This window comes from Thermobia domestica, chromosome 8 (assembly GCF_964235325.1).
Source record: "Thermobia domestica chromosome 8, izTheDome1.hap1.1, whole genome shotgun sequence".
NCBI classification, from domain to species: Eukaryota; Metazoa; Arthropoda; class Insecta; order Zygentoma; family Lepismatidae; genus Thermobia; species Thermobia domestica.
In genome coordinates, this window is record NC_137461.1 from 246,924,415 (window position 1) to 246,996,503 (window position 72,089).

A 72,089-nucleotide genomic window follows, 5' to 3' on the forward strand; every position below is an offset into this window, starting at 1 on the left:
TTTTCTCTCCTCCTATCCTATCTTCCTTTCCCTTTCTTCATTTTCTTCTTCTCCTATTGTGAGTAAATCTGAAAAGGGGGTCGTGACTGGGAATTCTATGTATAATAAACACGGTCATGCATTTATTTATTTTATTTTTCTTCGGAAGTCCGATATAAAAGTCTTCTCATTTTGATTGAACCTTGTATGTTCGAAATAATGAAATTGATAATATATTCCTATATAATTAGACATAAGCCGATAGCTTCATGAATAACACCCCATCAGGGGTGAACGGTTCCAACTCACGACTTATTCCATGCATCTCATTTGTTACAGAGCGAGTGGAGTATTCTTAATTTCTTTTTTTTCTTTTTCTTTTTCATTTCCTTCTTCTTCTCCCTTTTCAGTTTTAGATTGGCGAACCGTAACATGATTTGTTGCCCTGACAACGGTGGTTTCAATGGCAACGGACTTCAGTTTTAGCTTGATAGAAGTGATTTAAATTTTCACTGTTTAGATATGTGTGTTAAATCACTTAGATACTCTATTGATACAGCTATGCTTTATAGTTATAGAAAGAACAAATATCGATATTTGCTACAAAAGCACAAATGAAGACTGAGACTTATAACGCGCCCGTAAAGAATCTGGTCAGTTAAAAAAATGAAACCAGCCTTCATCAATCGGGCGCTTTGGCTCCGGGACATCTGAAGCTTCTTGTAAGCGCGATCTCAGCTCAATCCCCCCAACAACCCTTACCTTTTATTAGTTCAATCAGTGTTTTTCTCTCCAAACCTTCAGTAGAAAATAGCGTACAAAATTCGGCTGCAATAATGTAACAGAAACATTCACACACAAAATCTGGAAATAATCACACCAAAATCCTTGTTTTATTGTTTTTATTAAATTCCAAAAAAGTGGATAACAATAAATATACTTCTAGAACGAATAACAAATATATAAGTGAAATGTCGTATTTGAATGCGACGTTAACCAACAATAATTCCAAGAAAAATTTAATATCTTTAATTCCATTTACGTATATATACCAAATCTTAACAATTACAAAAGCTATCTAGGGACAATATGATTCAAACAACTGTCAAACCTTACTGTTTCACAAATTATGGGGAGGGGGCAAACCTCCACCTAACCTTATGTTTTAAGTATTTATATTTCTTTAATTTCTTTCTCTTTTGAAAAAAATGTAAACCAATTAAGAATCAAAATATACTAGTGGTCACGCCACACACTTATAACAAATGGCACTGGGATTGATTGATTCCGTCAATTTAATAATGTTAATTTTAATTATCAATTACTCTCTTTCTAATACCAAACGTAGTATTCCAGGCAACAATAAATTCTTCTTCGACAGCTGAAAATTTCATTAACAAGGATCGAGCTGAGATTCTTAGTCAAAAACGGAAATGGAATTGGATAACGGTCCAGAAAACTTCGTATTTATAGAATAACGGAAAATCCTTATCAAAGGAAGAACACTATGAGACAACCAACAAAACTGTAGAAAACATATACCTAACATTTAACAAGGGTCACAAGGAAGTACAAAAATTGAAATAGTTGTTACCTCTCAATAGTAGTCTAATATCTTTCTTTACCAACTGTATTTCGCCATCCTTCTCCTCTGGATGGAAATCGACCTTCAATTTGGCTTACTCAACTCACTCCATACACCACAAATAACGAGAGGAAAGACGTAAGACACTATCCTCTCAAAAAGAATCTAATAACGTATCCAAGTAGACGAAACAAAGTGGAGGGATCGATTTTTCATCGATCTTTCTGCAAAACAACGATCTGGTAATTTTTGTAGTTAGCCAACAAATCATTCACTTTCAATTCTTTATTCTTAAATACCAGGATCGAATATTTGCACTGGGAAACAAAATCTATCCCTTGATTTTTAACTGCTCCACTTTCCTGCCCCACTTTGCGACATTTACGAGAGTTTTAGTTTATTCTTTTTTATACTTCTAGATATATTCGTTATTGATAATCGTTAAACTTTGTCTCCTTTAAACGAACCATGCAAAAATCACACGAAGTTACTAATACACCGATCGAACAAACTCGTGGTCGTGTAACAAATCCACGCTTCCTCATGTTCACACAAGCCTCAAACAGACATCTTCACACCGTGGCAGGGCCGAGCGTAACTCACCGGCCGGGAGTCCGCTTCGCTCGGAGGAAGGAAGAAATCAGTGTTGCCGTCTGGAAATACTATTACAATTTACCACTTTTTTCTTTTCTCTTCTTTTTAATCGCCACTATTTACTTCTTTTTTAAAAAATTAAAAGAATGTTACAACAATTTTCTTTCTCTCTATCGATGTTATACAATATAAGGTATTTTTAATTGCTTCTGCTTTTGTAATAAAAGACGTCCTGACGATTTTCTCTTAATTCAGATTCATTGTCGGCTTTTGTTACAATTTCCCCCCCTTGAGGGAAAAAGACATCTTTTGACAGCATCGTGAACTCAGGATACAAAACTTAGCTAGGAATATAAAAATTCTCATTATTATCTTGCAAATATTAGAAATTTCTATTAAAAGCTATACAAACACATTAAAATTTATTATACACTTTATAACTTCCAGTACCTTACTTCGACTAGTAAATTTACATTTATTTATAATTAATATGTCAAATTTTTCTTTTATATGTAAAATATTACAAAAAATATATTCTTTACATCTTTCAAAAATATTTATTTACAAAATATCGCAGCTTACGTATACTTTTATTAAAAGTTTATCTTTGGAAATATTTATTTGCAATATATAACAACTTACGTATACTTGTATTAAAAGTTTATCTTTGGCCGAAAATAAAATACTTTAAATACACACAAAGATACTAAAACACTATTTTGACACTTGATGCTGAGTATTGTTGTTTATTTAAACGTTACTATCATTCTGATTTCTCCGCTGAAAATATTTCTTCACTTCGGAAACATGAGCCCTTCTATATGACTCTTGGTCATCATTTTCATTCGAAAGTAAAAGTGTATTGGGTGTAAGAAATCTTCTAATCACAAAAGGTCCGATCCATTTGTCGCTAAGCGACTTAGATATCTTTTCTGTTATGGATTATTTTACATGACTTCTAACTAAAAGTCTGTCATTAATTTCAACAACAACTGGTCGTCTACGTTGATTCATCAGTTTTTACTCTTATTCCAAGCCTTTTCCATATTGGATAAGGCATTCTGCCATAACTCCTTGCCTGATTTAACCTCAAGATCTAGATCTGAAATGTGCCAATGGTTTTCTAATGCTATAAAATTCGGACGTTCATAATAAAGTTCCATTGGAACACCTTTCAGTCCTGAATGTTCACAGATGTTTAAAGAATATTGGAGTTCTGGAATGAGATTTGACCATTGTGTTTGTTTATCTGAGCAATAAGCTCTCATTGCCGATTTCAGAGTTTTAATGAATCTTTCCGCTGGATTCGATTCTGGTTGGTATGGGCTAATTCTTATATGTTTAATACCCAATCCGAAGAGAAACTTAGAATAATATTCCGATAAAAAAAACCAAGCATTATCAGTTGCTAGTCTCCGGATACTCTAGACGACTGAAAATATCCATAAACATCTTAGCTAATAAGGTAGAAGTAATCTTCTTCATTTTCTCTAGGACTACAAACCTACTTGCATAATCGACTCCTATTTAAATGAATTTGTAGCCCTGTGAAGATGGGAGGGGGCCAATAATATCGTAAGCCCAACAAGAATTTATTCTTTTTGCTATTTTAGATTCTAAAGGACCCATCTTCTTTTGATTCGATTCTTTAACACGCTGACAAATATCACACGATCTCGCATAATGCTATACATCCATCACGACATTATTCCACGTAAATCTTTTCATGATTTTCCTTAAAGTTCGAAAAACTCCTGAATGACAGCCTGTAAGTCGATCATCATGAAAATATTCAATAATAAAATGTTGTAGTCCTTTGGAATGACGATCTTGAATGGTTTTATGACAGAATTCGTTCTTTTCATCAAATTATTATTATTTAAGGAATAACCTGTAACTTGTTCACCGGCTTCTAGTCTTTCTATTATTCCTGATAATTCAGGATCTTCCTTTTGTAAAACATCTACTGGCTCCCTAACTAATGGCAAACGCCAAGTATTCCCTATTTTCTTATTATTCCTAAAAGAAGGCAAACCAATAGGACTCTCACAAATATTAAACTGAAAAGGATCATGCATCCGTGTTAACAAATCGGCTACAATGTTATCTTCTGAGCGGATGTGGTGAATAACAAAATTAAATTGACACAAGGTCTCTACCAAAGGGCCATATTTCAACAATCTCTTTGTGTTGTTTAGGATCCAACTCATGGCTTTATTGTCTGTATATATATCAAATTCTGAAACTAAATAATGTTTATATCTTGAAATGTTTTTTGCGAGACTGATAAACTCAATCTCGTAAATGCTTCTATGTTTGTCTACTTCCGAGAATCGTTTACTGTAAAACACTGCAGGGACTGCTATATCTTCATCATTTTTCTGAGCATGGACCCCTTCAATCGCACGTCTTCCTCCATTACCGTGGACTATGAATCTCTTATTTAAATCTGGTGTTGTAAGAACTGCATTGTTAATCAACAGATCTTACAACTTATCCAGAATCTTTTGTTCCTCACTTGTCCATGTAAATTTTCTATTAATAGACTTAAGCTCACTTAAGGGAACCATAATTTCCTTTATTGAGGAACAAAATTAGAGTAATATGAAAAAGTCCTAATATCTTCATTAAACCCCTTCTATTCCTGGGTAGAGGTATATTTCTTATCGCTGACACTCTAGATGGATCTATTTCCATAGTGCTAATGTCAATAATATACCCAAGGTATTTAATTTTGCTATAAAAGAACAAACTCTTCTCTGGAAAAATTGTTATATTATATTTTCGAAAACGATCAAGCACTTTTATCATCAATTTCTTATCTTCTTCTATAGTTTTTGTACTTAAAAGTACATCATTAAAATATATGCGTATACCCTCAATAACCAAATCTCCGAGAATCTTTTCCATGTCCCGGGCGAGTATATTACCTCCAGTCTTAATTCCGACCGGTATTCGAGTAAATTGATAACTACCCTTAGGTGTTACTATGGTAGTTATTTCTCTAGAGTCTTCATGGAGGTAGATTTGTAGATATGCTTACTTGAGATCCAATCTGGAAAACACTGTATTACCCGCAAAGGCAGTCAAACACTCCTCGAGATTAGGCGAAGGATATACGTCATTAACAATCAATGAATTAGCTTTACAGAAATTTCCGACTACACGATGAGTACCATCTTTATTTTTCACGAGGAAACACGCATTGGCATAATTAAAGTGATCGACTTCGACTAAAATCCTTTGATCAATCAATTCCTTAATCTGAGAATCAAAAACCTGTTTCTTTTGTCGAGGTATCGGAAATGGTGTTTCTTTAAAAGGCTTTTGTTCTTTCAAGTATAATCGACCAACAAAGTCTTTAATACACCCTACTCTTTTATTTATAACATCATTATAAGATGTTTTAACCTCAGGTACAAAATCCTCAATATCCGAACCCGAATATTTCCAAGTCTTAAATTTGTCTTCCTCTTGAGTAGGTTTCTTCACCTGTATGTTTATACACTCATTTTTACTAGGTTTATTCACTTGTGTATTTAGTTCAGATTGCTTCCTCCCCTTGTGAGTTAACTCCGGGTTTAAATACTTTTTATTTCGATGTAATAATTTATAAAAGTTATTAGCTTGTTCTAGATCAATGTCCAAAGCTTGCGAATCACTCTCAACATTATCAACCGGAGAAACATCCTTCTGTGTTAATGGATTCTCTTTTGATACCATCTGGTTACAGGTGACACCATAACTCTTCTTTTCAAATTTCCTTTTCTTCTTTTTCTTCCTCTTCTTTTTCTGTTCAACATAAGAAACTATCTCTTCTTTCTGAATATTCATATCCTCAACAGGTGACAACACATTTTGGAGTGCCTGGTCTCTTACTCGTTGATTGACGTTCAGAACACCACTGGTTTCAACTAGATCTTCCATCCTGCCTGGGACTACTGAAGCAAAACTATAACTCGAGGTGTTAATTGAAATATTACAAACGTCTGCTTCAATCCCATTATCGCATACAATTCGATCTCCTATAGGGTTCTCCTCCATATTACGAACCAGATCTCTCAGTTCTTTCAAATTGGAATCGCTTGGAGCACTAATATGCAACAATTTCCGTTCAACGTCATCTAAACTAATTTCACATTGCACCCCAATGTTCTGAAATCGATTCAATTTCTTTTCCGAGCGAAGATACAACGAAACCATATGTTCTTCATTACCATAGGATACACCTGGATATGAGTGCAAGAGATCACTCTCTTTCATAGTTACATGCCCATCATCCTTTCGACGATCTCTATTATCCATCATTACTGAAACTCGACCATCCGAACATTGGCCATCACGATCACCCAATTGTAATCTGGAAAAATTTCTCTGTTTCGATTTAAATTTCGTAGAACTTCCAAAATATGTTTTAGAACTATTCTTTCGAAAGTGGCCTACCACATCTCCTGATTTAAATCTAGATTGCGGATCCCGATGGTCAATCCGATTGCCAGGTCTAACATCCGATGAAGACTGTCTTTGATGGACTCTGAAGTTCATGGTATTACTATTCTGTCTTGACTGGTCACCCCTATCTCCGGATCTAAATCCTGCACAATCACACTCCACATGATTGATTCTTTTAAATTTTAATCGAAGATGTTTACTGCCATTCCTAAGCACTAAACAATTCATTGCATAGTCTATGGTCGATTGAGTTCCACGTAAGAATGGTGTTCCCAGTATAGTCACATGGAAAATCATTTACCACTTTAAATTTAATCTTTTCAAAATGTCCGGAAAAATTAAGAAATAAAATAATTTGAGCATTCGTCGAAAATTTTAAGCCAGATGCTGCATCTACAGTTCGTTCTGGTACTTTTCTAATATACTGAAGTGCACCACACTTTTTCACCAACCTATATGTTGTTAAATTGAAGGATGATCCACTATCCAAAGAACAATCAACTCTCTGTCCATTTATAATTCCGTCGATAAAAGAAGCTACTGTATCACTTCGTTGGGAAGGAATAATCTCTCGACTTGGAAAACCCGGTACATCAGACTCGATTATTTGTCTCTGAGGTTTTACAAAATTTTTATCTGACCCCTAAAACTCATTAACGGAGAATACATTATGTCCTGAAAACTTTCTATTATCAAATTTCCGAGAAAAACTAGGAATAATATTGTGTTGACTTTTACTAGATGTTATTCTTCTATTAAAGTCTAATTGACTACGTTGTCTTAATACGTATTTCTCAGAAATTTCAATCAGTTCTGATCGGCTTTTAGGAACATAATCATCTAACATTCGAAAACGTATCTCATTCAAAATCAACTCAACTAATTTGCCTTCAGATCCTACAAACCCTAAGAATTTAATTGAATATATAATTGACCGAACATAATGGTCTACTAATTCCAAAAGACCTTGCCTACAAAATATTTTCTCCGATATTAAAGTATGTTTAGAAACAGGAGTCATAAATAATGAGGTAAACCTCTTACAAATTTGATCCCAATTTAAATGATCTTGTAGGGCACACTGTATTTCTCTCAAACAGACTCCATCACATTTCGATATAAGGACACTCAGAATCATTTGTATTGAATAACTAGTGGAATTCAACAACTCTTCAATTCTATACAAAACCTCAAAGGTCTGTAAGCTATCTTCACCACTAAAATTTTTAATATCCCTTAACCTTTCCTCAAGATATTGACTAGTTTTATTAAACGTATATTTTAACATCAAGTTCCCTTCAATGCCTTGATATAAATCTTGCCTAGAAGCTCCAGCTTCATTTGATTGTAAAGTATTAGATTGTGGAAACTGAATATCATTACACTCAGGAAATCTGGATGTTAAAGGGTTAAAGAATGCAGTGTGAGAAGTAAAACATTTCGGCGTCGAATTCCTAATCTGAGTTACTGTTTGATAATAATTACGCATATTTAAATATCTATGATCCTCTGCGTGACTTCTCGTATTATTCTGATTAGGCATTTCAAATTCAACAAGCCTATAATAGGGATTGGCATTATTTACAGAGGAAGCATTGACATCTCGACTTGTCCTTGACAAATTAGAACACCCTGTATTATGATCACTAAGATTAAGGCTAACGTTTCAAAACCTTGAATAATTATTAATCCCCCTTATATTCGATGAAGGTGTAAGAGACATCGAAATTTCACCAAAATTACTATTACTATTATCGGGAAAGCCAGTAGGACCAACCGTTTCGTATTCCGAAAATTCCTAAGGAATATCAATGAAACAATCATTCAGCTGTGAAGAACACATAATTAATAATATAACTAATAATTTACACATAAATATTAACATAAACAAATAATATATTAACTACAAAATACCCAAAGTACGGTAACACTACAGAGATAGTACCACTACACCAACAACACAACTCAATATCAACTGAACAAATGCCACTATAACTGCGACCAAAAGTTCATTCATAAATATGAAATTCTCATAAATAATAAGGCACATTAAATCCAAATCCTTATTTATTCAAGTTTCTGATTACCAATTCCGTGAACAAACTGTTTATTAACAATTAATACTATTCACTTAGCATCAATTTCCACAGTAACCGAACTCTATAAAGGAGTAAACACTTATGCGGGTGAATGTACAAAATAATCTTATATATTGAAAAATAATGAACGCTATTTCTAAAGAAACTCGTTTTCTTATTTACTAAAATAAAAAGAAACTCACTGAATGAACTGGAGTTACGCTCGGCACAAACTTATAACGCGCCCGTAAAGAATCTGGTCAGTTAAAAAAAATGAAACCAGCCTTCATCAATCGGGCGCTTTGAGGGCGGGACATCTGAAGCTTCTTGTGTGCGCGCTCTCAGCTCAATCCCCCCAACAACCCTTACCTTTTATTGCTTCAATCAGTGTTTTTCCTTCCAAACCATCAGTAGAAAATAGCGTACAAAATTCGGCTGCAATAATATAACACAAACATACACACACAAAATCTGGAAATAATCACACCAAAATCCTTGTTTTATTGTTTTTATTAAATTCCAAAAAAGTGGATAACAAAAAATATACTTTTAGAACGAATAATAAATATATATGTGAAATGTCGTATTTGAATGCGACGTTAACCAACAATAATTCCAACGAATAATTGTATGAAATGAAATGTTTGAATGCGACGTTAACCAACAATAATTCCAAGAAGAAATTTAATATCTTTTATTTTATTTACGAATATATACCAAATCCTAACACTTATAAAAGCTATCTAGAGACAATATGGTTCAAACAAGTGTCAAACGTTACTGTTTCACAAATTATGGGGGGGCAAACCTCCACCTAATCTTATGTTTTAGTATTTATATTTCTTTAATTTCTTTCTCTTTTGAAAAACTTGTAAACCAATTAAGAAACAAAATATACTAATGGTCATGCCACACACTTATAACAAATGGCACTGGAATTGATTGATTCCGTCAATTTAATAATATTAATTTTAATTATCAATTACTCTCTTTCTAATACCAAACGTAGTATTTCCAGGCAACAATAAATTCTTCTTCGACAGCTGAAAATTTCATTAACAAGGATCGAGCTGAGATTTTTAGTCAAAAACGGAAATGGAATTGGATAACGGTCCAGAAAACTTCTTATTTATAGAATAACGGAAAATCCTTATCAAAGGAAGAACACTGAGAGAACCAACAAAATTGTAGAAAACATATCCCTAACATTTAACAAGGGTCACAAGGAAGTACAAAAATTGAAATAGTTGTTACCTCTTAATAGTAGTCTAATACCTTTCTTTACCAGCTGTATTTCGCCGTCCTTCTCCTCTGGATGGAAATCGACCTTCAATTTGGCTTACTCAACTCACTCCATACACCACAAATAACGAGAGGAAAGACGTAAGACACTATCCTCTCAAAAAGAATCTAATAACGTATCCAAGTAGACGAAACAAAGTGGAGGGATCGATTTTTCATCGCTCTTTCTGCAAAACAACGATCTGGTAATTTTTGTAGTTAGCCAACAAATCATTCACTTTCAATTCTTTATTCTTAAATACCAGGATCGAATATTTGCACTGGGAAACAAAATCTATCCCTTGATTTTTAACTGCTCTACTTTCCAGCCCCACTTTCCGACATTTACGAGAGATTCAGTTCACTCATTTTTTTATACTTCCAGATATATTCGTTATTGATAATCGTTAAACTTTGTCTCCTTTAAACGAACCATGCAAAAATCACACGAAGTTACTAATACACCGATCGAACAAACTCGTGGTCGTGTAACAAATCCACGCTTCCTCATGTTCACACAAGCCTCAAACAGACATCTTCACACCGTGGCAGGGCCGAGCGTAACTCACCGGCCGGGAGTCCGCTTCGCTCGGAGGAAGGATGAAATCAGTGTTGCCGTCTGGAAATACTATTACAATTTACCACCTTTTTTCTTTTCTCTTCTTTTTAATCGCCACTCTCTACTTCTTTTTCTAAAAAATTTCTTTCTCTCTATCGATTTTATACAATATAGGTTATTTTTAATTGCTTCTGCTTTTGTAATAAAAGACGTCCTGACGATTTTCTTCCAATTCAGATTCAGTGGCGGCTTTTGTTACAGACTTCGTTGGATGTTATCCCCACTTTTCTTATATTTAAGAAGTGTAAAAAGGAAATAAAACTAGAATATTTGTGGATTACTCCTACTTTGTCAAGTACATTGTAACGAAAGGAGAGCATGTTTGAGTTTGTTATGAGTAATTATAAGTTAGTTTGTTCTCGAAAAATAGATGCTCAAAGTCGTTGTTAAAAGATGACTGAAAACAAACTTCTATTATATCTTTTAGATGTATGCAATTTCCTTTGTACGGATATACTATTTGAAATTTCATGACTGGTTAAAATTCCTATAGTTTTAAAGGATGTCTCCGTTAAGTCGTGTTTGACAGGCAATCCATATCTATATTGTTACAGAGAAGAGTAATCGTGACTAAGTCATCAACTACTGTGCCATACTACTAGAGTTACATAGAAACGAAACATTTTGATATAATACTCCATTTGTCCAACACTACGAGGAAAAAAGTGTAGCACTTATTGCGAGGACATTTGAATTACTATTCTAAGTAAATCCTTATTTGTCAAGTTCAGAGAAGATTTCGATTAGCTAGAGGAGAAGAACAGAATCTCAACGGATACACCAAAATCGGGCCTTATCATGAATAACAACCAAAATTGAAATTAAAGTGCAATGAACTTGTAATTTACGATCATATTTTACAGTAGAATTCAATGAGTACATTAGGGACGATCAGTGAAAGTAACCAAGGGAAATAGAACGTATTAAAAATAAATACATCACAGTAATGGATATCGATTGTAACAAACATAATAAAAATTACTACTACTACTACTACTACTACTACTACTACTACTACTACTAATAATAATAATAATAATAATAATAATAATAATAATAATAATAATATAGAAGATTTTTTTGTTATTTATATATTTAAACACTGTACTAATAAAAATAATCAGTTATGAATACAAAACGCGTCTAATGATTTGTCAAATGAATGAACAACGTTGCTATTCCTCTGAGCCAAATAATAAAAAAAAAATACTCCAATTTCTTTCATTATGTGTCATCATTATCAACAATTTCATAAGTTCTTTCGAGGTCACATATTCAGAAAATTCGTTCTCTATTCTCTCGTCCAATGTACTGTCAGTGCATAACTTTTACTTCAAGGTTTAAAGTTGATTTCTTATAGGTAGTTGTTGTACTATATACAATCTCACTTTTTAGACCACCAAATACTACATATTAAAATTTGATTTATATATTAATGCATTTGATTTATGGTTCTATTTGGTGAAGCGTCTAGAAAGTGAGCCTATATGTAGTACTATGACTATCAAGTGATAACAAATTATACTTTTTAAAAATACTTATCCTTGAAAGGATAAAGATAAGTTATTCGAAATTGTATATATTAATAATCCCTGATGTTAGAAGGTGAAACTCGGCATACAAACGTCTATCTAAAAATAAGAAAAATGTGTTTCAGCGTTATAAAAAATTCATTCATAATAGGGGACGTTTCTGTTATTTTCTAAATTCTAATATTCACTCAGAAATTATTCAATACGAAAGTTTTCGCTTAAGCTGATAACGTTTCTTTTCTGTGTTCCTATAAACTGTAAGTTGAGAAGGAATATGTATTTCAGCTTTACCGAAACCTCCACTCCAGAAGCTAGTAAGGGAGACATACACTGAGAAACATCCGTTCTCCGGACAGCGGTGTATTGTACAAATATACGGAATCCTCTTGCTTACTACAGAAATCAGTATAGAGTACCGGTATACGTTATTCATAAGGGGTATACGCACTGCCCTTAGATATTACATCATGCCATTGCAGGGTGTCTGACATCTAACAGTTTTCCGTATATCACATGCATATACTTACGTTACATTCCTCAGCTATATGTTATATACGTCTATTTATATGTGAGATCCTGACCGCCTATATTGTTTCATACGGAAAGCACTTACAGATGGAACACTTATATAGAAAGTATTATAAAACATGCGTTTTCAGTTATAGGCTACGTCTGCTGTACGTTAAGTCCAAAAACTACAGGAATTACGCATGTAACTTACCTTTTCAAGTACGCCACCTACAATTTTTTACTCAGTGTAGTTTGTAATATTCAGGTTTACATTTTTATACAAAGAATAGCCAATCAAAGGATGAGTATTCGTTGAACTTGATGGAATAAAATTTGGTAGGCCCCCTCCACAGAAATCTTAATTAAACCTTAGGTGTTTTATCATGTTCCAGAATTTCACTGTGAAATTGGAAAATTCTATTCTATTACCCGTTTCTTTATTCAAAAATGCCAGAGTTTATTGCATTGGATTAGGATTAAGGCCCCGTTTCCGTGATCTACATATTAGCGTTGAATCTTAACAAGAGAATCTTCCAATCGTTATCGAAAGCAGGTCTTCCATGCCAAAGACGCGCACATAACCCATATTTTCACTAACGAAATTATGTTACATACATGTTACGGATATATAAATAGGAGAAATTTGGGGAAATGCTTCCGCATTTCTTCAATCTTTTTTTTTTTTTTTTTTTTGCTATACATAAAGAAAATGATCGACTGGATATGAAGAAAATAATCGAACTAAGGACACCATATTTGCAGCAAATAGGACTTAATCACAGAAATATATTTATATGTTTGTTTTCATTTACTTATTATGTAAATGATAGTACGATGTCTATTGAGAAAAAATGAAGAAAAATGTGCACACTATATAAAACAGATTAAGTGAGGACACTTTTTTTTATCAATCGTTGATTCAAGAATTTTAAAAGAATGTTAATCACGTTCCAGAAGATTTAAAATCTACAGTACAAACATTTACTTTCAATTATTTTAAAATGGATAATTTTTTCATTTCAGCAAAATGCACTAAGTTATGCAAATACGATGATCCAGATATCAACACATGTGTCAAGAAATCAGCTGAAGAATTCATTCGAAATTGCCCAGGTGGTTAGTATCCCAATCATGTACATTAGTATCAAGAGCTTAATTTCTATGATTGAATACAACTGAAAAATATCATAAATTGTGTTCTGTATCTTATCATTTGTAGCAAATCAGCTAGGAAAAAGTTCATATGTTGTTTGGTTTGATACAAACTATTCATCATTAGTGATTAACATAATCTATTGTATTGTCAGTATATCACAAGCTCCTTAGTTCTATAAATATCTCATTTCTTGAATTCAATTTTGAAGAGCACAAAAATTTAGTTAATAAAAGTGTAGCATGGCCGAACTTTTTTTTTTTTTTTTTGCTTTTCCCAAAAAGATTTAATACAAGAATTGAACACTTCATTATTTGATTGGCTTGCTGTTGTTTTTTCTTCGTCCTCTGAGACACAAAGCAAATACTCTTTCTATATAAAAAAAATAGAAGACCTGACTGACAAATGTCGAAGCAGAACTATTTAACCTGGAAACTTGAAATTTGGAGATTATGCAGGAAATTTGACCTATCGTACCAATAAAAGACAAGTTTACGGAATTCGACTTTTGGGGGGTGAGAAATAAAAGGTGTAATTTTATTCTATAAAACTTTCTGTATCTCGGAATCCGTTATGGTTAAGGATCACCAAATTTAATATTATGACTTTTCGTTTTAAATAGTTAAGCAAGATTTTCCTTTCTTTATATTTGACATACAAAGTGGAAAGAGAGATAAAAGGATAAGGACAACTAGATTTCACGCCGCATCTACTATTAATCACCCTGTCTAACAAACGTTAGTGGACAATTCACGAAGTGCGCTGCGAATAAACACACACCAGGGCTTTAAATATAGGGAAACATAGGATAGTCTCGAACATCGTGTAGCTTCTGACAGTACTAGTTCTGAAAAAAGCCTTATAAATTGGAGTTCCTATATCATCCAAAAAACAAACAGGGATTTGTTTTTTAGTGAACTTGCTAGACCTAGGAGCTTTTCTGTGAGGAAGTGTGGATATTTTGCTAACCTTTCTGTTTCTGTATATGCGTCGCTGAAGATTTACGTTTCAGAAATATTATTCTTATGTTAAGAAACAGAACATAAGAACTAATAACATAAAAACTAATATATGCTAGTGTACACGTTGGAGATTGAACAAATCTTATTTGAAATATCAATTATATTTGACGGCGTTTGTCATTTTACCATTATTTGTTCCTTGTTTAATATGTGCAAAGATGCCCACATCCTTATTTTTGCAAAGCTTCGCATTTCTCCATTTTTTAGCTTCTCCGTTTTCACTGCTGAACATTACAAATCATACACCCTATATACATGGAAGAGCACTGGGATATGTGGGAAGAAGAGCACAATCTACGCTCAGAGTAATGCAACTCCCTTCACCTTCCCTTCAATCTTTGATGTATCAACATTTGAATTCCCCCCCCCAAAAAAAGAAAATGAAATATTTGAGTTTTACGTCCCACGATTATGCCGGTTAGGCTAAAGGAGACGGTGATGATAAATGAATGAAATGGTGGAATGAAGAAAGTGGGAGGAAACCTGTGAACCCCAAGGAAACCCACGCACATGGTGTTTGTCCACCACACAGTTCACTTAGCGGAGTCTGGGATCGAACCCGGGACCCAAAGCACCAGAGGAGAATTCTCTACCACTGAGCCACCGCGGCCCCTTTGAATTCAAAACCTTCTATTTGGCATTTTATGGGAAAAAGATAAATGAGTTTTAGTCGTATTCCTAAACTACGGAATACTTATAAATTATGGAAACTTAATACTAAAACGAGAAATACTAAATATATTACATCGAATTGTAATAAAGAGATAATGTCGGAGTTGGAATACATTTTTGAGATGTAAAATCATATTAGAAAGCCATGTCTTGCTATACTTTAGCGTCTTTGCTACTTGGAGATTAATATTTAAACTGTGAATGGTAGTAAAGTACTACAACTTAATGTTGCACTTGAAGAATAAAATAGGAGGTGAAGCATATTCTTACGGTAGTAATCCCATATCAAGAAAATGCTTTTAGTATCTACTATTGTTTTTGATCTATGTTGATCAAAGTTAAAGCCATAAATGGTTGATTTCAACAACTTCCGGTTCACTAGAGAGTTAAAGGAGATGCAGAGAACTATACAGAAGATTCGAAAGAAAACCACCGTTCCTTGTTATCTCGTCCCGATTTTGCTCTATGAATGAACTGTTGAGACCGGAAGTGGTTGTACATTTTTGTATTTTTGGTAGTAGATGAAACAAGGTGAGTATGGGATAAATTCATGGGGCAATTAATCGAATCATTATCGCCATTTATGACTCATTTACCAGTACGAAAACCCTAAAGCAGCCCTGGCCACGGCGAGCAGATAGTGGAAACTCTCCTCGTGAGCGCTCACGAGCATTCTACGTGCAAATATCGTTGTTCGTGCTTCGTGAATCTTCGGGTTTCGTCCTTAGAGGAGCGGAAGTGTTGTCAACCTTGGCGGTAATCACTAGCTTACCAAATAAAAAAAAAGTATGTATGGTAACTGATTGCCATTTAGTGTATAGTGTTTTTTACAATGTGGTAACCGTTAACTATAGACAACACAAACTTGTAACAGCAATCAAATGATAAACTATGTACGTTCCTTTTCTTCATTTTTCTTTTCTTTTGTTAAAGAAGGATGTGGTGGAACCAAACCATCGCTTACATTTATAAAAATTTGCTAGTTTGCCCAATGGGAAACCAGTTTTCAATATATATATATTATCAAGTTCTTAATCCGAGTGTGGGTTTGTTATATTATGTTGTTTCGCTTTTTAGGAAAAGAGATAATCAGTTGATAGGAAAAAAAATACTGTAGCACTTGTTTGTAATTATCTAAGTATTATCTCCAGAAAATTAGCTTATGCATGTATGTGTGTACGAATAGGCTTAGCAAGGGGTTGGTTGTAGACATTAGAAGCCACTATTACACTATCAATAGGAAGAATAGTATTTCTTACTCCACTTTTAAAGTTACTTTGATCGCAAAGAATCAAACAAAATATTAAGAGAGCCAAAGAGATTTTCCATTTTTAAGAGTGACCATTAGTGACTACCATTAGTGTTTTTTTTAACAAGGAGTGTCTTTTTAATAGCGAAAAATATATTGTCTTTGGCTGGTTGCTTGCCGGTGGCTTGTTAAAAGTGAAAAAGAATGTTAAATCATATCAACGACTGAAGCTACACGCTTGTCTTTCTTCGATAGTTACTAAATGATTTTGAAAGTCACAATGTTGTAGGCCTACTGTAACAGCGTACACTCGGAAAGAAACGTTCCAACTGAATGATACGAACAATTATTCCCAATGTCTTGAACATGAAACGTGGGTTACACGGATAACGCTTAAAGTGGGCTGGACTGCACTGGAATTTCCTTCCGGCAAATTAGTGTTTGGTCGGAACTCAGTTCTTCTGTGTAATTCTCTCTTAACAACATTTGAACATTTCTTTTAGATAATAATAATAACTAACTAACTAACTAACTCTATGGCCTATGGAACCCGAAGGTTCAATGCCGCGTTTACAAAATATTTCCACAAACTTCTGTCCTTAGCCAACTGGATCCAGTTTGTACTCTATACTCTTATTTCTGCAAGAGCCATCTTAATATTGTCTTCCCATCTACGCCTAGGTCTTCCTAGTGGTCTTCTTCCAATTGGGTTTTCAGTTAAAATTATGAAAGCGTTTCTAGTTTCTTCCATTCTGGCTACATGGCCTGCCCACCTGAGCCTTCTACACTTCATGACCCTAACAATGTTAGGTGAGCGGTATAAACTATGCAATTCCTCGTTATGAATTTCCTCCAATCCCCATTTTCATCCCTCTTTGGTCCGAATAATACTAATACTACTACTAATAATAATGATAATAATAATACCATTATTATTATTATTATTATTATTATTATTATTATTATTATTATTATTATTATTATTATTATTATTATTATTATTATTATTATTATTATTTTCAACCTCCCGTCGTTCTGCTATCAATCTAGCAACAAAAGGCGTTTACAACTTAGCAAACGTGAAGCGAATGACAAGTTACAGACCGAGTGCTAATGTAATACAACGTCACGAATTGTGTAAGCAAGCTAAAGAGGTTTGATACAATTCGTTTCCGATTTTTGCAGTCGTTTTTACGTCTGTAAGCTGACATGTTTAATAATAGTTTCTTTCTTTCTTTCTTTCTTTCTTGTTCATTTGTTAGTTACTTCAACGCTAACTGTAACCTCTATCATGCGTCTTCCTCGACCAAAAAACGTACCAATTTTATTTCCTGCAGTGTTTTCGCGTCACTGCTTTTGAAATGGGGAGGGGGAGAGCACACTTGCACATTTCACGCTTGCGTCTGCTCAATGCTTCAACATCGTGCAAATTTCTGACCAGGCTTGGCCGTAGGTTTTTTGCCATCATGTGTGGTTGGCAACACTTATCGGATGCAGTGGAAGGGGCGAAGCTAGTGCTCACCTGTTCTTGTCTCGCTCGTGCTCGCTCACGCTTCGGCTCCGGGAGCCAATTCATGGACAGGCCTGCCCTAAAGAGTTAATTCTACAACTTCTGGTTTAGAGAGTTAGCAAAGTAGATGAAAGCTATTCTTATGAAACTCAACCGATTTTAAGAAAAATGCGTGTTGATTTACCTCATGGTTTTGTTCTTATACCTATCGACAGAAAGCAAGAATGGGGCAGACAAGTAACCTTCTCTAGATTCTACCGGTAATGTCCATTGAGATTTTAACTGTTATTAGACCTTTTAGAATTAATTACAAATGTTAATTAACGGACCTTCGCTAACGTTATTATTTCTGTAATATTCAACCGCTCAGCGCTATTTATGTTTTACGTATGTGTGACGAAGAGGAAAGCAGTATAAAGGTTTAGACTGTAAAGGGATCTGGTGCTTTATCATTATAATTTTAACATAATATAATCATCTTTGAATGAAATGACCATTTTCTGAGTTTAAGTTGATAAATTCGGTGATGTAAGTGAAAAAGTGCAGCTGTCGTTAAGACTCTGTTTTGCCTTTAATTGTAGTAGTACTGCTTGTATTAGGGAAGAATTTACTGGATTTATTCCACTTAGTACCTTAGACGCTATGGGTATAACAACCACAGTTTTGTCATTTCTAACATGTTATGAACAAATAGTTGATCAGACATATGACGACTATTTAGTTATTGATACGAAGGCATACTAAAAGTCGTAAACAACATTTCTCCACATCCGTGATCTTTATTTCTAAGGGAAACCAAATATATAGTCTCAATCTACAGGCCTTTCTCTCACTTTTCCACATAGTCTCCGTTTCCTTGCACACATTTTCCCCAATGTTCTGCAAGTTTGAAAATACCCTTGCGATAAAATTCCGTTCCACTATCCGTAGACACTGATGCACTGCTTGCCGAATATCTTCCAGCGTCTCGTAGCGATAGCCTCGCATCTGTTCCTTGACAAAACCGAAAAGATGGTAGTCGAAGGATATCGCGTGGGGGCTGTAGAGAGGACGTAGAAGTATTTCCCATCCAAATTTCCTGATCTTCTTCATACTGACACGTGCAGTATGCGAACGCACATTATCCTGTTGAAGGATGGTCTTCTTTCCAGGACATTTATCACGCAAGGCACGATGGTGCTTCAAAAGTGTTTGGATGTAGCAGCCAGAATTTATGCTTTATCCAGGCTCAAGAAAATCAACCAGAATGCAACCCCGTGCATCTAGACGTGAGAAACCCGGGTTCTATTCCCGACGGTAGCTCATTTGGTTCGAATTCCACGTTAATCAGTAAGCCCACGTCTCATATAACCTCGCTGCTCAAGAAAACGTTAAACTCAAAATCATTCACTCACTTACCCGTGCATCCCACAAGACGCTCCCAATAACTTTGTCTAACGATTGCAGTTTTCTATTTCTTCTTCGGTGGCGAATTCAAGTAGTTTCAGTCCATACTTTGTCGTTCAGTTAGAGGTTCATAATGATGGAACCAGCTTTCATCTCCAATCACAATACTCGTCGAAAAATCACTACATTTATGTCAAAATCTTTGAAGAAGGGTTTGGGCAATGGTTAGTCTCTGACGTTTGTGGTTCTCGCTTAATAAATGTGGGACCCAACAGGCACAAACCTTCCCATAACCTAAGTTGTGAATCATTTCTTGAACCACACTATGTCCAACACCAAGTTTCGGAGCGATTTCATTCACAGTGATACGCCTATCTCCCCTAATCAGCTCATCAACCGCCAGCGTTCCGTGGAGACAGTTCGAGGGCCCCACTGCGATGCTCATTTTTGATACTCGTATTTGTATTCTTAAAATGTTTCACCCACCTGATAACATTCCCACTTCTCCATAGACACGCTGCAGTCTGCAGTGAATTGATCCTGATTAACAAGGAATTCAATCACAGCACGCTTTCGAAACGAAACATCACTGCCTGCCATTTTGGAAATCCTGCCTGTGTTCACGTGGTAGCAGCAAACAGCTCCAGCGTCTGGAAAGAAGGAAAGATCTGTAGATTGAGATGATTTACTTGGTTTTGCTTGAACTAAAGATTGCGGTTGTGAAAACATAATGCTCACGACTTTCAATGTGCCCCTCGTAGTAAGAGTTATTTAGTGTAAAATCTTATTTTAGAGAACAGTGTTCAAAAGCTCTGTCCTTACATTACAGTAATCATAAATAATGATAAATTATCATAATAACGATCAATAAATAGGAACTGTGTTGGTATCGCGAAAAATATTTTCTTGTCTTTCGACAAACTTAATTTTGAATAACGTTGATATAAAACTAAACTAGGTGTACAGCAAAGTATAGGTCAGTTGGTTATTAACTGAAACTAGTGCTCTCAAACGGGTCGGGTTATCGGGTCGGGTCAGTCGGGTCATCTCGGGTCGGGTTGTCGGGTCAGGCTAATCGGATCGGGTTTTCGGGTCGGGTTATTCGGGTCGGGTCAATCGGGTCAACTCGGGTTGGGTTATCGGGTCGGGTCACTGGGGTCGGGTTGTCGGGTCGGGTCAGTTCACTTTGGTCAACTGAGTTTAGGTTGAGTTTAAACTCGGCTGGAGTCGAAAGCTGCTGTCTTTCACTAGTTGCCTAATTAGAAATAGCAATTTTCAATTGATTTTATAGAAACTATAAATCTATATTGAACACTTGCAGTTAGTGTTTTTATGATAAATGCTTATTTTTCTACTTGTGTGTACTTTAATTTTTAAATGTGGAAGATTGATTTTACCAATCGACTGTAATATTAATATCTACGCCAATATGGAGTCTGGATTTAGAACAAAACTAGAAGTTGTTTAAGCAACGCCAAAAGACATATTCGATATGGACGACCAAGCCCAAGCAGGGCCGCGGTGGCTCAGTGGTAGAGAATTCATCTCTGGTGCATGGTGTCCAGTAGCGTAGCTAGAGTTTTTTCAGGGGAGGCCAATGAAGGGCCCAAGAGGAGTTTGAGGGAGACATCTCCAATATATATATATATATATATATATATATATATATATATGTGTGTGTGTGTGTGTGTGTGTGTGTGTGTGTACTCAAGGTGAGTGTGTGTGTATTTCCATCTTTATTGTTCATGATTTTACTCTTTGGAAAACAGTGAAAATATAAGAATTTAGTACCTGAAACAACTAGGATTCATTAATGCAATTGATTTCTAATATAAGTAAATAGTTATGTAATTATAGTGTTTAAAATATGTGCAGCTGGTTGACTTAAGTGGAAGCAAATACACTTTTACAGGTAAAGAAAATAACTTATAGGTTCATGCCTCTACTTGAAGAGGATCTTTCTATTCGTGTGGGCAGCAGCAAACATATCCACAACTTGTTAAAAAACTAACGATTTAGAAATTTTCTTTTCAATATAAAGTAACACTAAGTTTTTCAACCTATCATGAGTCATTGACTTGCGTATACAAGTCTTTAATCTTTTCAAAGAAGAGAATGACCTTTCACATGTAGCACTAGAAACTGATATAATCACAGAGATGATACCTAGCTTGTAGGTTTCTAGAAATGCGTTTTTGTAGACACAAGGAAGATTAACGAAATTCGTTAAGGAATCAGCTTTGGTTTTCTTCTCGTCTTCATACAACTTAATTGTTAGAGCAACCCACATTATGCTTTATTTTTGTTTAATTATGCTTTTTTTAAAATTATGCTTTATTGTTAATTTCAATGATTATTTTACATTAATCGTGTATAATGTATATTTATTATACATTAAATATTCTAAATATCTTGATCTATTTATTGATATTTTTTTTTTGCAACTAGTTTCTCTCATATTTAATGAACTTTATACTTAATTCATTGTAAAGAGACGTGCTTTGCTCGAATAATTTTTTTCTATAATTTGTGTGCGCCTTACAGGTACATATATACAGAAAGGGAAAGTAAAAGATGCCACCAAAAAGTACAGAAAGTGCTTAAGTTCAAACAGTAAACCTAACAATACAGTGATGATGCCAGAGGGGGGGCAAGGGGGCGAGCGCCCCCCTAGTAGCTACTTCTGCCCCCCTGACTGCCACCTAGTCTGTCTCCCCAGACTCGTACAATCGTTAAACATTCTTCATGTAGTATTATATATCAGTATCATAACCAATCTCATTGACAAATTGTAGTCTACTTTCCATGAATTTACTATGTGGCAGATTAATCCTCAAGCTTTCTTCTTTGAGCGTCTGGGTATGCACGCATATTTCTGTTTTCTAATTTAGCCCCTTTTGAGGTAAATTTTAGTTATACTTCTTTCTTATGATTTTTAATAATTGTGCCTAGCGAACAATAGTAGATTTGGTCGACTTGTTTTCTTCTCATTCGATCAACTTCGATTGGAAACAAAAGAAAGGTAAAACCAGTTACGTAACTTGTTTGTATTTGTCCAGGTTTGAAGTTTTCAGTTTCATATTTTGTTTTATTTAAAACTTCTTTTTTCTGAAACATTACTCTTGGCTTCCAATATTTAGAGGATGTGCTTATAACAACTTAGTTTGCAACTACCAGGCTTAATTTTTTGAAGGAGATAAAAAGAGTTGTGTTTTCCCTTCCTGCAAATGATAATAATAAAATTATGGAATGAAATTGATTCCCAATAAAATGTATTGTCAGAGTGCTGATCTTTAGTTAGTAATTGGTTTATACTAGTGCTCCTTTACTTATTTTGTTTCAAAGTACTGACGTGACGTCTACCATATTGACTAGGAACTGCTGAAAAATTCGTAGCCCAACCCAGAAGGAGTGCACGTGGATTGGTGAAGTTTTACTTCTTCTTCTCTTCCCCCGAGAGTCAATATACTACTTGGTACAGTGCTCCAGCTTTTGCAGAAAAGTTAAAAAAATCTAGATTTCCTCGCACCACTGCTCGTAGCACTACCCCTATCAGATCTAAAATGGCGTCTTTCAAGTGTTATTTAAGTTTGGGAAATAAGTACACGTAATAGTTAGACGGAGCTAAATCTGCGGAATAAGAATGATGATCTAGACATTGAAATCCTAGATTATGCAGTGTCAGTTATGTTCGCAGGGGTTTGATGAACAGGTGTATTCTCGTGAAGGAACAGAATTCCTTTCTTTTCATTTTCCGCAGCGTTGAACTTTGAATTTTTCTTTCAGTTTTGTAAGTAATGTAGAGATTCTGGATTAAATATCTGACCATTGAGGAGGTAGTCTACCACTCCATACTTATACCAGAAGAATGTTCCAAACAGTTTCTCAACCTACTTCTGTGTCTTGAACTTCTTGGGGCGATGGAGAAATGAGTGCTACTACTCCATTGACTGTTGTTCCGATTCAGGATCATAGTGGTACAACCATATTTCATCTATGGTTACTATTCGTCAGCGAAATTGATCAGCATTACGGTCAAATTGGAAGAATACTTCTCTTAATGCCGTTACCCTTTTATTCTCCTGTCATAAAGTTTGGGAACCCAATATGCCGCGAACTTGCGCATACCCAAGCCATTCTGAATTATGCTACCGACGAGTTCCAAAGAAATGCCCAGAATCTCTGACACAAGTTTTGCTGAGAAGGTAAAAACTGAGAAAGCGGGGTGCAGACCTCAGACTATAATAAATATAAATAGCTTAAATGATTTTTGTCACACAAAAACTGGGTTGGCCTAGGCCCTTTGGCCCCGGGCTATATCTACCACTGGCTGAAATGCTGCAATTTTCAAGAATGTCACAAATTGCATCCATGATTCCAGGAAGAGTCATTGCTTTTAATCATCCTGGATGGAAAGCATAATTTGTTGAGAAATTGCTACGTTTATAATAAGCCACTTACTTCTTCACCACTATATACAACGGAGGAGAGTCCCGTGGTGTTTCACTGATTTCCTAATTAATTTACTTCGGTGACTTTCCTTGGTGGAACAAAAATGTTATAACAGTAAGGATCTGGATGTTCGTGATATTATCTGTTTGGGCACACATAATCACTTCAGAGGCCTGAGAAACAATAAGAATTTCATTATTAATATGAAAATTTGTATTTGTACATACCTAGATATGTTTTTCTAAACTACGGTTTCATTTTTCTACCTAGTACCTACACTCCTTCTGGATTCGACTACGACATTTTCAGCAGCTCATCGTAAATTCTCTCTCTCTCTCTCTGGCTCTTTCTCTCTCTCTCTCTCTCTCTCTCTCTCTCTCTCTATATATATATATATATATATATATATATATATATAGAGAGAGAGAGAGAGAGAGAGAGAGAGAGAGAGAGGGAGAGAGAGATACGTAGCATATAGGCGAATGTATTACTTGTAGCATACGCGAAAGTAATTCAATTTATGTTCAGGCTTCAAAAGTTTCATTGAAAAATATTTCATGTGCAGACGTTACTTATTTGTTAGTTACAAATTTTATTTGAAATAAGTTTAATTTATAATCATATAGATCTAACATAAAACAGCATCGAAATACACAATGTAATGTAAAATAAGTCAAACGTAATAAATATGTCATTTTTGGTATGGCAAATAGCTGCCCCCCGAAAATGTATCTGCCCCTCCTTTGCCCCCCTAAGAACTTAAAGCTGGCGTCGTCACTGTAACAATATAGTATGGAGTTCTTGAATACTATTCATTGTTGGCGAGAAAAAATCTTCTTTTACTTTTTTCTTTTCTCCACATCAAAGGATTACACCGAAAAGTTTACAGAAATGAAAATAAGCTTTTCATTGTTGCATTGTTATGTTCTCAATGATTTTGCATTGTAAATATTGGCTTTAAAAAATATTAACACAGTATGTTAAACTTTCAGTTAAAGAGAATTTTCCAAGAATTGTGCTATATATTTTAAATTATGCTTTATGCTTTATTTTCTAAAATTATGCTTTTAAAACTAGTTTCCCAATGTGAGTGCATTTTGGCGTTCACCCAGTCTAGTGACCATAGTGCTCTCAAACGGGTCGGGTCAACTCGGGTCGGGTTGTCGGGTCGGGTAAGTCGGGTCAGTTCGGGTCGGGTTAGGCTACTCAGGTCGGGTCAGTTGGGTAAGCTCGGGTCGGGTTGTCGGGTCGGGTCAATCGGGTCAGCTCGGGTCGGGTTGTCGGGTCGGGTCAATCGGGTCAGCTCGGGTCGGGTTGTCGGGTCGGGTTAACCGGGTCAGCTCGGGTCGGGTTATCGGGTCAGGTCAATCAGATCGTATCACGATTCGGGGCAGTCGGGTCGGGTCGGGTCAGTCAATTCGGGTCGGGTCAGACTTCAACCCGACCCGACCCGTTGAGAGCACTAACTGAAACCTTTGATTCAATTATTGAAGCTTTCTGATTAAGGGTAACAATGCACAACAACATACATATGTTCTATAACAATATAGTTTCCAAAGATTCAATACTTGAATTTCTTCCACCATTACAAGACAAGTTTTATCGAAATATTCTTCATATTGAAACCTGTTACTAACGTTCTTCAGTGTTTAGAGTAAAAGTTGTTTCTTTCTGTTCAAGAGGACCTCATGATTGGTGGCCATATTTAAAGATCACAAAAGGGAATCGATTGAGATGCTCACCAAATAAAAACTATTTTTAAACGTTTGAAATGAAGGAAATATCGAACCGAGTGTACAGTGAAGAATGTTCAAACAAATATAGAGATCTAACTATACAGTAGATATGAATTAACAATTAAGATGTCCAAGTATCAATACTCCATTGAGATTTTGTACATGAATAATTGCTAAACCGCTTTTTTACATGAAATATGAACACATTTTCTGTTATGAAACTTCATTCTGAAAACGCATTCTTTCAGTAATTACTTAACTTATTTGAACAAAGGTGTTGGAAATAACAAAGACAAAGTACGTTGATTTACTTGACAATTTTTTGCCCCAAGTTCAATGCCGCATTCAATTCTGCAATGATTATGTTATGATATGCACTATAAAATGATCGTACAGCACTCTTCGTCGTAAAATCTCGGCTTCAATCCACTATTAGGAATAAACGATATAATGCTCCATAGAGCTCACTCCGTAACAATTTGCGTCAATGACCATTACAGAATAACCCCTTTAGTATTCGCCATATTCCTAAATATTCCTAAGTTTCCGCCATTAACAAGAAAACATAGAATATTGATTTTTGTAAATAAGTGTATGAACAAATTCGCTTTGCAGTCTTGTCTCCTAGAACTAGCATTCAAAATAATGGAGGAACACAATTAAGTAAAAATTAGATTTGTGTTATTATTTACTTAGAAAGTTTGTCTCTAAATATAATAAAACAAATCCGGTGAAATAAATATTTTAGAGATCAAAACAAGTTATTAAAATCTTCCAAAATACATAACTCCCTTGTGCATCAACTCATCGCTGGAAGTGCATCTGTAAGTCTGTGTATGCTTCCTTTAGGACGTCAACGGGAATCACGACACAGTATTTTTGATGTTATCCATCATTACAATATGGTAGCCTTTAAGCTGCTTTTCATTCTTGAGAACGAAATGAAAGCTGAACTGCATAATAGAGACTGTATGGTAGCTGAGCGGTGTTACCACCTTCTGCTTAGTCAGGTACTCGGTCACGACGAAGGCTGTGTTGGGCGGCGCTTTGTCGTTATCCAGCCTTCAGTTTGCAAAGATCTCATGTCTGTCTAGTTCTACTCCTTTCAGCAGGTTTTCAAGGAATTCCATCTAAAACTTAATGCTGCGACACAAATCATTTGTTAATATCGACTTTCTTAGTCTAAAACGACGATGAGCATTGACTTGATCAGGGACTTGCTCACTCACTCTTTTCTTCGGGCGCGTATAACTTTTCGTTTCTTACATTGCACTTTGTCTTTTCGAGTTGGAGTCGTACTCGAAGACCCACATCTCATCGCCGGTAACCTTGTTATCAAAAAATGCAAGTCACTCACCTTGCAACGATTCACGTGATTTTGTCACATCAGCAACCTTCAGTTTTTCTTACAGCACCTTGGAAATCATCTTGGCACATACATTTCTCATTGCTAAATCTTCTGTAAGATTACGACGCACTGTTGTTCTCGGAGTGTAGAACTCTTCTGTTAGCAGTCTGACACTCAGGGGTCGATTTGGATTGAAATTACTCTGCATAGTTTAGTTGCACTCTGTCATTGACGGAAGTCAGGGTGTTCTGCGTCACCAACCTCCTCTCTGCTCTTCCAAAGCGTCTTTTTCCAGGTTAAAACAATTTAATGTGACTTCTTTCATTCCCATAAGGATCCTTAATCATGTTCATGGTCTCGGAATTAAAGTTTCAGAGCCAAACACATAATTTGATCCATCGTGAAGTTGTGACGTGAAGGAAACATAGGTTAAATCCAAGAAAAGTCTGCAGAATGTAACTGATGTAGCTCAAGTTGCTTCCCTAAGACTCTTACCACCTCCGCTACCACAAATCGACCAACTGTAGCTGTCCTTATTGGAAAAGAAACTTGTACTTATTTCTTCTGGAATTATCCTGTATTTATCTTTCAGCTTGGACAACAGCATTATGAATTTAAGATATTGCCTTATTTATTATCATAAAAACATTACTTCCTTTAAAAGAATTCTGATTGTTCTTGTTTGTACATATATTACATATATACAATTATAATCTAATTTGAAATGATCTAAATTAATAACTTAATAAATAAGGGTAATCGATATTGAAATGACCTTACTTTCTTCCCTCTGAGAAAAATTCTGGTCTGGCCAATGTCGACAGTAAAACAATTGGACAGACGGACGTTTACATTGTAGAAGATTTTCGGCACTTATGCATAGCATAGACACTTTAGAAGTCTAAAAGAAAAATTGGACTTTCTTAGAAATGTTTCCGAAACGGCCCCTTATTGGGAGCAGAACTATTAAAAAGACTGAAACATGTAGTTACTTCATTTATATTAATAGTTATATACCAAATGTAACACTATTAATTTAGGCTAATCTCACATTTGGCACTTTCTGAATAACGAAAGCGGAATTTAAGTATTAAAGAAATGTTTCTAATTAACCTCTTAGGAGTGTAACTTGAGAACACCAAAGTACATATCCTATTATTTTAAATCGAGAGTTTATATTCCGAATCCCTTTTCCCCAACTTAGAGATTTGTGACAATTCGTGCCAGAAAAGTGAATCTCCTAGCAGTCTTATCGCTTGACTCCAAATTTCAAGTTTCTGTGTACCATAGTATGGTATTGGCAATTGTGAATCAGCCATTTCCGTTTTTAATATATAATAGTATAAATAAGTTTACTACATTCTCAATATGTATCACATGTGTCATAGAGGATTATTGGAGTATGTACTTCACTTATGATCAAATTATATAAAACACAGTAATCATAGTAAGTCATTTCCACTTATTTGAAAACGGAGGAATTGAAGGTCAAATATTTTCCTTTTTAGTTAAAGAAGGGGAGTGATGTCCAAACCGTCTAACGTTGGACGAAGTTAACGCTTTTACATCCGATAATTACAGAGATAGCGGATGGATCAAATGATGGATAGAGCACGAAGCAGTTAAATAAAACAATACAAGTATTCCAATGCACAAATAACCATATACTGAGAAGTAGTGAATCTGAAAAATAACCAACTATGTCTTGAATGTTCATATGTGTCTGTTGCAATAGGTTCTTTCAATATCAGATTACTTCTCTGCTACTTTGTCTCTTTTTGTGGATTGATGAGAATGAGAGGACGAAATAGTGACGTCACAGAGCGTTGTATTTAGTAAAGACAGAATGTATAGTACTTCTAATATTTATATCTTGTTATATCCACAAAATATATTTTAATATGTATTTGAAAGTATTAGAAGGATGGATTGCATACTACATTAGCATTCTATTATATCTGAATTTTAGTTACTGTAAAATAATCCATTCGGTTTCAAAATAAAATCACCACTATGATTTGTCAAATTGTGTAGTTACCAATATAAATTTGTGTGACTGAAATAATGTATTCTGATTAATTTATGTTTATTTTCAACTTTTGTCATTGAACGTGGCTAACGACATGTAGTGGAATCTCGACCACTGTAGAATGTCAAATACTCTTTCAGGAAGAATCGAACGCACGCAATCATGCACCAAACGCACGCATACTAACCACTAGACCAGCATTTAGAAAATAAAGTGTTCTTATATGCTACGTTATGCACTATATTGTGGTAAAAGAGGACCTGTTGTATCCATAACTCAATCGCGCATTACTACAATTAGGCGTTATGTATGCAATTATAATTATTGATATTTCTTGTAACTACCGCCCTTTATTATTCAGGAATTCCCTCACTTGGAATTTTGTCGATTGATCCATTGGAAATCCCAGAAATAGCAGTTGGTGATAATAGTGGCCCTATACATGTTCTCTTTAAATTTCTAAATTCTAAAGTTATTGGCTTGGAAAAGACCAGAATAAGTGCTGCGAGGTAAGTTAACGTGTTTTTCTCTAATCGATATTATAGTATCTTCGACTTAAAAAAAAAGTTGGGTAATACAATTATACAGAGTGTTTCATATCACTTCCGATAATATGGTAGGTGTTTCCAGCCACCAAGATAAAACAAAAAATATAGACCAACATAGGTGCACAAATGCTTCCTTTCAGAGTTACAGGCTGCCGAAAATATTAGAAAATGAACTTTAAATACCCGTAGCTCAAAAACTATGGGATATAGTCAGAACTTCACTTAGTAACTAATATATGTCCTATCCAGATATCCATGTTTCAGAATGCGGTACTTTCGCAACATTTTTTATGGAGTTAGTTGGTGACTAGTTCAAATTATATGCCCGTAGCCAAACTCTCTCTCTAATAATTCTTGTGGAAGTACCTCATGATTCTGAAACAGCGATATTTGGCACATATTAGTTCCTAAGTGAAGACTTGACCCGACTACGGTACGTCCCATAGTTTAGGAGCTATGGACTTTTAAAGTTCATTTTGAAAAGTTTTCGGCAGCCTATATCTCCGAAAGGAAGCATTTGTCCATCCAGGTTGGTCTATGCTTTTTTCTTGTCTTCGTGTCAGGAATCACCTCGGACACTTTGTCGGTGTATACTCAAATAACATTGCTTTAAAGAAATGCAGTTTATGACAATAAGGTCCGGTGCTTTTGGAACAATATAGTAGTTAAAGCGACGCATTTTAGAATAATGTTTAAGTGGTCATTATTTTACAGAGTCGCTCAACCTTTTGTCACAGGATAAGTAATTGTTTTCAGGTAGAGTAACGAGATATTTCTTTGGATTCCTGTGTGAATTTTTAATTGAAAGTTTATTATTAACTTTAATGTTCACATTAGTTATACATCACTAGAATAACCCTCCTTTTTCTGATATTGAGTATAAGTTATCCTTTCATATCAATGTCTCTATCCACCTTCTCAGCCACGAACACAACTCCAGGAATTGCGCATACTTCGTGGGAGTCCGGGAAACGATTCCCAGTGGAAGTCTTCTTTCAAGTGAGGTGGGTATGCATAGATTATGATCGCCTGGTACGTAAACTCACTGTTGTTCGTGATTCCACAGCATGTAGTAACAATGGGAAGAACGAAGCTACGATATTTAATAGCACAAGAACGCCAACCAATCTTGCCCTATGGCCAATTGCAATGCAAGGTCATTCAAATAAGGCAATGGAAGGCAGGAAATAACACAGAGAGAGAAGCCTGAATGCATCGATTATGTATCTCAATTACAATATTGGAGAAGTCTTTTTAGCACGTGGTCGAATGAATATTCGTTAGGGGCTTTGTTGCATTACTCACAGCATTGAACTTTAACTCTACTGTTTGTGTCCTCTGGTCAATGTGCAGCTGGTCTAATCGGAGAAAGCTACGGAGATGTTCAGGGAGTCCGAGGGGAGTCCGAAAATAAGTTTCCCCAGGCGACTGGTGACAAAGGTTTGGATGCGGAACTAAATATGTCATGTGACACTAAAAATCAGACATACATTTTTTTCACATAAGTATTCATACATTGAGACATTCGTCATATCGGTCTATAAGCTTTGAAAACCCTTCAAGGAAAAAAATCGGGGCTCTGCATACGGAAGAAGCGTCGAGCAGCTTCTATGGCTTCAGCATAGCTTCCAAAATTCCTGACACCGACAGTCTTCTTCAAAGCCGGAAACAGATGGAATTCAATGGGTGCGAGGTCCAGACTGTATGGCGGATGGGCAAGGCGCTCTGCCCAAGAATTACATACGATTTTCCGTTCATGTTGATTTGTTTGTTTTAAAGTGAAGATCAACATCTCTGTCTTAAATATATCTGATATTTGGCTACTTCCATTTCAGAATACTACACAGAGAGGAACACAACTGATTTATTTAACGGTGAAAATATTGGTTTGACTCACAGAAAAGGACTAAAGTAGTAATAAAAGAAGGCTTCAAACAAAATGTAACAATCAAATATAAGAACAATGACATAATATCAACAAAAACATTATAAGAAAGCTAAAAATTACAAAACATACAAAACATGACTAAAAGTTTAACTTAATACTTTGAGGTATGGTAATAATTGTTCAAAAATAGTTTCACTGACTTGAGTTCATTTTTGTTATTCTCTTCTCATCTTGCCAGTGAGAGCGTGTCGGTTGGACGAAATAGCTACTGAGATTGGACCATAGGGTGAATGCCTCAGTGCAAAAACTACGAAACAGTATTTTTAGCTGATCCGTCGATGTCCGGTTCCTGAGAATTCTGACATATTTCGGTACCGATCAGACAACGACTACTAAATCGTGTTCTCTCATTATGTAATCCGACCAGAACATGCATATGCTTGTAATAACCTATCTGTGTTAGTACAGATAAAAATACGGCGCGGCGAAAATTGAAGTACGTGATCTAGCACAAGTCTAAGTGATGTTAGTTCAGCAATTAATAGTAAACATAAGCTGGGTTGACGACATTCCAAAGTGTCTATCTATATGGAAGGCTCAGCAAAATATATTATCACTTTTGGAAATGGATGTCTTATTAAAGTCGGGAATGAACAGTTGGATGCATTTCTCCCTCTGGAAGGTTGGATATTCCGTAGAACAACTGAAATGGACGCAGATGCATATAAAAAATGACGCATGATTGAATAACATTTGGAAGATCTTAATCCTACAGTGGAATAGTAATAGCGGATTATGAATTCATGTGAATAAATGTAAACAAAACTATATTCAATGTTACATCAATATCGATTAATGTTTAAGAAAGTTATCACCGAAAACGTTTTCATCTATTTTTTAAATGCAGAAGATTCCAAACTGGATTTGGACTTCCACTCTTAGATTCGACGCATTTAAAGACTAAACAACAGATTTAGGTATATTTTGTACATCTCCTAAGACAAGCACAAGGTAAGATATATCAAAATCAGATATATATTTTATGAACTTTATTGTTTAACACACACATAGACAAATATATATTGAGTGAAATAATAGCAGCTCTCTTCACCGTTGCTAACGGTAGCATAATTGATAGACGTGGAAATTGATTTAACTGGAATTTCTTGAAAAATCGATTCTGTAGTGAAAACGAAAGAGATTTTCTGATAAAAGTCGTTCTCATTCAGGAACTTAAACCAATATGGAAGTGAGATTCTAATTATAGAGGTAGAAAAAACAACATGTCGTAAGATTATTGGAAGAAATTTCCTCGCGTTACCATTTTAAAATTGATCAAAATTTCATGCTGTTTGTAACGATTTTGAATTAATAATATTCGAAAGTATGAAGTTAAAATTTGTTCTGATTGTCTTTCCAAATCACGCCATATTTCACTTTTAGGTTACATGAATTGAACTGATATGACGAAATGTACGTCGGGTACATTTCCCAAAGCATATTCTTTAACCTTCGGATATTCAAAGGTTGAACAAATGTACCCCATGCATATGTTTTACTGTATATTTTATGTCACTGACACCCGATGTTGACTAGCGTCCTTTACGTTGTGGGCTGGATTGTAAGGAAGCTTATTTCATCAATAACAATTATGTTGTAAGATAATCTGCTTACGTATTTAACTTAAATTACACTTGGGTGCATTTGTACCAAGGCACAACCCATCATAAAGTAACATATCAACATCATCGATGCCACAAATAAGGATGTTTCTAATTGCAAAACTTTGTATTGTGGTCCACCTGTGTCCGTGATGGGAATCCGGTATTAGAAAATATCATAGGTATCCGAGGGTTAAAATGCTTATAAGGCTTCGGGAATGACACCCAGAACATTTTCGACCTCGCTACAATTAACAGCATTGACTCTTTTACACTTTGCTCGAACAATATCTATTACTGAACTATTGAATACGTTATTATTGTTTTTTCAAGAAAGATTAATTATACATTTTGTGCTAGTTGTTTCAAAATGAGTGTAATGTTCATATTTTACCTCCAAAAATGTATGAGTGGGGCTGATGGTACTACTTTCAGACAGGTGTAAGTTCATTTTATTGGTTCTAAAATAGGTAGCAATAGATAATTTGTAGTTGATGTGAAACTTTTCCTTTAGTCTTTAATGTAATCGTTATGAATTTAATTGACTCAGTGAGTTCAAAAACCAGTCATCTCCACATTTTTACCAAATTGAGATTAGTGCACTTTCCAACTCAGCTGATGTGGACAAACATTTAAGCTGAAAATAAGGCATCTCCCCCTACTGGTTATAGAAAATATTGTACATTGAAATTTTCAAATAGTTTGAAAACATACCATATCCTGGAAGTGACTTATTCTTGAACTAAACTTTGAAATATGCCACCAGATGACAGCACATTCAACAGAATCGAAATCACATAGTGGTGAGATTTTTTAATGTTTTTGATAGGTCGGTTTGATATCATTCACCACTTTTTCCACTACGTGGGCATTCAATCAATCCTGGTGACGGTGATTTTGAGGTTCTGAATAGACAAATCCAAAGGAAAGTCCGTACATACATTCCTCAGCAAAAGTATGTTACACAAGTAGAATCATCAACCACATCACAGAAGCTCACTGTAAAGGAGGTAAGACAAATGTGATACTTGGTTTCAAAAAAGCTGGTGGCCGGAGTATTATAACAAAATATATTATCAACAAACTCCTATGAACAAACAAGAAACGAGAAACCGCAATTTCAAGTGCCTAATTACAGAAGTTTCAGTTACAAAAGTCCGACTCCTGCTGAAGTTTGGTGGTTCATGCACATTCAAATTTGCTCTGTTTAAAAAAGAAAAAAATGGCAATCAAAGTGGTTTCACTATCAGTAAAGGAAGCATATTCTTAAGAAGTATTCATAAACCAGACGAAAATTGCAGACATTAAGAAAATGCTCAAATTCACGTAAGGTTTTCCTTTCTTTGAAAAATTTTGTTTGTGATCCACCACAGATTGGCATGATCCAGAAGAAGATTTCTAACACTAGCAGTCTTAGTTTGCTACCTGTTATAACCATGATCCAAAAGAATGTCTGACCTTATAGACTTAGTTTAGATTTCCGTTAAATGTTAATACTATTACAGTGACAGACATGGCCATATTCATGTAATCTGGTTATTTCAAGCTGTAAATGAAGAATCACTAATACTTTTATTTGTTTAACATAATGTAAAGTATATTTTCCTGTTTTGCATGAAAACAAGTTATCTTCAATTTTAATTTTTTGTTTTTTTTAATGAAATAAAACGGGTTATTATCACATCAAAGCGAAAGGATATTGTATAAACAGTCATATTCTACTGTCAAAAAATGAAAAGAGCCCTATATATCAGATGCATATTGACATATTTGTTCTTTTTATTCTACTGTAAAATTAGTTTCGAAGGAGATGACTAGTTTCCGAATTCAACGATTCAGGTGTTTATGCTTTAAATTTAGATTTATTTAATTTGTGCAAATTGAATTATAATAACTAATAGCATGTCTATAATAACGAAAACATATCTTTTATATCTATCTCGTAAATATAAGCCTGATAAAAACTATACATCTGCTGCTCTTTTAGTCGGCCTTGCCAACCCATTTACTTGCCGTCTCTGGCCTGGAAGCACGTGGAATTAATGTTGTGTTTCAGTTTGGCACATACCCTTGAACTTCTCAATCAGTTACTTCTGTACGTGTTTAGAATTTTGTTTCGGGAGGGGTATGAACAGCACGTGAATAAGCACTTACATTTTTCGTTTGGGTAATGTATAATGACACTTTCAGGTATGAAGAATTAAAACATTCAGTGGGAATTGGGAGAGACCAGAAATAACTGAAAGGTAAGATAATACCTAAATTATCAAGAAGGAAATGCGCGAGAGGGATATGAAATCCGGTGGCTGTATGTTTTAGAAAAAATGAACCTATCGTTTAAAATTAAAATACAGATCCCGCGCCAGGGAAAAGAAATGTATGTCATTTAAAGGAAAAGACGAAATTAGAATAAAATAATCAAAAAATAAAACAGTTTGAAGAATAGAAGGATATGAATATTATTATACTAAATTTTATTAAATAGCATACAACACCACTTTGTTTTCACATAATTTTTCACAACTAATTTAATAACTATACATTAAAAAAAAAAGCTCCTTGTGAACAATATCCTGATTAGGGCCTATCTTGAGACACATACTTCCTTAGTTTTGGTATTACTGCCGACGGCCACCTTGAATCAACTAACAACGGTCGAAGCTATGATAGGATAAATTGAAGAAAGTAACAACTAAGAAAGAACAGTAGAATGAACGAAACAGAGAAAAAATAACGCAATTCTTACATGGAATGAAATTTGACAAATACAGTATTATTACTGAAGAAAGAGCATAAGAAAATGGAAAGTCAATGAAATTCTTAGAAATGGTATTACCTAACCAGGATACTAGTGCGTTTTTTTTCGCGAAGGGCGCTGGTGTTGTGTTTACATCAGTTTCTACATATGCGCGTAGGGACAGGGGAGCGGAGAACGTCACTCTGCAGAGTATCCAACGATTTCCAAAAGTTGCAATTTACATGTTATAAGTAGCCTAATCTGTTTTGCTTAATAAAGAACGCCGTAAGTAAAATAGTTGTTATTAAATGCAGGAATGATTATTCAAGCAGTAATGCAGATGTATTGTGGATAATGGCATATGCATGTAAATTAACAATTTAAGAACACCATAGCAAACAAGTGAGTTTCTACCATGTATTGAGCAAATTGTATAAAAAATGATTACGTTTTATTTGATTTCATTATAAAACAGGAGAAACCTGTAAAACATAGCAATGAGATGTCAATGATTAAAAGATTAATTAAGGGTTGATAACTTAGATACTTGCACAATGTCTTGTAATTGTAAGTTTAAATCAAGTTTAGGCTCGCGATGCTTGTGTTTGTTTTAAATTATGTTTATCGATTGACGAAAAAAATATTTTCTCGAGTTTTATCCAAGGAATAATTCCACTCGAGAACTGTGAATGTCCTCTCCGTTGGTATATTGATTAGCGCATGTGCCTTTGTTGTACGTGATTCTGGGTTGAAATCCCTGTTAGTGGCCAAAAATTAATTTTACCTCTTTTTCACTTTCATTAATCATCTGTCTCCTCTAGCATAAAGAGCATAGTCATGGGACGTTAAAGTAAAGAAATTTCGTTTCATCTTTTCGATGAATTTGAACCCTTTGCGGGTAAAGGAGGTGAAGAAGAAATTTTTCCATCTTTTTTAAAGGGCTATGGGATTGGATAGCTTGTCGTTTAGGACTGATTTGTAAAATCTGATATCAGAATAGAAACTGTGCACTAATGACCATGGTAACAAATTACTTATTTATTATTATTATTATTATTATTATTATTATTATTATTATTAGTAGTAGTAGTAGTAGTAGTAGTAGTAGTAGTAGTAGTACAAAAATTGTATATGACGTACTTAAAAAGTTAGGTTGCATGCGTAATTCCTCTAGTTTTTTGACTTAACGTACAGCAGACGTACAACTGAAAACGCATGTTTTGTAATGCTTTCCGTATAAGTGTTCCATCTGTACGTTCTTTCCATATGAAACAATATACCTATAGGCAGTCAGGATCTCGCATACAAATGGATGTATATAACAATTGCTGAGGAATGTAACATAACTATATGCATGTGATATACGGAAAACTGTTAGATGTCAGACATCCTGCAAAGGTATGATGTAACAACTAAAGGCAATGCGTATGTAGTATACGGATAACGTATGTTCCATACTGATTTCTATAGTAAGCAAGATGATTCCGTATATTTTTATAATATACCGCTCAATCGCTGTCTGCCGCTATTCGGAGAACGGATTTTTCTCAGTGCAGTAATAACAGTAGTAGTCTTGGTATTGTGCATATTTTAATTGTTCACCTTGTTTCGGACGATCTCCTCTTGAATAATTGACCCTTTCCGTTTTGTCAAATGAATATATTGATTTAAATATGTGATCTAATTTCAGCTTCGCGACCTGAGAAGTTGTAATTCAAATCTCCGTACGTATTCAACAACGCTGTTTCACCGCAACGAACAAATTATTCTTTGCACCACAGGAACGCGCGAAAGATTCATCAACAGATTCAATAACCATAGAGAATATAATTGTGAATCACTTCCTGCTTAGCCGAATAATTACAGCACCTGTTTTCTTTGTACGTGGTCACGGTCTTTGTTTTCCGGCAGGAGCATATTTAATCAGGAGCATATTTAACATATGTAATTATTCACGTATCCCTATATTTTTCTACACTATAGGGCGTACAGTTCGAGAGAGAGAAATCGTAATATTGTGCATTAGGCTTTGTTTACTACACTTTGAAACAGCCTAGCAGCATTAAGCACAATGATAGGTGTGCAGTCTTGCACTCTCTTCTATCTGTGATGCTACGTATTTTAGAGGCCCAGCTAAGATAATCTAACTTGACCTGTTTACATACTAAGGTTTTGTTCTTCTAAATTTCAGAGTCGACCTTGAGAATTATTATTTCGAAATTAACACAACTGTAGATGCTCTAACTTTCCGAGGAAGATATGATGTCAATGGAAGACTAATGATTTTACCCATTCAAGGGCATGGAAATGCTACAATTAATATCCGTAAGTAAAATGTGGTAGGTGTAAGTCCAAAGGCTATACGAAAAGTTTTTTTTTTTTTTTTTTTTTTTGCTGTAAAGCAGTTACCTGAAAAAGAAATATTAGGAAACTTCATAAAAGAAACCTATTAAGACTATCCAAAATGTTGTTCATCCGTTGCGATACTTTTCTGCAACTTTAAAACCAAAGACTGAAACCAAATCTAAAGTAATTTTAGACTTGTTAAAACCATAGCATTCACAGAAATGTCTATGACTTCTACATGTTAAAAATGCTGTATATTGAGGTACGAGCATTGCAATGATAGCTTCCAGAAATTAACAAAAAGGCGATAGAATTTGTTTTTCATAAAATATAGACCTTTAAAGATGTAGAGCTCTAAATTCTAAAACATAGGAAAATATTTTTACTCTACAATTTTAAAGTATTGAACTTTAGGATCTCCCTCGTGGCTAAGCGGTTAGGGTATGAGCCCTTGTCATAAATCACGATTTCGATTCCCGGCAGGAGTTCGTGTGTTTCGGATCACACATTAAAATATAGATCCATGTATCATTCCCCGCTGCTGAACAGAACGCGAAATTCACAAACAAAATCAAATTAAATTTTTAGCTTTAAATTTGTATAAATGACGAGGAACATAAAAAGTTGACATGATATGAACCTAGAAAACCATTATTCAAGCTTTAATACGGTGCCTTTACATTTGCTGCATTTAATAGTCAGAGAGCAGTTTGATTTTACATCCAAAATTTGCAGTCAAACACGCAAATGATATACTAATTAAAGAGGATCTTCATTGATAAAAGATCGACATCTCAATTACAACATATATAAATAATTTTGGTGGTGTTTTATACAATAATGAATGACGTGTGCGCAATTGGCTTCCCAATTTCAAATTTCGACTCGAGCCCAAAATTAATCGTTTGGTTTTTGTTTATTATTGATTTATGTTTTACAGAAAAAAAATTTCGTTTTGAGAAACTTCAAGACATATTTACAAAATTAACTTTGTGAGGGGGCAATTGTTCACAATTTTTAAATTTTGATTTGAAACAAGACTATCCCGTGTCGTTTGTTTGTTATTGATGGTTTTGAAGAAAAAAATAGTTTGTTTTGGAAAACGGACTAAAATACTTACAAACTAATGTTGGGGTTTCGCAAACTTTACTTTCGTCTCTCAAATTTCAATTTCGATTAAAAATCCAAGTCGATCGTTTCCATTTTGTTTGTTATTGTTTCTTTTGAAGAAAAAATCGTTTGTTTTGAAAATTATAAATTTATATTTACACTTTCATCGCCCTCCACTGTCAAATTTTGATCCAAATCCGAAGCCAAGCGTTTCTTTTTCGTTTGTTATTGATCTTTCTTGAAGAAAAACTATTTGTTCCAAACCTGGTGATTATTTCCAAGAAGAAACATTTTGTTTCCAAAAATCATAAGTGTTAACAAAAGAAGTGGGTGATGAAACTGCACACTGGCCTCACTTTCAAATTTCAATTGGAAACTGAAATTAGTCGTTTGCTATTCCTCTGTTGTTGTTGATTCTTGTAAATAGAAAGACGTTTGTTTCGATAAATGCAAATCTACAAAATAAATCTCTGATATGACCAAATCCATCCTTCTTCCTTTACATACAACTTCTGATTCAAAGCCAAAATCAGTCATTTGATATGGGTTTGTTGATTATTTTGAAGATTAGTACCGGTAGTTTGTTGCAATAAACACTACGAAATGATTTATGAAATGAAGTTAATTTAGGTCATCTGTTTCTCCTTTATTTTGATTGTTATAAAGAAAAATAAAAAAAAAGATACATTTACAAAAAGATACATTTCGAAACAAACTTCACACTGCTTATTCTGCTTTTAAATTTCGATTCAAAACTCAATCAAATCTTTATTTTTTTGTTTTTCAATTACTGCTTCGAAGACAAAATAATTTCTTTCAAAAATTGATAAGTCATTTACAAAATGAAGTTCGGTTGGCCAAATTCACATTGGTCTTTCAAATTTCAAATGTTGATACAAAACCAAATTCAACCATTTATTTTCCATCCGATATTGAGTGTTTAAAAAAAATAAAAATAAAAATGCTTGTTCTGCACTTCAAATTCCGATCAAAGCAGAAAACGGTTAAAAATGAATACAATATTTGTTTGTCTTTCGCGTTCTCATCTGCAGGCACGAATTGCACTATATGGCAACGTCGCAGATAAAAAACCGTAGATTAGATTACTAATCTATCAGAAAATTACATGGATTCTTGCCAAATGACAGTTAAAAGTCAATACACGTCGACACTAGCACCACTTATTACCTTAACAATCGATGTAACTGTTTAATGAATTTGTAGAGCAATGCTATTGGATCCAAGTTAATATACGATGTTGCCACATAGTGAAATTTTGAATGCCCATAGTGGCTGAAGGAGGCCCCTGAAGGCATTCCATTATACAATATTTTCGCTTTATTTTGACCTGTAGAATAGTGCTCTGGGGTCTTTAGGCGCCATTTTTAGTACACTATATATATACAGACGGGGATCCAAGGAGAGGGTTATATTGGCTATAGCCCTCCCTTTACGCTCAGGTATATATTCGATTAAATGATCTTCAATTCTACTTTCTTTACACTGGAAAATGTGGCAAACTATGGTTTAGACATTTCCTTGAACATATCGTGGATCCGCGGCTGTACCTGTATATATATATATCATAAATGCTTATTTGTGCATAATATCTTGCTCAAGGGAGGTTTGAAACCTAGAAGTGAGGTGAATGATTTTTATATTATTATTATTACTATTACTATTATTATTATTATTATTATTATTATTATTATTATTATTATTATTATTATTATTATTATTTTTATTATTATTATTAATATCATTATTATTAGATATGACATACTCTGAGCCATTTCATAACTTCAGTTAATAACTTATTTTTATTGCAATGATTAATAATAACAAGTGGAATTGTTTCCGTGATCATATTTGATAGTATTATTGTAAAAACAATAAGAAAAAGTCATACTTTTGTAGACCGTAATTTTCACAAAGAAACAAACCAGAATTCAAAATTATGAAAGAAAAAAATATATCTGAGTTCTGTGGAGTTTACTTAAAAAATCAAGGTCTAAATTCAAAGCGAAATTAACAAATTGTCGAGGGAGTCAAAATGACTGCATCGGACAGTCTAGGTAAATCTTTTGTCTGGGGCATGTTAATGTTAAACAAGAACACATTTTAGTATGAGTTTTAACAAAGTAAAACGTGGAGTGAATCTTCCACTCAATTCAGCGCTGATTTTTTATTCTTCTTGTTTTCCCTGAGAAAGTAGGATCTATGCTTCTCCACTGGGTCGCACTAAATCCCATTAAAATTTGTAGGTAAATTTCTCAAGGTTTATTGTTAACCCTGTAATTATTGTATATGGTACTGAATGAAGTATGGTACGTTTACTAAAACTAACTTTATGAAACAAAAAACACCTTTCTAATGATATTTCAGATATAAAATTCCATTAAAAGTTACAATGAATCCCTAGTCCGTTCCTAATGTTTCCATGTTGAACGCCAAAAGTCACGGCTCTGTTTGTTGATCAAGTAGCTAGCGAACGTATCTTTGATGCATGAGGTTGTGTAGTTTGATTCCCGGGGAGTGAGCCTTGAACGCAGTGCAGTGGTTCAGATCCAATTTTAAATTTTAGTTCTCGTTCTGGAAAGCATCGCTATGAAAGATGACGTGAATACATATCAGTCAATCAACCAAACGAAAAGTCTCATCTCATGTTCAGGGAGCTTTTCAGTAAGGAGCGCTGCAGATTCTATACTTCACTTTATTGAAAGTTAAGGTAAATGAAATTTCAGGACCCAAATTCCGTTTCCATACCTGTTTCTAAGACACAATTTTAAAATATACATTTTTAGTTCAAAGAATGAGACATCTGACGCTTCTTTCACAATGAGGCGGCGATTTGCCGTCGCCGCTAGCGACAGTTTGCCGCGTGAGAAGTGTACGCTTTCATATTACGCGGCTCTTTGCCGCGAATGAAAAATATGCTAGCAGGGTTGTTGTGCAACTGAAGAAAAAAAACCTTGTGACTCTTGTCGTGTTCTGGTGGTTTCAATGGACAAACGCAAAAAAGTGCCTTATTTAAGGGTTCACCCTATATTAGAGATGTATCTCGAAGGAAATTTTTCTATACTGTTTCCATAATTGATAGACTTGAGCAAAATAGCGGCCAGGTCTGGATATTTAAAATACCATCCCGCCCAGACAGCAATTTAAGCTTGCTGCAAGTTGCCACAAGCTTGCTGTTGCAAGGTCAATTAGCTTGCCGCAAGCTATACTATGCAAGCCAATTAGCTTGCTGCAAGCTTGTGGCAAGCTAGTTAGTTACATCTGGGCAAGGCTTGCACAAGCTTGTCTTCACAAGTTAAACACAAGTCAAATTCTCTCAAACGCAATCCAAGTATAAGCGTATTCTCATCAATGGCAAGCTTTATTAAGCTTATTGCAAGCGAAAACACGCCAAACAAGTTATATGGAAGCTTGCAGTAAGCGAATTTAGATAAAACAGTATGAAATCAGTATAATTTAACCGTCTGACTAAATCTATGCTACAATATATTTTTCCCTCCCCTTCCCAATTATTGAAGCAAATGCACAATGGTGAAAACACCCAAGTCTCGTATCCGCTTCTGCAAAACATCAAAATAAGCACAATTGTTACTTTTAAGTTGTGCCAAGCAACGCGCCGTTGCTTCTTACAAATATCTAATACATTCCTATATTAGCCGCGAGTATTTGAAATTTCTACCTTCTTATATAAAAACGCAGAAAAATGTTTATACTTTAAACACAGCATTCAGATAAAGTTTATACTGTAAGTTAAACTTGAAGTTTATATCAAAATATCTGCAACAGTTCTGTATTCTTTCGCAAAATAAGTAGGCTCAAATCTGCTGCCATCTATGTTCACATTTATGCTTTATACATAAATACTATAATTCGTTATGCCTCATGGTTACCGAAATATGAGGAAATAAAGAGCGACATTATAGGTACGTGGGACTAGAGTACTAGAGTACTAGACGGCACAATTAAAAATATAAGTTTGTCCTTTATTCAAGCTGAATGCTAACAAGACGCTAACAACGCGAACACTACCTTGTCGCCGAAAGTTAAGAGGGCAGCGTCACGTGGTTTTTGAGAACAACTGAAAATCGAACGCGCGCTGGCTTTTTACTTCAATCTAAAGAAAAGCGTCTCGCAAGTGAAGCGTGGGTTGCCCGCACTACAGCTTGCGCTAAGCAGAAATAAGCTTTTGTGTATAAGCCAAAGCGAAATAAAATCAAATAAAAGCGACAGGCAAGCTTGCGGTAAGCAAACATGCTGTCTGGGCGATATTCAACTATGGTGACTGGGAAAACCAGGATAAAGTCTAAGAACAGTCGGTGATTGAGATCTATCCCAGAATCAAAAGGCAACACTTAACCACTGAGCTCAAGGCTGGTCTGTAGATATTATTATTATTATTATTATTATTATTATTATTATTATTATTATTATTATTATTATTATTATTATTATTATTATTATTATTATTATTATAGTTATATTTCGGGTTTATTAGTTTGTTTTAAGCGTTCCGACTATTGACTCGAGTCTCTTTAAAGCACTGCTTCAGTCATTGAATTCAAGGGACTATTCAAGGAATTACACCCATAGAAGTGTTAAGAGTTATAAAATATATAAAATACGGTATGTTTGTCAAATATCACATAATCAAGGTGATGCTAAGGTACATTGCTAAGGTACAGTATTATTACTAAAATCCGGATTGCGAATTTTTCTCTAACAAAATATATATAGCAACATAGTACATAAATATATAGCAAAAGACTATAAAATGTGCAATATTGTTGAAATATTTGATAGTATATATATTTTAATTTTGGAGCACAATAAAGTTATAGAATTACAAGCTCATTTGCCCAGCGCTGCCCGCACATATATCCCATTCTTCTATTAAATAAATAAAATAATTTGTATTGATTTGGACATTTTTTAATCAACGACCTATGGATTCGACACTTGGGTAGTATGGGTCATTTTCGATTATTTTTACATATTATCTTTTCCCATATATTGTATGTAACAAGTTTGGTTAAAAGCACTCCAGGTGTTCTAAGCTAGAACATAACTACATACACAAACACACTTCACACACACACACACATTTATACACATATATATATATACGTAAAACACACACATATCCATCTTATCGCAACCACTCTCTACTCTTTCCTGGCAACACTTGCTACCTCTCCCAACACCTAAGCGGCACTTTGCCGCCTATATGTAAAGAGCTCCATTGCTTGCAAGTCTCGCTTCGCTATACGCTGCAATTTGCCGCGCCGCTTTTTAGCAGGGAGAAGCGGCTGTTTTCCTCGCCGCGAAAATTTGCGGCGACCGCCGCGCATATATGAAAAGCTCCATTGTTTGCAATGTCTTTCTACCTTGCGCGGCAATTCGCCGCCGCCGCGCGCGGCAGTTCGCCGTCAAATGGGAAAGGGCTGTTACCCTCCTTGCTACAGCTGTTCATCCAGCAAATGAATCATATTCTCGCTCCTTGGGGCTTATGGTGTTCACCTCAAGGAACTAGGGACAGAAGTATTCACAATTCAACTATGTTTCTATTAAGTACCATTAAGTACCACACATATTGATTAGACTCTGCAAGGCTTGTCACACAAATTGGATCGGTAGGGTAAAGACATTACTAGTATTTCCCAACGATAAATGCTGGAAATACAAAAAAAGGGACTTTGGGGGGCAATCACCCCCTCCGCCCACTACGTGAATCCGCCAGTGAAGTGAAGTGATAATTGATTTACATTCTTATACAAAAAAAAAAAAAAAAAAAACTTTTAAGAGTTTTCGAAACATACATACATAATGAAAATGTTCTACATTGAATGTGTTGTTTGAAGACAAATTTATGTTTTTTTTTTCATTTTTGTATTGTATTATTATTGTATTACTTTATAATCATAAATTAATTACTAACGCATTACACTGAAAACAATCCGCTATCCGGACAGTAATATACTACACAAATACACAGAATCGTCTTGCTTACTCGAGAAATCAGTACGGCATACGTTATGCATATGGTACATACGCACTACCCCTAGATGTTACATCATACCGTTGTGGTATGTATGACATCTATGAGTCTTCCGTATATTATATACGTATACGTATGTCACATTCGTCAGCTATATGTTATACTCCGTTCATTTCTATGTGAGATCCTGACCGTCTATATTCATACGGAAGGTACGTATAGATGGAACACTTATACGGAAAGTATTATAAATCATGCGTTTTCAGTTATACGTTTGCAGTACATTATGTCCAATAACTACAGAGTTTACCCATGTAACATACGTTTTTGCTTACGTCATATACAATTTTTTCCTCAATGTACTTTCTCTCCATACACAGCTTTGTTCAATATTGAACTTATTCAAATTAATAGATCATTTTCGTAATAGATGCTTTAATTTTACGTGCAATTCCACTAATTTACACTTTCTTCAGTAAATTACAAATGTTATTGTTTTGCAGGTGACGTTGATATGTATCTAAAGTTTCGATTTGAGCCAATACTGAAGGAAGAATCTACTTATTTACGGATGAAATCTTCGAAGCTGCACATTGAAATTCAAGGAGGAAATGTGGAATTTTCAAACTTATTCAATGGAAACAAGCTTTTAGGTTAGTACAATATAAAACCTAAAGATAGTATTTTCAAGTACAAATGTGGTGAAGGCACAGATGTATCAATTTTCAGTTGTAAGTTATTTGATGAAATGAACATGTTTTACAATAATTATCATTGACAAATTATGTATCACTTATATATATATATATATATATATATATATATATATATATATATATATATAATTATTTGTTGTTGACCTTTTTCGATCGGTATTACATCATAATATTTAGCTTTCAAACATGATAATGAGTAGTGTCAGAAAGAATGGGATGAGTGTGTGACAGTATGATTCCTACATGTAATGACTGTAATGTTTGTGCATCTACAGTATTGAAGCTGATATATATCTGAAATTGTTTTGAAAAGAAAATCAAACTTTAAACTTATGTAATTTATTGATACATACTTTACAAAGATGGAGAAGGCTATTTCTGGTTTGAGGTAACGGATCCGTTTGGTAGGTAGCAGCACACTGCAAGTAGTTCTATAATTTTGAGCGTTGAATTGAAGGGAAAATAATTGTTGTATGTGTAAGAGAGGTCATATGGTTCAGAAAAATTACTGTCTTTCGGTACGGGCTACGATTATGCACATTTAGACATTAGTTATGGTTACATCCAAACAAATAAACAGCATGGACACAACATACATCACATTGCAAATAAAAGGTCATCCGTCATGTTGCTGGACTCCAATATTTGGGTACCATAGAGGATAGAGGCCTGTGCATGTGATAAAAGGGTATTCTATTTGAATGTGTGAGCCCATCGTCTTTATAAGTACTTGAATGGACAGTACAACATTCCGCCGGGACCATAATCATATATTTTTTCAATATTTGCATATGGTTAAGAAGCGTAAATATGGAGTACAGCAGCATCGAGTTGAAGCCGAATAACCAAAAGCTATACAAACGACATCCTTCCATGGATACATGGAAGTTTGTAATGACTCTGGATGAGGTAATTTAGTATTTGAATGTAATAAGAACAGAGTCATTCGCTATTGTTTCTTTTATTACAGAGGTCGTGCTGAATGAATATGTTTGTATGCACAACGTTTCTCACGTGGCTTTATGGTTGCTACTACCATTGTAAATGTACGCTATGCACTGTGGAGAAAAAAAAACTAAAATTAATGCAGCTAATTACCAGGGAATAACTTTGGAGCCAAATCATCATAAAATTTCATAACCAAGTTGTGTAGTTGTTTACAAGGAGAAGACGTACAGTCCTATGGCGATGTCAACGATGACGTACACGTAGCGAATAGCACGTGAAACAATAACTATTTTGATCTCTTTCACAAATATTCCTGTTAAATTTTTTAAGCCTCTTCCGTAGATTCCTGTAGCTTCCCGTTTTTGAAATCAGCATTGCAGCGTTGACAGCTATGCACATTTGATGGTCTTTTAACATTTTTCAAGAGGAATTTAACATACTTGATTTTACTCTGGTTCAACGATTTTTTTTTTTTTTTTTTTTTTTTTTTTTACTGAAACGTAGGTTGAGAATGATACCTAACAAATAAAGCTTATAAGTCAAGTACAACTGCTGGTGGCATTGCTGTATTTCTAAGTTGGTAAAGTGCTAAATTCTATACCATCGATCTGAAATGAACTTTTGTAGTAACATTTTGTGCATTCTTACCGAATTTCTGGATATACTTTGACACACACACGCACACGGTTTACAAAGTTACGTAATCAAATATCAAGAACAACGTAGATATCACATAGGTTCAGCCTGTGGAAGACTCTAGAACAGAAACCCTGAACGTTTAAAATCATTGAAGTGCCGAAAATTCTTTTTAAAGTTAAAAACGTGTAAAAGAGTATTCCATGTTCAATTTCTGCTTTGTAATATTTCTGCAGTATATAGCTATTACTTAATACTGATATTTTAAACTGGTTTGCATTACTCACAATTTCTGTTATTTTAATTGTTTCTTTTCAAAGTTTGATTTAATTTCAGAGAATTCTACATTAGAGATGCAAGGGCTCGGAAAAAAACTCGGTTTTTTCTGCTTTGCTTTTTTGCTTGGGAAATTTTGGGCTTTTTTCAAAATACTGCTTTAAATTGATAAAACAGACTTTGTATCGCTTCTCTATAACACAAAAAATCATTTAATTAGTGGTTGATGCTGATAATAATATAAAACATCGAAAATAAACTATGAATTTCGAAAAAATATTTCAAACAATTTTTCTTCAACATATTTACATTATGAATTCCACAGGATTAACCAATGTATATAATAAGAATTTTTTAACCTCCTATATACAAAAGTAAGCAGAGTTGGCAAGAACCGTGGTTGTTTTTGAAAATGCCGAAAACCCGTTTTTTGGGGGATGTTTTAAACCAGGCTTTTTTGGTTTAAACCAGGCTTTTTTGACTTTGATTTTTTGCTTTATGTATTTATATTACATATTCACAGAAATAAGTTTTTTTCGCCTTGATGTTATTATGCAACAGCGGGGTTATGCCGGAAGAACCCCCATAAGCTTAAAGAAGTGCGGTCAGTAAATTTCTTAAGTTGAGAATCTCCCGCCCTAGCCATTGGGAAAATCCTGTCATTACTTGAAATGTAAGACAATAACGGGGAAATCCTGTTATTGCTTTGCATGTAAAATTTAAAGGTCAACGTACCATAATCAGTACGCTAAAACTGAGGTATTAAATTACAAATTTAGTACCGGTACGTAGATATCATTGAAAGTCCAATCCAAGCTAATGTTGGAAGCTACGTAGGCAATCGATAAATTTTGCCAATTTCTATCAATTTATTTAAGCGATATTGGCTTCTTTATAAAACAACACGCACTTAGGCATGCAGAAATATACAATTTGGTTTGTTTCATATATTTAGGCTTAACATCCTCACGAAATACCGAGGTTATCAAGGAGAAGACTTTCGCTTAAACTGACATCCGAACCGCTACTTGGGTTACGCATGAAAGAAGGGTTGTGGTTCGACCGAGAATTGAACATGGGACACCTTGATTAAAAGGTGAAAGGGAAATAAAACTATTGCAGGTGGTTTGATATCTGGAAACGTCACCATGAAGTTCACACGATTCGCATTTTTCATTCTTTTTATTTTTGTGGTTTAAACCAGTTATTAAAAAAAAAGTTGGTGTTAACCAGCCAACCCTAAAAGTAAACACTTCTTTTTAAAGAATACACAAATAACTAGCAAAATAGTATGTAGTATTTTTACTTCAAAATATTCCATACCCTCTTTTTGAAACAAAATAAAATTAAAATAAAACATAAGAGAAATACTTAGATTTATATGATACACTTAAAGGCTGAACATCTAGAGCTTTTGGTTCTGTATATTCTTGAAATTCTACAGTTAAGTTTTATAGAACCACCATCACAGTTTACCCAATCCTCAAGTTTTCTGAATTTTTAACAAGAGGGATTCAACATATCATTACGGAACTCCCCCCACCCCCCCAAAAAAATACTACGGAATATATTTAAGTTAAGCTAAATACAACTGCACAGCAAACATGACTGAGTGGTTGGCTTTTGCGCTTCTATCGGGAAGTCCGGAATTCAACCAGCATTCGACCATTCTGACAAAGCTTTTCTTCATTCCATCTGTGAATGTAGAAATAATGCGTGTACTGTGAGTTGGGCGACTTCCTTCTTTATTGTTTTTAAATCGTTATTATTACTAATTACCAGCAGTGACGGTTTTGCGAAGGTTAGGGGGGCGGTCTTTCGGACTGAAGCCCGTTCCCCAAAGTTACGGAATGTCTGCAACAAACGAAATATCTATTATTTATGCCTTTACTCATAAACTTTAAGCTCCCGTCAAATAAAAATTACGAATGTTTAAAAAAACTAAACATTAGTAAGAAACCCTTCCCAAAATACTTTTCTAAATCCGCCACTGATTCTCAGTATAAAATGATTTTTAAAGTTGTATCCGGAAGATTATTGCTAAACATATAAACGAAGCAAAATATTAGTTATGCCTGTACTCATAAACTTCAAGCACTTCCCAAATAAAATTAGGATTTTTTAGGAAACGAAACATTCAGAAAAACCCCTCCTAAAGTACTTTTCTAAATCCGCTACTGATTATTTGTATAAATTGGTATTCAAGGTTGTGTCCGGAAAATTAATGCTAAATCACTTCACAGCTACAGTATAACAGAAATGTGGAAGTACGGTTTGACGGATATATTGAAAAACGTACGCTTTGACGGATAAATAGAAAAACGGTCAAGTTTAACTTTTGCGCTAAAAGCTAGAGTACTAAAAGCTCTTAGAAATGAAACACGGATGACAAACTAGAGAAGAAAAAAGATGTCGATAACTCAAAAGTTAAAATAAAGTTAAATAGCCTCTAAAATTACCCTCAAATACTACATTCTTCATGTTAGCTTTAATTCGTAAAACATGTGCTCCATCCATCTTGATGGTGAATTTCAGAGCGAAATATGACATTCAGGTCATGGAATTCTTATCTAACTATAGAATATACTATAAGAAAGCTATTTAGATAGAAAAATCATGAGGTTGAAAAAAGCCAAAATTTCCAAAATTCTCGTTTTTTTCCCAAAAAAGCCGGCTTTTTATGTGAAAAAAACCATCGATTCAAAAAAGCCGGCTTTTTTGCATCTCTATTCTAGACTACATAGACTACATAGACTTTTTGCATCTCTATTCTACATAGACTTTTCCACTATAAAATTGTCTTGAAAACGGAACGAATAAAAATCATCTTAAAGTAATTCAGTTTTAAATTTTGCCACTGTTTTATACCATGATAAAAGTATATACAATATATTACGCCAATAAATACTAGAACTAAAAGTAATTCATTTTAAGAGTTACACTTTGTTTGTAAGACGTTTAAATTTGGCTGTTCGTTAGCAACTTTACATTCAAAGTTGTAAATTACACCACAATTAAAAGAATTTCAAACGCACAATATAACCTCTGTATATACCAACGTCACAGGAAAACAAATAATAACTACGATTCATTCCTGCTTTCTTCCTCCTTCTAACTAATCGTTTCTATGTTGTTTCGTACGTAGCATTGGTAGCACTGGTTGAGTATGGTTAAATAATTACGATTTTTGAGTCACTTTTTACCAGACTTCCGCAATATTTGTGAATGAGGAAATTACACAGATTCTCTTTTAAAATAATCTGATTTTTTTTTCTACTTCATATACAGTAGGGTAGACCGAAAGAAACTTTTCACTTTTTTAAGTCGCTATACCGCGGAAATGTTGCCTTTGGTACTGAGTAGAAAAATTAAGAAAAAAAATTGAAACAGGTTAACATATTCCGATCGCGCATCGCAGTTAAATTTTACAAAAAAAAAAAAAAAAAAAAAAAAACGAATGATTTTTAATTTCTTTTGTCTTATAAATAAATAATAGATAATCGATTCCATGATTTATTTTCTGTAATATAAATTGTATTAAACTGTAAAAATAGTTATTGTGTTTTTTAAATTCACAACATAACTGACAATTATTTTCCAAAAAATAACATTTTTCATTTGGATTATTTCTGTTAACTGATTGGTTTTCTTTCTGTTTATAGTAACTGTCATGATACGTAAAAACAAGCTGCACGATCCTGTACTCAGTAACGGTACGAATGGACGCTCTTTGATATTTTTTTTTTTTTTTTATTTTTCTTGCTACTATCCCAGCAACTTTTGAAAAGCTCACTTTTGCATTGTTCGTTTGTGGGTACAATCATAGTCTTTCGTGAAAACAACACCGAAATACATCTTCATATGTAGACAGTTTTGTTAGTAGCAAATCTCTGGGATGACCAAAAAGAGGACACTCAAAGAAATCATCTTCGAAGCTGCCATTGTAAAGCTACGAAAGATCACCCCATTGAATGCAACAACAATACTAAGCACTATAATTCAAGATTATAAAAAACAACTAATACAAATGTAATAACACAGCTAACACTGAAGATGACTTCTGCACAGCGCCACACTTAATCACTAAGTGAGGAAATGACGAGGACATGACGTACACTTAATCACTAAGTGAGGAAATGACGAGGACATGACGTACACGGAATGCGTGTCAAAACTTGCAGCGTTCAGCATTCAGCAACAATGCTCGAAAACTCTCAAAGTCAATCTGTCTTGCAGAAGGGGAAGGGAAGTGGGATTAAATCCAGTAAATTATCGGACTGCGGTGAAATATTTCCCTGTCAATCTGCTTGTTTTTTAAACCAATCATTTAACTCATTTGTGCAAAATTACCCCAGACATAAAGTATGAAAAAGTTTTTTGTAAAAAAAAAAAAACGTTTTCAGTAAAGTTGTGCGATTGGAACACATAAAACAAAACAAAATAACACACTGTAACTATTTTTACACTTTACTACAATTTATATTAACGAAAATACATCATTGAATTGATTAACTATTATTTATTTATAAGACAAAAGAAATTAAAAAATCACAAGATTTTCGTCATTTTTTGTAAACTTTAACTGCGATGCGCGAACGGAAGATGTTAACCGATTTCATTTTTTTTCTCAATTTTGCTAATCAGTACCAAAGCAACTTTTCCGCGCAATAGCGACTTAAAAAAAAGTTGTTTCGTCTCACCCTAGTCTACAGAGTGAGTAACAATACTCACTCTGTATATGGAGTAATTTTGTTATGTTACTCCATATATTTTGCTTTGTTAGATCCCCTTGAAAACCGAGATTCAGTGACTTTTAGACAAATCTGTATAAAACTCGGGATATACAAAGTCGAACTTACAAATTAAAAATGTTGTACATTATTACATGTATAAATTAATTTATTGCGGGTGTTCTCTATAGGGCTAGATCAGAATTTCCGCATTTCTTTCACTACTCGCACGTAAAAGTGTTAATTAGGAAATAATTAGCCACAACTTGTAACACTTTCTTCTACTAATTTCTTTAAATAAGTTACACGATAACCAATAATAGTATTTTAAGCCAATAGAACGTGCATAGTTAAATAACTCAACACAAACTCAACACGACAAAAATAACTTAACGAAATAGTTTAGGAGAATTATTACATATACGAAAAAATAAATGCATTCTTTGTCTCATTTCAGGAACCACATTAAACAAGTTTATGAATGAAAACATTCTGATTTTATTCGAGTTTATGAATTCGTCAATCGACAAAGAAACTGGGAAGATAATAGGAACCATCGTAAATAGTGTATTCAACAGCACTGAAGTCGAAGAAATATTCATTTCAGATTAAAAAATAGTAAGCATGTATGAACTTATATGAACGGTTTTCCAAGTTACAAAGAAAAAAAAATGAATAAAGAGTGGATTCACACTAAAACACGCTAATGAAGATAATGTTTCAATATACTTTTTTTTTCTAGATGAACTATGGACAAGAAAAATCTTCTATGTTATTGAGATAGAATAAATAAATGAATTTGTTATTTATATTTTGAGAAACAACGTAGGTAAGACACCAATTACAAGTTTGAAATACTTCTTAAATGATGCTTACCTCATTTTTGCGTACATATACTCATCATACATACATATGTTATCATTACAGAATAGGCTGTACAACACATTTACAGAGATGACTGCTAGCAGTTTTGTTAGAATGTCGAAATCTTATTGTGGGATCGTTCTCCCGACTGTATGTGTCTAGCATATTCGTTTTCTGTGGGAAAGACTTAGATATATTTTCATTGGAAGCTCTTGTGGTCTCAATCCCACATGTAATATACAAAGGATGTAAGTGATATATTGTCGGAGCTGCTCCAACCAACAAAGTACTATAATAGGCCTAAAGTAATAATAATAATAATAATAATAATAATAATAAGAAGAAGAAGAAGAAGAAGAAGAAGAATAAGAATAATAATAATACAATTATTGTCATTTCTCTTCCTACAAACAGCTAGAAGGCCGCTGCAATACTATCTAAATTATACAGGGTGTCCTGCATAAAACCGGTATACGCCACGTACTAGTTAAAGATCTCTAGTTAAATTGTCTGTGTGGAGACAACACTTTCTCGAAAGTTGGCTCCACTGCATTTATCGGTAACTTGAGTGCAGCAATGTGTTCTTGCGTCAGTTGTGGAAGCTAGTATTTTTGATTTGTTTCAATATGTTATGTATTGAATCAGTGCTTGTGGTAATAAAGGCCATTTCTGACAACAACGAATTGATATTGTGGAATTTTACATAAAGACAGGCTTCATAAAGGAAGGTAAAAAATGTTTCAAAAGCAGTATCCTGATAATAAACTGCCAACGAACGCCATTATTCAAGTCCTGTGCAAGAAATGGAGGGTTGTAGGATCCATTCAGAGAATGCCCATCAAGTCGATAAGGAGGTTATAGCAGCAGGTTGTTGAATCACGTAAGGGAGAATGGCGGTCAACTAAGCAAAAATCGTTATAATCTAGCTCGTAAAGCACGAAAAGTTTCCACGATAAGTCAATCCTATAGGTAATTCTGTCTAGTTTATTGTGACCAATTTCAAAATACATATCTTATTTCATTGCCACGCTGAAAACGAAAATAGGAGCATACTAAATTGACCGTTATTTCGCACACGGTTGGGTAATGGCAGTCAGTGATTTCTCTATGCTTTACATATGGAAAAAGAACTTCAACACCATATTTCAAATTTATTTATTAATTTTAGAATAGTTGGGTATCTACATGGACAGATAATAGACCGCAGTTTCGTGTAAAGAAGATCTATAAAGCTACTTATTCATTGAATTTAAATATATTTTTCGTCAACTCCTTGATATATTTGAAATATACATCTATTGGTATTGGTAAAATATCATCAAATGTTTATATTGGCCTCTAAGTTAGATTACACTTCAAGATTACACTTTGTTTGGAGGTTGACTGCCAAGACTTATTTATTATCGTTTATTTTAATGTCGTAGAGCCCCGGTCACTGACTGCCATTACCCCATCCGTTTGACCGGGTCTACCCAAAACGCATGTTTTGAGCAAAACATGGTCAACTGCAACGTACACACAAATAATGCATTAATTTACAGATTGTTTTAGAACTACGTAAGCATAGTGTCTACCTAAAAGTCACTTAATAAAAATATCAAATGGAATAGTATTTATATTGTCGAATATTTTGCCTAATATTACATCAAACGCAGCGAAAAAACAACACGCCTTCATTTAATACCTATCACTCCTACAATGGCGTCGTTCTCAAAATTACTTTAGCGTACAGGCGCCACCATCTGCTTCTATTTACAACAAGTTTTTTTTTTTACGTTATATCGAACTCACCGGGGCTACCCCTCTCTCCCCTGCACCGTGTCGTCGTCAACTAAAAAATATGAAATTAAAAACCAATAATGTGAGTGTGGTGCAAAAGTTGAAACATTAGGCTCAGAGAAAAAATAGTTTATTATTATAACTGGTTGTTAACATCAATTGCTAACGGTTACCTGGACCCCTTGCTTTACTTCATGTCAAACGAGGCATGGTTTCACTTGTCAAGTTATTTAAACTCCCAGAATTACTGTTACTGGTTGCTGGACAACCAACATACTCTGCATGAAGAATCTCTCCACTCAGAAAAGATAGGTGTTTGGTGTGCGTTGTCCGGCATGTGCATTATTGACCCCAATAATTTTCAATGACACCTTAAGCAGTACCAGATCTTTGACTTTCTAGGCCCAATTAACGGATGTAGAGAAGCTGTATTAGGCATTCCAACAAAATGAAGCAACCGCCCATCCATCCAACCAAAGCATGACCCACATCAACAACATGTTCCATGAAGACAGACTTGTCAGTAGAGGCCTTTGCCCCCAAGGTCCCCGGACTTACCATTCTGTGATTTATACGGTATTTATGGGGCATACTGAAAAGCAAATTGTATGGTGACAATCCTCACACAATAGACGATCTTAAGCGGAGAATTACTAGTGAAATTAGCATCATGCCTGCAGAATTATAGTGTGTTTCTGGTAACGTCATCAAATGCGGTAAGCGATGCCTGAATGCAAATGGCTACCATTTCCAGCATCTCTTATAAAGACGTAATTTTCAACATTACTATTATCTATTCATTGTTAGTTAGTTCATTGTTGGTGTTAAATTGATACTTGAGTCTTGTACGTGAGGCGTACCGGTTTTATGTGGAACACCTTCTGCATATACGTATTACATATTGAAAAAAGATGCAAGCGATAAAGTACTTCTCACAGCAATTGATAGTTTGGTTGCATATCTGTGCCTTTCGTGATTTCAATGTAATATGTAAGAGAGTAGCAAAAATACTACATATTTTTAGATATGTTCTATGAAACAAACATGAAAAAATAGACGATACAACAAGTACACGAGGGGTTTGCATTTCAGTTAATATTCTAGTTTCCGAAAAATAATCTGAGTTTTTGATCTCAAAGATCCACTGAGTCACTTTCGTTATAGCGTCGATCTTACGGCTACTTTCCAGTAATTTTGTTTGTAGTTCGCTGTAGATTGTACATTTGGTAACCTAAGAGACATCTAAAGAAAATGTCGGGTTTCTGAAGGGTATAAATCACTAAGTTGTTACTGTAAGTAAGATTGAAACAGAGCCGTTGTAGTGTTATAAAAGAAAAATATAATTATATACTTACTATCTTCTGTTACAAAACGTTGCCTACCTCGGTAATAAATTATAATCGTGATCATAGATAACTTGCATTTCTAATTTAATTTTTCGTTTGCATCACATTTCTAAAATTTCGTGTAGAAAATTGAATTGCAATACCGCCTAAATCAAATGCTTGTATATAATATTCTATTGCGATATATGTATCGTTTCCTAAAACGAAACCATTTACCATTAACGCTTGTTTCATTAAGTCTCTTACGTGCATCGCAAAAAGTCAGTTTATTATCAAATATTACACCATGGTCGTTTAAATATCCCACTCTCTCAACTTTCTTGTTCTTTAACTAGACCTTAGAAGTCATAACCTTTTAACAACACTTTTAAATCTGAATTCTGTCATATTTGCATCACTTCTTCAAAGTGTATTAGTGACTAAATTCATTCTGTTGTCGAAAACAGGTAGATGATCATACATGATTTACTGGATTGCAGCAAAACATGTTATTCAGTAAACATGACATTTTGCTGTTGAATCTTGTACATAGATATAGCTTCTCTAGTTTGGGTGCTATGTGGATCTAAAATTATTTATATGACTCAAACTGGCAGTCCACAACTTAGGTTCTCGTCAGCGAGACCTCCGTTGAAGAGTCATGTACATCTCGTTTAGGCCATCTTTTTGTCTGTTTATGTATTACCGATTTACCACAATTTCTAAAACATTGCGCCATGTATATGTGGACAATGTTGAGTTGTATCTGTGTTCCTTATTAAGGCAAACAGTTGCACGCATTACAAAGAAAAATGCATATTTAAGTAATTTGGGTAAGTGATCAGCAGATAATTGTTTAAATGTAAATCTAGACAAATCGAAGTCCATTTTAATTACTTCCAAACATACAACTGCTTTATTCGATGATCCACCTCCTCTTAATGTAACATTAGACGATGTAGATATTCTGTTCTCTTTCTCTATGAAAAGTCTTGCATTATATTTCACAAACATTTACTTTTGTTCGTTCAAATTAACATATCATGCAAAGAAGTTTTTTTGAGTTTTTCATTTTATCAGCAAATTAAAAAAAAGGTTTTCACCAATACAATTGAAAAGAAACTGTTCTGCAAAGTCCAGTGTTACCAGATATGAAGTTCTGTGACGCCGCCTTACTGGCCGTGATATGCATTTACAACACCGACTGCAACAGATGAAAAGTGCTTACATGTGTTTTATTTTCAACTTAAAAATTATCTGACCATGATTTTCCATTTTTTTTAAAGATACACTTCCAAAAACGTAACAATGTAGTAAATTGTCTCATTGGTATTGCTGTATAACACAGTTTTGTTTTAGTGAATTTTACATTATATATCAATCAAATCTTTAAGTGATGCCTATTAGAAGGCAAGAGATTATGTATTATCGGCTAATTTACAATTTCGCTCTATAGATCTTCTTATTATTCAAAGCCATACATAATTTAAAAGTGATGCGATTGGAACACAGTTTCAACCTAGATCCTTGAGTCAAGTTCTGTAGGACATTTCTAAAGAGTGGTTTACAATTTATGGTTATTGAAACAGGATTCAATGTACACGGAGAAAGAAAATCAATATTGCATCTCGTCAATTAAGTTGTATGAGACTATAGATAGTATATTGTTACGTGTGATGAGATCACATTATAAAAAAAAAAAAGTTATGTCAATGATATCCTAGAAGGTTATGCTTTCAGTACCTACACTTCAGGGTACTAGAGCGCCTCTAGCGGAAATCTCTGAAAACACATACGTTCGAATGAGCTGTAGGTAGATTGAACAGCCATTCGAAACGATATGTCGAACTGGGCAAGGTTTATCTCTGCTTAATGTGAATCTTTAACGGTTTTCAAGAAAGTGGTATAGTTGAATAATTATCGTGATATAAATTTCAAGAATTTTGTGAATTTGTTAAAAACTACCAAAAAATCAACCTATTATATTTGTGAAAGTTCTATTTTCTATACCGAAATATCTATAATTGGTGTGATAATATGAAAAGCGTGTTAACAGAGGTTATTCGAAATAGTCCTCCTGAAGGATTTTGATGGTTGTTCAAAGCATATTTAATTGGGTGAGTGTTAAAACTTGATTATTTAATATACTCTATATATATTGTTAAATTTTTCCTGCAGATCAAATATTGAATTCATATTGGAATTATAAGGATTAGGAGGTATTATATTTATTATATATATTAGATTTATTACCGAAAGTTGTATTCTTGTTGTGAAGATTTCAAATTTACCAGTCAACTCAGATATATATTTTTTGGATTTTCAATTTTGTTTATAAATTGTTGATATTTAATTATAGATTATTCTGTATTGCATATTTAATTTTTCATGAATTTTGTTATAAAATTTATCAAGCTAGAAAAACAGTTACTTTCACTTATCCAAATTACCTTAGTATTTCACAATTTTTTTTAATTTATGAAGATAATAGCACTTTTCTGGTAATATTTAAGCTAGTTCAAGTCTGAAATTCACTGTAAATATAGAATAACTCAAGATAATTCTGCATGGAAATTTTTTAAATGCTTACTTTCAAAATATAGCCAGTATACATAGAAATTACGAATCCCGCATACTAATAATTGTCCTGGTTATTACAACCAGCGGCCCAGGACGGAGCACATAGTGGCACGTTACAAACATATCGTTTCGAATCCTAACTTCAAAAAACGAAGTAAAATACATGTTAAAATTGCGTGGTTTTGTTTGGCAAAATCTGACTAAGGTGGGAAACTTGTTAAGTAAGCTATTAAATATATGGACATTTTTCAGGATCAATCTGTATATATCTATCTATTTTGAATTATGTTAAGGAGGATATTAAAATTAGTTCAGTTAGGATTGATTAAATGTCAGTATTTTCAGAGTACCTAAAATATATAGCCTATAGCAATAAAACTGTCAATGATTGTTAAAGGGTTGTCGCTTACCGTAAGGTATAGTAATTATTTTCGATATTTAAATTGCATTAGAATAGCTCTTTTTGTTTGCTTGGTAATTAAGATGGAATTTAAGGAAGAAAGAAATCAACCACGTTTATTTTTGAATGGATTTGAAAATGGAAATTCTGGAGTTGTTGTACCGCAGACTGTAGGTCAACGATGGGATTTATCGTATTTAGATTCCGGAAGGGAGTCAAGGTCACTACATATTTCTACATACGTAGATAAACCCCGCGAAATGGTTGAGTCATTGTCTATAGCAAGCAACACCACTGCGAGTTTAGCAGAAGGTGGAATGTTGCATAACGAGTTCCAACCGCTTATGTCTGTAGATAGTGCTAGTTGTGTCAGTGCAGACATAAACCCGTTTATTGACCTGGGGCAAACAGCTGTCATAAAAGAAAAAGAAGAAAAGCGTAGTACAAATCCTTTTGTAGATAAAGACTCGATAGCGGCAAAAGAAATGAATGCAGGTAACGAACCTTTGGTTAATAGTTTTATGCCATTTCAAATACGGGCTGATAAATTAAATGGAAGTGTTTCTAGTAATTTATTTAATGAGAAAATACAGTATATCCCAAGAACAGATGGAACAGACGATATACAGTTATTTCAATTTCTAGTGGCAGTTCTTAGAATAATTAAATTAAAAATATTCCCGGTTGAGTCTGTTTTGATAGCAGCTTTGAGTAAAGCTGAAGGTCGTTTAAATCAGGAGCTAGTAGCATTGTATGAAATGACTAATAATTGGTTGCAAATATCAGGATATTTGTGTCGTAGATTAATAACTCCTTTAGGTAGGCGAGAACTCATAAATCGTTATGTAAAAGTAATACAAAGACCTAAAGAAAATTTGCTTGAGTATGTTAATAATATTTGTGATGCTTATGAAATATGTTACGGACCTATTAATGATAGTAGATCTAGTGAATTGTTGGATATTATAATGGAGGGGATGCAACCTCAAATTAAATTTGAAATTTATAGATATAGCTATCCAATGTCATTAGATGATCTTATGGGTAATATAATGGAATACGAAAAATATCAACGTAATTTAGAAATGTATACCGCACTGGTGAGGAATTCGGAAAAAAGTGATAATCCGAGAAATAAAATTAAGTGTTATTTTTGTGGTGGACAACATCGCATTGCAAACTGTGCTTCTAACAAACAGTACCTTTTAAATAAACGGTTAGTTAAATTGAATATGGATGTGAACTCGGAAAGACGCTCTGCAGCTATTAGTGACCGGTTAAGGGCTCCGACTCAGATTATAGGAACCGGAGTTCAAACTAATGGTTTACCTAGTAGTGTGGGTGATAATAACAAACAGTTTAGATATAATGATGGCAATGATAAAAGACGCTTTGCAGGGAATAGTCGACGGTCACGGTTAAAGACTAAAAGTGAGAGGTCCGAAGTTCCAGAAAAGGAAGAAACAGATTTAGAAAGAACATTGTTAGGAGGTGGAAACAATAATAGTAGTGCGGGATACAACACACATACGAAATATAATGATCGGATGAAGACTCCTATGGAGGGGTTCCGTACTCGATCCCGAGGGGAACATAATAGTGAACATTTGGGAGAAAAGAATATGGTGTTCAATGTGAATCCTGTGAATGAGGGGGAATGTGAAAAAGGAATGCGTGAGCAATATTACGGAAACTTTACATGCAATGGCGGCTCTAGAGGGAACAGCAGTAAGAATAGCAAACCATTATATAGAGAGGATTTGCATTCTTTTAGTAATTATAAACAAATAGAAGATAATAATAAAAGCGAACAAACTATTGATGGGATTAAACTTAGTGCTGATAGAAATAATAGTGAAAATAGAAAAACTTTCTCATTGGGAACATTGACTGCGGCTTTTGTCGATGCATTTGTCTTAGGTAAAAGTATTAGAGGAGGTTTAGATACTTGTTCTACAGCATCGTTAATTAATAGACAAAGCTTTATTCAATGGAATCGGCAGTTGAACTACCCAGTGAAGATAATAAATGAGAAGTTCATTGGTATAGGTGTTGATAAACAAAAGTTAACACTGGATCAGTGCGTAGTTATACCCATTAAGTTTAAAAATCGTGTTTACAGACTAAAGTTTTTCCTAGTTGAAAATTTAGAACCAGTATTTATACTGGGAATAAATGAACTAAAATTCTTGAAAGCAAACATTGATTTAGTGAATAATAAATTATTTCTCCCTTTGGAAGGAGTGGACATACAGTTACATTATACACTAAATATCCACCCCCCTTGTTTAAATCGAGATACTCGTTCGTGTGATCTATTTTACAGTGAACCAGACCATAAGACTTCTAAACTATTTCTGCGTGACTCGGACTTGGTGGAAAGGTCCACAGTTCAGGCTTTTGATACGGATGGAGGTAGACATCCGGGAGTTCCAGCACAGGGATTTTGCAGTGTTGCCACATCTATTAGTCCATCTTTGGATAGCAGTCCCAACATCCAGTCGGACCAGATGGATAGCCAATTGAGGGTGGATCCTGTTGTATTAGAAGCTAATCCTGAATTACAAGGGTATGTTAACGAGATATTTAGTAAATATCCTTCTGTTTTTTCATCACATGTTGGTAAAATTAAAGACTTTGAATATAAAATCCAGTTAAATAACTACACTCCTATTCGTAAGAAGGCTTACCCGTTATCACGAAGTTCTCAAAGAGAGATGGATAAAATTCTCGATGAGATGTTAAAGGCCGATTTAATACAACCAAGTAACAGTGATTATGCTTTCCCTTGTTTTTTAGTAAATAATAATGACGGAACAAAGAGATTAATAGTTAATTATTCTGATTTGAATCGTCATCTTTATTTAAATACTCAGTTCACACCAAGGATAGAAGACATATTGTCTGAATTATCTGATGGTAAAATCTTTAGCCATCTGGATATACGGAAAGCATATTTAACCATACCTTTAACAGAGGAAAGCCGTCATCTAACAGCATTTCTTACGCATAGGGGTTTATATGAATATAAAGTCTTACCTTTTGGTTTGGCAGCAGGGAGTCATGTATTATCTAAAATATTAACTGACTTATTGTATCCTTTGAAAGATGAAGGGGTTCAATGGTATATGGACGACCTAATTTGCAAAAGTTCAGATATAGAAAGCCATAAGCAATTATTGGAAAAAGTTTTAAGGTTATTGGAAGAAAAAGGTTTAACTTTATCCACAAAGAAATGTACTTTTTTTTCAAATAAGATATCATATTTAGGCTTTATTATTGAAAATGGGAAAATGTACATGGACCCTTCAAGGTTAGAAGTAATTAGAAAGTTACCTGCTCCAAAGACAAAAAAAGGATTAATTTCTTTATCATGTTTTTTACAATACTATGCAAAGTTCGTCCCGCAGTTCCATGAGGTTATGGAACCCATTGAACGTTTAAGGGCGGCTTCTGCTGAATTTGTTTGGGGACCGGAACAACAAAAAGCATTGGAAGATATTAAGGAATTATTTGCCAATCATGTAATGTTGAAACTACCCGATTTAAATAAGAAGTTTATTGTCAATACGGATAGCAGTCTCAAAAGTTTAGGGGGAGTCCTACAACAATATGATGATAATAATAACTTGGTACCTGTAGCATTCTATAGTAGACGTCTAAAGAAACATGACTTTAATAAGCCGATTTACTTGCTAGAAATGTTAGCAGCTATAGAAACTATGGAACGTTTTAGTACTTACTTGCATAAACCTTTTGAATTAAGAATGGATCATTCTGGACTTGTATATGCCTTGAGGAATATGAAAAGGGTTAAACGTTATGGATCATTGTTATACAGACTATTTGCTTTTACGTTTGAGGTAAAATCTATATCCTCTAATATGAATATAACAGCTGATTTTATTTCAAGGTTATATGATCAGAATAATTTTGAGGAAATGGAAACTGAACTTTCTCACTCTGAACAGGTAAATAATTATTGTCTAATTAACCTTTGGAATATGCCTTTTGCTAATATATCAATTAAAGAACATCAACTAAAGGACCCTGAATTAGGTAATATTATACGGGAATTAAGAGCAAAAAGGGAAGTAGAAGGATATAAATTAATCCAAGGCATATTATGTAAGAAAACAAGAGCTATAAGAAATCCATACAAAGTATGTTTGCCCAAGGAATTAGTTCCTAGTATAATAGAATTCTTTCATTCAAATATTTTGCCAGGTTCTCATGCTAGTATAAATAAATCTATAGCTAAGATCTGTGCTCGTTTTACATGGAATGGGATATTGAAGGAAATAAAAGATTACGTTTCCACTTGTCCTGAATGTCAACTAAATAAGAGCCATAATAGGAAACCTACTGGAAAGCTAGTATCTAAGTATGAGAATGTAGTAAATGGACTTTGGGCAGTAGATTTACTAGGACCACTAATTGAAAGTAAGTCAGGACGTTACTGTTTGATAGTTGTCGATTCCTTTTCTAAAAGAGTATTTCTAGAACCAATTAAGGTCTTGTCTTCACAAAGTGTGATTAATAAGTTATATAAATTAATGTGTAGAAATGGATTTATTTTTAGCATATGTCATGATAATCATTCAATATTTACATCGGCTAAATTCAAAGATTTTCTATATGCAAATGGTATTAAGGATATTAGTATATCCCCTTATCACCCGGCGTCAAATCCTAGTGAAAAATACGTATCCACTATAAAAAATTCATTAAGAATATATTTTGGAAAGAAACAAAGCTCATGGGATAAAGGATTGTGGGAAATTGAATTTTCTGTCAATAATGCCATCCATGAGGATACGAAATGCAGTCCTATGGATTTAGTATTTAATTATAATGTTTGTAATCCACTGGATATTAAGTGGAAAATAAGTATGTTGGACTTGAATCCTAGGGATCCCGAGTTATGGAATCGAGCTTTAGATAACATGGAAAGAGCATGGCAACGTAAAAAGAAAATATACAATCAACGTCGGCTAGATAATGATTATAATGTGGGTGACAAGGTATTAATTAAATCACAGGTATTATCATCAATGAAAGATAAAAGAACAAAATCTTTGTGTGCGAAATGGTGTGGACCATTCGAGATCGAATGTTTTCTGGGTAGGAATACCATAAGAGTTGTTAATGTAGACAATCCCAGAGATATCCGTAAGAGTCATGTTAGTTTGACGAAAAAGTATAGAGAAAGGAGAGGAGATGCATCATAAATATTAAATGTATTAAGCATATTTCTGTACTTGATTCCCAACTGAAGTGAAAAAAAAAGGTAGAAAAAATTAATCTAGTCAGAATTATAAAAAAAAAATCTTACAAACCATCTAGTCAGAAACTTTATTTAAGTAGAGATAATATCTTAAATTGTTTTTAAAATATTTTAATGTGTTTCTAATATATGTTTTTGTTAGTGTTCCAGATCTGGATGTCTTGTATCTATGTCCCAAAAATGTCTGTAAAAAATTGTATTAGTCCAAATTCCGGCATGGAAAATTTTATGGAATGTATGTAACGAAGCTCAACCAGATGTAACGAAGCTGAAGATTGATTGGAATTATGATGGTGCTATGTTTGATGAGTATAATGAATATTGTTATTGTTACTGAAATTAATATCAAAAGAAAAAGTAGGAATACCTCCTGAGTATATATATATAGAAACATATTGAGAATGAATTTCTGTAAAATTTTATGAATAGATAGGGACTATTAGTAATAACTAATACTTATTGACTAACTAGAGTAGTTGGGATTAATAGAATGTTAGGTAGTGTGATTGAATTTATGGGGGAATTTTTTTTTCTTTAGTTCAGTTATTTTTTTCGTTTGGTATGTAGTGAACAGTGAGAGTGATGGTTAGTTAGAATCAGTAGTTGATTAATTAGCTGGTAGAAGTTAATAGTAATAGATACCTAGCAAGATTAACAGAATCTATCTATTCATAATTAAATTTGGAATAAGAATACTTTAAAATTTTGGTTTAAAATATAAATAAAAAGTTGTGCCAACTTTTTATAGCCGGGAGGGCGATATTTGTTACGTGTGATGAGATCACATTATAAAAAAAAAAAAGTTATGTCAATGATATCCTAGAAGGTTATGCTTTCAGTACCTACACTTCAGGGTACTAGAGCGCCTCTAGCGGAAATCTCTGAAAACACATACGTTCGAATGAGCTGTAGGTAGATTGAACAGCCATTCGAAACGATATGTCGAACTGGGCAAGGTTTATCTCTGCTTAATGTGAATCTTTAACGGTTTTCAAGAAAGTGGTATAGTTGAATAATTATCGTGATATAAATTTCAAGAATTTTGTGAATTTGTTAAAAACTACCAAAAAATCAACCTATTATATTTGTGAAAGTTCTATTTTCTATACCGAAATATCTATAATTGGTGTGATAATATGAAAAGCGTGTTAACAGAGGTTATTCGAAATAGTCCTCCTGAAGGATTTTGATGGTTGTTCAAAGCATATTTAATTGGGTGAGTGTTAAAACTTGATTATTTAATATACTCTATATATATTGTTAAATTTTTCCTGCAGATCAAATATTGAATTCATATTGGAATTATAAGGATTAGGAGGTATTATATTTATTATATATATTAGATTTATTACCGAAAGTTGTATTCTTGTTGTGAAGATTTCAAATTTACCAGTCAACTCAGATATATATTTTTTGGATTTTCAATTTTGTTTATAAATTGTTGATATTTAATTATAGATTATTCTGTATTGCATATTTAATTTTTCATGAATTTTGTTATAAAATTTATCAAGCTAGAAAAACAGTTACTTTCACTTATCCAAATTACCTTAGTATTTCACAATTTTTTTTAATTTATGAAGATAATAGCACTTTTCTGGTAATATTTAAGCTAGTTCAAGTCTGAAATTCACTGTAAATATAGAATAACTCAAGATAATTCTGCATGGAAATTTTTTAAATGCTTACTTTCAAAATATAGCCAGTATACATAGAAATTACGAATCCCGCATACTAATAATTGTCCTGGTTATTACAACCAGCGGCCCAGGACGGAGCACATAGTGGCACGTTACAATATAATATCTTAATTATATATTGCAATACATATACATATATAGTTCCACTAGATGTATATCATAATTTAACACTATAATATTTTTGTGCGCGTGTGTGAATGACTGAGAAAGCTTCTCTTACTTTACAAAGTATAATAATAACTTTGTATTTTTACTTTCTGAGGTTTTCTTATACGGAAACAATTGTCTGACAATTGCGCATCATGTTTATATGGTAGATAATAATGACCGTAACTTTGATATGTAAAATAATTCGAAATAAACAAATAAGATGTTACGGAATGTTGAGTCTTTCTTCTCAGGAATATATGCTTACATTCATTATTGTTTATTTTCGTACCGTCATTGATAGACTAATAAAGTATTTTGTACATTTACTTCTGTAAGATTTTTATATCATTATCAATTTTATTTTTAATCTTTTTTTAGATGCTTTGATAATTTATTCATCGTTGGGTCAGAGCAGTAGCTGAGGGAACCCGTAGTTCTTTTACTCGCACATACTTATTTCATTATACATATCACAATACACTAAACACTAATCTGTTAATTTACTTTTGACAGGAATATACAACAAATCCTGAGTATTACTAGTTAGTAACCTGTATTCACTTTAACGACGTTTGTCTATAAATTCTATCGTTCGTCGTTACACAATTAAATTTCATATATCTTCGTCTTTTAATCAACAACAACTATTTTATATTATTTTTTTCTTTTTTTTCTAAGAAGTTACTTCCTAAGACTAATATCATAAATGAAAGGAGAGTGATTACAAAAGGAAAATTTCGTCCAAAGCTTTTCCCGAAGGGAGAGTTCCTAGCATCGCTGCTACGTTCCCTCTTTGCACAGCCATACTTATTCTTTGTATAAGATAGGATGAAGCTCGGGTGTCTCCTGTCTTAATAGTTATGCGGTGTCCAACTTCCTTACTAAAACTTTTTATGTCTTTATATCATAGCATACAATAGAATTCTATGTCATATAAATTCTGAACTAGATCGTTAACGGAAAATACAAACAATAATTGTCGTAATGATGATCCTTCTGGAACACCTCTTTCTGTAAAACCCTAATTTGATAGAACTTTATTCTCATATTAAGACACTCATTAGTAAGAAAACTGCTAAGCCAGTTTAAGTATTTATAAGATAAAGCAACATCAGATAGTTCAAATAAGAAGAATGAATTGTAGATTGAAAACAAAATCCCTGCTAAGTGCCAAAAACGGAAAAGTTTGTTCAAGATGTGGTTTATATGCCTAATACTGCTCAGTGAACAACGGGCTATTTGAACTGTAGAAGTAGTTCAAAAAATCGCCGGAAGAATGCGCGTGGGTATATGCTCCACCAGTTCTGAAGTAAAATCTGAACGTTTTACTCAGCATTTTCATTTTGGCACTCGGCACGGATTTTATAGTCTGTCTACAATTGTCTACTGTGTTCAGAGTTTTCCTTGAATCTATACATATTCCATCTACTCGAACTTTATTTTTTAAAGCTCAACTTATATATTTAGTAAGTTGTATAAAATTTTTGATGATTGACTTTTGTTTGAGAAATCCATGATGAGACAACTATATTTGATTGTAGTTGAAATACCAAGCATTCATAAAGTAATGCTTCAGAAATGTTTCAAAATGAGTTGTAATATGCCTCTAGTTATCGTAGTTATTATCTTCTCCTATTTATGCTGAAATGATAAAAGACTTTTCCCATGCTTCTGTAAATATACTTGTTTTCAATGATATAGTATTTACTAATATACGTCCAATATGATCTGATCATAACTTGACTACACAATTTGAAGTATTATCTAAATTAGTTGTACTCCGAGATTTAAGATTCTTCATAGTTTTCATGACGTCAGAAGTAGTTGAGTGCGTAATTCAAATTACATTACCATTCCTGTAGTCTGGTTGAGATACAGGGTTTGTTGTTACAGAAGCAGGAAAGATTGTTTGTAAAGATCAACAAATACATCAGATATGTTTTCCTTGTCAGAATATAAAGAACTCTGATATAGAATACCATCAACTTCATTTGATTTCTTATTTTTATGTTGTAACCAAATGTACAGCAAATCACTATAGAGAGATTTTTCCAGATTCAAAATAGTAATTTTAATAAGAAACCTTTTTTGTTCTTCTTCTGTGTTCAGAGAATAAATCACAAAACTTTTACTTGCTTATTTTCTTATACAGATTATGCTACCTACTTTGTTCCATAAATCGTAATATTTACGATATATATTATTCGAGATACCTTTTACAACAATAATTTTATGCGTTATATATAGCGCTAAGAACAGTGATCAGTCACTGCTCAGCACTTTATCAAATCGTACATTTGTAAATTCAGAAGTGTGAATATTTTTCAAAAAATGTTTATGCACTTATTGCAGCTTAGATCTCTCACACTGTTAGAATGACCTTTTATTACAAACATTGTGCTCTAGTTTATTTACAGTTTCTTAGCACCCTAACCAAAATACACCTAACATACTTATTAAGATACGACATTTCTTGTTGTAACATTACTAAGCCATCCACACAAGTACTTAATCATTTCTTTGTATTCGCTCTATTTTTGGGTACTTAATGTCTCTACAGATTTGATATAGGCATGGTTAGTCCGATTTTGATATAAATATTGAGTAATGGCTTTTTCATATGGATTCAGAGTGACCTGAGCTGCTTCCATATTTTATTTTATTCATTTATTCAAGTAGTTATAGAGTTACAACGTCAAATTCAAGAACTGAATTGGCACTGCTTGGAAGTCTGCCGTAGCTTTACACTTTGAAACGAATGCAGTCACTTGTTGTCTAGTTTCGATCACGAGATACATCATGGAGAAACTCAAGTACCGCTGGTCCTAAATTAAGGATTATTTTGAGGTAATTACAGATTACACACATAGAGTTAATAAAAACACAATATCATATGTATCTAACTAAAACATCTCAACTAAGCATCAAAACTACACTAACAGGATATTAGCTTATGTTATAACAGGCTATGTTTCTTGAAAGTATGTAACATTTCCATTTCTGTAAATGTAAAGTTTGCCGACTCCTCCCATTTATACTATGGTAATATTCGTTTAGCTAAGGCATAAAATTAACAAGAAAACAAGATAGGTCACATTTATCTTAAATTTTCTTAAAAATAATACATATAGGCTATAGTAATCAGAAATGACCGCAGGAATGATTTTAAAAGGGGAGAAAGTCACCACAATAGTGAACCATGAATAAATTTTGTACATAGCTTGATGCATAATACTTTAAGTAAAAGCATCGTTATTCATCCACATTTCATAACTTTCGCTACTACAGTAAACACATTAAAAACTGTAGTCAGACAATAAGCAAATCTGATATATTTTGACATATATTTCAAAGAACTGAACTCCTTTCGGAAATGCAAGGAGGTAATTACCTTACTTGCTATCTTCTGTTGGCACTCATGAGAGTAAGCAAGTTATTCCTGTTAGTAGATAGAGGTAAACTTTAACCCTTGGTATAGAAACGGTTAGAACAGTCACAGTGAGAACATAAAGCACTCGTCATTTCTTCTAACAATCTTGCTAGTTTATTGCATACTTTTTTTATCATATTGAGATCAGAATTCTGAAACTTACAGTGGATAATGAAACCAAGTTTCTCATTGATATAGACCAATGCAAAACCCAAATCTATGTACTGATTCATATTGATTTTTAATGTTACGTCTCATTTTAAAATTTTATGTACGTTACCCTTCTGGGACAGACGTTGTAATAGAAAGTAGAACTGCTATAGTTATTCTGCTGCAATTTATAGACGTCTGGATGAAACTGGCTCTGACACTTATCTTTTCTTTAAGTCAAGTTCGTAGTTAGTACTAAATACATTGGATGAAAGTAGTAACAACAGTGATCTCACGTCAAAGGACTATGTCTTAGCATTACAAGAAATTGATAGCTGATTACGAAATGGGATGCAATGAAGCAACGAGTGGTAACTACTGTGTGTTATTCAGTCAAAAGAAGCAGTAATGTAAAGCAGAAGCGAAAAATAGAAGTGCCATAACAGTATGTTTCGAAAAGACTAACTACGGTCGTAAATCAGGATTCACGTGGGTACAGTGCATAACAACGTTTGCATGGACTTCCCGAAGAACTTTGAAATCTTAATATGCAAAAGGAACAAACAATTACTTAATAATAATAATAATAATAATAATAATAATAATAATAATAATAATAATAATAATAATAATAATAATAATAATAGTAATAATAATAATATGAATCAAGCACGAATATACGTCCTCCAAGTAATAATCCCTTTAAAGACTCTATTTTCTTCTGTCATTGATGGTTAAAGTTGACTGGAGTTTTAACGTTTCACTTGCAGTAAACTGTTAGGCTAAGCCCGGGGCGTGAATGAGGGGTGGCAGAGAGTAGTTCTCACGAAATATTTCTGAAGGCATTTAAATGGAACCTCTTTTCAAAAAAAGTCGTAATATTTTTGCGAAATACTGGAACCATTATTCAAGCTAATTGACATATGTGCTTTCATCGGTAAGTGAACTGATGATGAACAGTGACAAGTTTCACAAAATCATTAATTAATTATCTGACATCACTTTGCGGCAGAGTTCCCTTTCCTAACTATGCTTACATAGACCTTGACAAATCACTAAATACAAGTTTATTACTTTCAATATAAATGTAATAGCAAGATTAGTTCTCAATACGAATCAATATTTATTTTGGCAACTTATAACATTACATGGATTTACCGTACGTAATCCGTTCGATTGGTTTACAATATGACATGAATACACTACTTAAAGTTTAACGACTTGTTATTATGCTTTTAGATTGTGATGAGAGAAAGTACTTTATAATTGCATAATAGTTTCATCATCACGTGAAATAGCCTTGTCCAGCAAGTAAGAAGAGTAATGTAGAATTAAACTCATCAATAGAACGTTGCATTATTGATATAATTAGAAGCGTTCAGTTCCAAAACGGCTTTTGTTCATTTACAGAAAATACCAGAAAAGCGAGAAAAACTGTACGATCGAGGCGTTATGTAAAACTGGAAACAAGAGCCATTTCGGAGCTGGACGAATCATCTGCTCTTGATTAGTCATTTTTCAAATGCAGCAGCACATTACAAATGAGGAGCCAGAAATAACGCAGACACTGATATTGCTTCTAAAATTTAATGATATTTAGTATAAATTTATTACATACTTTCATTTAT

At 33.9% G+C, this 72,089-nt stretch overlaps 1 protein-coding gene across 1 annotated transcript; it reads left to right on the forward strand.

Moving 5' to 3' along the window:
* Positions 1 to 12,394: 12,394 nt before the first annotated feature.
* On the forward strand, positions 12,395 to 53,408 carry LOC145692534 (protein takeout-like). The gene is made up of 6 exons (XM_081767841.1): positions 12,395 to 12,434; positions 13,654 to 13,746; positions 29,549 to 29,696; positions 38,213 to 38,346; positions 45,994 to 46,143; positions 53,254 to 53,408. The coding sequence occupies exons 1-6, from the start codon at positions 12,395 to 12,397 to the stop codon at positions 53,406 to 53,408; spliced, it is 720 nt and encodes a 239-aa protein (XP_081623967.1).
* The last annotated feature ends 18,681 nt before the right edge of the window (positions 53,409 to 72,089 follow it).

Excerpts from the sequence above, each read along its gene's own strand:
- LOC145692534 (XM_081767841.1), top strand. The coding sequence starts at position 12,395 with ATGTATTTCAGCTTTACCGAAACCTCCACTCCAGAAGCTA. Across the intron at positions 12,435-13,653 it reads AACCTCCACTCCAGAAGCTA|CAAAATGCACTAAGTTATGC; the intron begins GTAAGGGAGACA and ends TTTTCATTTCAG. Across the intron at positions 46,144-53,253 it reads CAATGGAAACAAGCTTTTAG|GAACCACATTAAACAAGTTT; the intron begins GTTAGTACAATA and ends GTCTCATTTCAG.